Source organism: Equus caballus, chromosome 24 (genome assembly GCF_041296265.1).
Source record: "Equus caballus isolate H_3958 breed thoroughbred chromosome 24, TB-T2T, whole genome shotgun sequence".
Lineage (NCBI taxonomy): Eukaryota > Metazoa > Chordata > Mammalia > Perissodactyla > Equidae > Equus > Equus caballus.
The window spans coordinates 50,010,001-50,073,491 of NC_091707.1; the positions used below are offsets into that span (position 1 = coordinate 50,010,001).

Below are 63,491 nucleotides of genomic sequence, written 5' to 3' on the forward strand. Positions count from 1 at the left end.
CAGGAAAAGATGCTCCACATCATATGTCATCAGAGAAATGCAAATTAAAACAATAATGGGATATCACGACACACCTATCCAAATGGCCAAAATCTGGAACACTGACAACACCAAATGCTGGCAAGGACGTGGAGCAACAGGAATTCTCATACATTTCTGCAGGGAACGCAAACTGGTTCAGCCACTTTGGAAGACAGTGGTGGTTTCTTTCAAAACCAAACACACTTTTGCCATGCAATCCCACAATCATGCTCCTTAGTATAGGAATTTAAAACTTATGTCCACATAAAAACCTGCACATATTATATGATTCTATTTATACGAAAGGTACAGAATACGAAAAACTGTAGAGACAGGAAGTAGATTATTTGTTGCTGGGGAGAAGAGCAGGAATGTGAAGTGACTGCTAATGGATAAGGGGTTTCTTTTTGAGACGATGAAAATGTTCTGGCATTACATAGTGGAGGTGTTTCTACAACCTTTGGATATACTAAAATCCAGTAACCACTGAAGTGTGTACTTTAAAATTATGAACTTTATGATAAGAGATTAAAATTTCAATAAAAAATAAAATAAAGTTAAACAGAACAACATATACAGAGTACAGGAAACTTAGTAGAGACTCGAAGCATAGTATTTCTTTTCCCTTCTCCTCCCTCCTTGCAGAATGGCTGGATAGATGGGTGAAAGATAGGTGAATGAGTGGATAGAGGGACAAATGGATAGATAAATGGGTGGATGGATGAATGGAAGGAAGGAGAAAGGAAGGGGAGGGCAGGGAGGGAGAGAAGGTACAATAGCATCCATGACAACTCTGCCTGGAGAGTCCAGGCACTTCACCCAGAAGCACAACCCTGTGAAGTTGGCTTTATCATCCATCCATCCAGTCAGCATAGAGGCCGGCACACATCAGCCATTCATTACATGGTAATCTTTTAAATCAATACGCCCAGCATCATGGAGCAAGTAAGGGACAGAGGTGGAATTCAAACCCAGGGCTGTTCATTTAAAGCCAGTGCTCATTCTACTGCAACACAGTGTCTTTGTCAATTGTAAAGCTCTTGACAGACGTCCAGGGGACGTGAGTGACAGTTATACTGGCCTGTCTGCACTTCCACACCTATGAAAGTGTTCTCACCTTTGGATTTGCTTCTTAAACTGGGTTATCAGAGAGCTCGGTGTCCTTCCTGAAAAACTGTACAGAACAGTGGGGCAGCTGCTGGTTGCAAGAATTGAGGTCCTTTTCCCTAAGCTAACTTCCAGGAGATTTTTCCCATGGGCTGCCCACTGAGCTCAATGTCAGCCCCTCAGGACACATAATCAGGCTACCCAAATATCGAGTTATCTTAGAGCTCAATGAGTCCCCACTGGAACTGATACTAAAACTAGTTGGAACTCGGGTCTTCCATTACTCCACCCTGCTGTTTAGGGTTTGCTTATTTGACTAGCGGACAAAAAAAGCAACAGAATGTTAAAATCAAAACCAACCTCTTAGAGCTTTACCCTTAAAGAAAATGTGGTTCTCCAGGACCATGGCTGTCAGAAGTTCAAGGCATTGAATTAAGTCCACAACCTTTCCTTTGGTCTCCTTCTCCACGTAGCTGTCGATCCTCTCCCAGGCAGTGGAGGTGGTGGAGAAATCTGTAGAGAGGACTTCTGACTCATACAGCCTCTTAACATTGTCCTAGAAATTTTTCTGCAGCTCCTTTTTGATGAAGAGGACACTCTCCATCTTCAAGTCCAGGTCTTTGCTGGGGACACTGAGTGCGTGGACCAGGAGCTGGCAGCCCTGGTGGATGGCAGGCTCTGACGTGTGTGTGAGATTGGAGCCCAGGCTCTGGAGGATCTGGGTTTTGGTGGCTGAGCGGGCCCCTAGTGAGAGCATAACCAGGGAAGCAGAGACAGTCATTGGGGAGAAGATGTTCTTACTTGGGGTCTTCAATGCCAGCTTCCAGTATAGTCGGAAGGCGAAGTTGGTGTTGCTGGAAGACATTTGAAAGGTGGGGCTGCTCTTTGTGGAGGAAGGAGGGGGGACCCCTCTGCTGGAGGGACCGGATGGGGGCACACAATAGATGGGAGCACCGAGGCCGACTACTAAGACAACTCGATAAAAGGAAGATGCCGTTTTGGAACGAAATAAGTCTGCAAGAGAGGAAAGAACCGTTAAGGGGAAGTAAGCTGAGGGTCCATCCCTGAATCAGAGACCTTGCAACATCCCGCACCGTTAGTGATAGAATGGGGACCAACAGGACAGTTAACAGAGCTGTTCTCTTATGTAACCTCATTTGATTCTCGCGATAACCCCACAATGTACATAGTATTATTGTCTTCACTTTACAAATGAGTGAACAGCCCCCAGAGAGGTTGTGTAAGTTACCCGAGGTCATACAGCTAGTCTGTGTTCTAGCTAGGCTTCAAAGTCAGGTCTCAAATCCCACATCCCACGCTCTTTGCCATTTCTGCTTTAAGGGCTTATTTTTCAGGAAGAGAGATGATGAAAGCAGATTGCAAAGTCCCAGTCTTAGCAGCCAGAATGATCTCTTACCTCCCAGAGAGCCCTCCAAACACTCTTTATCCGTTTGTATAGATCTGATCATTTTCTAGCCATGGCTGGCCCTCCCCAGCCACAGGCATTTACTGCCATGTTGAGGTCCCTCAAAAAGTGGAAACGCAGAGCCGAAGGCTGTCCTGGAAGTTTGGTCTTCCAGGGACCTCGAGTGAGGCTGGCCAGTTGCGGGGAGCCACTGGTTCCAGCCACAACTGCCTCCTCCCCCCGCAGGCCTAGCCCAGCAAGGCTTTGGCACCAGGAGGATTTCAAACTAAAGGACCCGATCGGAAGCTAGTCCTTTTGGAGTAGGACAGGGCTGGGCTTGCGTGCATCAACTCTGATGTTCGTGGCGGGCAGTTTTTTACCTCTCTGAATGTCAGTGTTCCTATTCTGCGCTGTAACAGAGGGACGATTATCTGCACCTTACAGAGTCATCCAGAGGATTCATGCAATAAGGTCTCTTGTCTATGTCAGGCCAGTCCAAACGTGATAGCCACGTTCCCAACCACCTCTTTGTGGAAACTGAATGTGTGTCAATTGAATACCATTTTCTCGTACTAGATGAGACGAAATTAGAAGGAAGTATGTGAAGAATCTCTGGCTGAATGAGCAATTCCTTTGGGAAATGGTAAAGTTCTCTCCGTTTCCGTTGATCTGATTCATCGATTTTTGTTTTGTAGTTTTGTGTCTGTTGTTTGACTCTCTAAGTGACAAATTGAAATGGCAAGCAATAGGATATATTGGAGTATATGAGGAAGCCATTTGGTATAAACCTAATTCGGCCTGAACTTGTCTTTCCAAAAGGGCCTGACCGAGGCCGTTGAGCATGCATTGTATATCTGCTTTAGAGATTCCCTATGGCGAGAGCAAAGGCCCTTGAGATAAAGGTGCAACTTCCCTCCCCCTCCCAACGTTGGCGTCTCCTTAAAGATTAAGCATGTTTCTTTAGGCTGGGAACCGATTGCAGTGCTCATCTGTGACCCCCCCAGCCCGAGGCAACACACCTGCCACCCCGCGGCGTTCACTGAGACAGCAGACCTATCTGCCGTTTTCATCAATTGCTGTGCTGACAGAGCAGCCTCGCGACTATTGTAAAAGGGACATTTCAATCATATGTGAAACATACTCTTTGAGGGTATATAACCACCCTGTATACCCCCACTTCTTTGGAGTGCTCTGTTCCTTTGTGGAAAGACTCTCCCGGGTTATAATCCTCAGATTTAAGCTCAGAATAAACTCACCCAAATTTTCATTTATAGATTGGTTATGGATTATTTTCGTCAACAGCTCTAAGCTACACTCACATATATTCACCCACATACCAGATTCTTCATCCACATGTTTGTTCTAAACCGACCTCCAAGCTACCCCCACCCTGAGCCTGCTCCTTCTTTCTCCTTCTCCAGGTGGTCACGTCACCCACGCCGTCATCCAAGACAGAAAACTGACCATCACTTTGCACTCCTGAGCCATCCGGGGGTGGGGGGGAGGGGTCAACTGTTCTACCTTCTTGAGACATCGCAAGCCCCACCTTCTCTCCATCTCCTTGCCCCGCCCTTGGTCCAGACTCTCCTCATCTCTTCCGTGGACAGCCCTGAAGACATCTAGACTATCTTCCTCCCTCTGGCCATGTTCCCTCAAATCAATTTTTCTCAGGGTTGCCAGAGTGAACTCCACCAGCCTGACTCTGGGCAAAGACCGTCTCTTGGGGGATGCAGGCAAAACCCTCCGTAGGGCACATGCCCTCCGAGAGTTGACCCCTTCCCCTCTCTTCGACCCCACTGCCCACCAGTACACCCATCTTCAGTCCTCCTGCACGCTACAGCAACAGCCAACTGCCCATGAGCTCCTTCGCTACAGCCCGTCTCCCCTCCCCCCACCCCACCCCCTACTACCAAAGCTTCTACGCCTCGGCTGGCTAAGCCTGATTCCTTTCCTGGGACACCCCCTCCTCTTGCCCATGGAAAAGCCCTTCTTTCTTTCTCTTGAAAACTCTACTTGGCCATGACCTTCTTGAGAGGTCCTTTCCAACCTTCCTGCCTGTTATAACTTCATCGCTCTCTCCCTTCTCTCCTCCCCTACTTCTGAAACCTGATTCTACTTCCATCACTGCGTGGATTATCATTGACTACGTGCGGGTCTTTCTAGTAATCTGTAGGTTCTTTGGGGATAGGGATCATTTATTTCTTGCATTCAATACCTTAAGTTGGACATGTTAACTCATTCGGGCTCTATAGGAGGCACTGGGGCTACAGTGGAGGACAGGGAAACAGAGTCCTTTCCCTTAAAGATCTTATTGGGGGCTGGACAATTGGCAAATACCACCAGGTGTGAGAAGAGAATGTGATGGGTAAGTACAAGCTTTGGGAATACCTATCTCACAGTAAGGACAGCTTTACCGGAAATGACAGCTCATTAAGACTTGAAAAATGTTAGCATGGGAAAGGGGACGAGAGGAGAAGAGAGGTTTAGGCCAAGAGAACTGCCTGTGCAAGGTCGATGTGACGAGCAGAAGAGAGTCCGTGAAATGCAATCTCAATACTAGAGGGGCTGGTGGGAAAGAGGACGACGGGCGTTGAGGGACAGGCTGCCGACATGAAAGGCCACGTGCAGGGATGTACAGACTGGACTCAGGGCCTTGGGGTCCACAATGGGGACTGATGCAGAGGACTGCCTCAATCAGAAGGAAGTTTCAAGGACTATTCTGGCAGCTAGATGTGTCCTTCATTGCTCTACCCACCCCCGGCACACAGCAGTGTGCAATGTAGGGCCTCAACAGACACTTGGTGCACCCACCTGAGTCGGAAGAGCGTTTACACCAGTGTCAGAACCAGGGTGGAACGGAACGAAGGAGAGACGAAAGTAGGCCTAAAACCCTGAGTTTCTCCTATTCAATGAGCTCTGTGTCAGGCTGGGGGTCTTCAGGAAGCCATGTGAGAATGTGGGGTCTGCAGAACCACTGGCCTCAGTGATTGAGTAGCAGCATTTGATCCTGACAGCCAACCAGGAGTCAGAGCCTAAGCAAGACCAGTGATTTCCTCCCAACCTCAGAGCAATAGATTACGTTTAAAGAAGGGCAGCCTTGTGCAAGCACCTGTGCATTGCGTCATGTCCCTGAGTCTTGCGCTCCCCTGTCTGTGAAAGATGGTGGCTCTTAGGAGAAGGTGAGACAGTCTGTATAGCGCCCAGCATGGCGTCCGACCCACAGCAGGCATGAGATCAAAGCTGCTTCTCCGTCGTGCCTCTTCTGATTTTACGTTCTTCCCTTGGAAGTGAGGTGAAGGGACAGGTTTGTCCCTGGATATTTGTGACTGTGAGAGAGGGTGGGGTTGAAGGAAGAGAGGGTCAGCTGTGCCCAGGGGGAAAGGAGCCACTGCCAGGCACAAGAATGAGGCGCCGCAGATTCCCAGGCCGTCCCACCAAGGCATGCACCCTTCTCTGGGGAGGCTTTCTGGGCGTGGGGGCTGTCAGGGGCACCTGCTAACACCCAGAGGGTCCACATGCCCATCAGCAGACATGGTCTTGATAAAGACATATGACTCCATGTCCCAAATCCTGCTGAATGGGGATCTGGGCTGGGCAGGGAGACCCACCTGAACTGGTAGTCACTCAGGGAGTCGGCTAGTAAGTGTTCCGGCCCCGCCATGGCCCTGGCCTGCATGTGACCCTGGGCCAGTCACTGCTTCTCTCCAGGCCTCAGGGGAAGGTGGCCTCAACAGGTTCCCTGCCTTGACAGTCTGGGCTTTCTGGCCACGGGCCTCAAGGGGCAGGTCTTCAGGCTCTCTGTGGAAAGCTCCGTGAAAAGCTCCTTCAGTCAGCTCTTCACATCCAACCTCTTTCCGCGCCTGGCCTCGCCCCATCCCAGACTCCCGTCCACCCTCGGTGCCCTTCTCTCTCCCAGCCCCCCGAAGGCCTCCGCCCCTTTCTCTGCTACGGCATGACTACGGCCTGGGGCTGTGTGAGCATGGGGCGACAGGCTCTGGGTGACAGGGACTGTGTCTTCTCAGTGCCTGGCCCTGCCTGGGCCCCTCCCTCCCAGCTGCCCCTGCCTTCATTCCACCTTCCATTGTCTCTCATTTGCTCAATTCCTCACTCGTCTCCCAGCTCCAGCCACTCACCCGCACTGCAGAAAGTGTGAGCTTGCTAGATGCAAATCTCATGTGTCACTCATCTGTTCAGATTCCTCAATTGACCTTGGGAGGAACACCCAAGTGCCTGGCATTCAAGGTCCTTCTCCACTGAGCCCCAGCTTACCTCCTCAGCTTCATCCTCGAGCTCACAGCTCTTCCAGTTTCCTGGAAAGGTTGCATCTCCCTCAGGCCACCCTCCCAAGCCTGATTTCATTTGCCTTCTTATCCAGCTTGAGTGTCGAAGGGCTCATTTCATCCCCAAACCTTACATTCCCTAGCGCCTTTGTCTTTGTGACACACACTGTTGGCCAGGCTCCAAACTTGGAATAACTCACCTCTCGGGTCCTTCTTTGCCAAGCGCTGGGGGGAAGGTGGCTCAGGAGGCAGTTTGGTCCACACCAAATTCCCAATCACCGATCTTTATTTGCCTGGCAAATAAAGCACCCATCAACTCACTCTCCCACTGACGGTAGAGGATATCTCAATCTTTCCCATTTCCTCAGGATGGACTCCTCACTCTGCCACATGTGCACACACACTCATACACATCACGCCACATTGCCTCCTATCTCACATAAAAGGGAGACCCTCAGAAAAGCAACTACCTCAACCTCCACCAGACACAGCCCCACCTTCCTCAGCTCTCCTCCCCTCCCCCTCTCCTTCTGAGGTCACTCTCCCTCCCTGATATTTAGATATCCTTTGTCTCCATCTCAGGACCCCTACACCTCTCTCTTCTGTGTGTACACACTCCCTCTCAACTGGATGCTTGCCTTTGATTTGTTGTTGTTGTTGTTTTAAGATTGGCACCTGAGCTAACAACTGTTGCCAATTTTTTTTTCTGCTTTATCTCCCCAAATCCCCCCTGGTACATAGTTGTATATCTTAGTTGCAGGTCCTTCCAGTTGTGGCATGTGGGACGCCACCTCAACGTGACCTGACGAGCAGTGCCATGTCCGCGCCCAGGATCTGAACCTGCCAAACCCTGGCCCGCCGCAGCGGAGCGGGCGAACTTAACCACTCGGCCACAGGGCCAGCCCCTTGCCTTTGACTTTTAAAGATGTTTGAGTCTTGCTCATTAAGACAAACAAACCACCACCAGCAACACAATAAAAATCCTCCTTTCACCCCCTCATTCCCTTCAAGCTACAGCCCTATCCCCATCCTCCCCATCACGGCCCAAATCCTCAACAGCTGTGTATTCATGGCTCCGTGGCCTCACCTCCTGCTCTTTCTCTGGCCCACTCCAGTTTGGCTTCTGGGTCCACAGAATCAGAATCAGCCTGGGAACCTGTCTAGGTTCTCGTCTTAACTGACTTCCCAGTAGCATCTGGCACTGGAGACCACATCTGGCTTCTTATCCAGTCTCTCCCTTTGGCTCTGTGACACCATGTTCTCCAGGATATCTCCCATCTCTCTGCTCCTCCTCCTTAGGCATCTTTGCGGGTTGCTCCTCTCCTCCCAGCCCTTATGCATTGGCAGCCTCAACACTGGTTACTTGCTTGTAGCGCTCTCCTCACTCTAACCTCTCCTCTCTCTCCAGCTGATCTCATTGCACCCTCAGCTTCATTACTAAGAGATGCACATCACTTATTATTTTTAATCTCCAGGCCAGACCTTTCCTCTGAGCTTATATATCTAACTGCCTACTTGGTATCTCCTCCTGATGAACCTTCAGCTCAGTATGACCCAAATTGAACTCAGACTCTTCCTGAACACAGTTTCCCAACAAAAGTTACAACCCAAATCTTCTTTCAACATCTTCGTTCATGGCACCCCCATTCACATAATTATTCAAGCCTAGGACCCATCCTTGCCTCTCCTGCTTCCTCATTCCCCAGGCTATTACATCACCTACCATTTTCAAAGTGTTCCGATAGCCTCCCATTTCCCAGAGTGGGCAGTGAAATCCTTAGTCCAAGCTGCATAGCCTGGGCTCCACTTCCTCCAACTGCACCACACATCTCAAAGCCTCTCGCTCCAGATTGTATGTCTAGCCTTCTGCCAATTTTTATGATTCCCACACGTGATATTTGTTGTTCCCTACTTCTGGAGTGTTCTCCTCACTCCTCTCACCAAACTTTTTCTCCTAATTAATTCCTATTCATTGTTTAGGTCCTGGCTCATGCCACTTTCTCAAGGAAGCTCTCTTGGACCACCCAGCTAAGGAAAATTCCTCCTATAAAATGTGTTTATAGTGCCATCAACTTCTTGGTGAAACATTCATCACAGAATTTCACATTTATTTGTGTGATTGAAATTTAATGAATCAGGGAACTTTCCTATCTTATTCACTGCTGTTTGGCCAATACTAAGGTCTTAGTAAGTGTTTGCTGACTGAATGAATGAATAAATGAATGAATGAACGGAAATAAAATAAAATGAGCAATTTACTTCTAAGGGGTGATACTGACTGGAAATAAGCAAAAGAAACTCTTTCAGGGTCTCATTTAGGGTGATAATTATACAGGCATGTACGTATATAAAATTTGAGTTGACTTACACTTCTAACCAAGACAAAGTCACTGATACTGGACTTGTAAACGGTTGTAAACAGTTAGAAAACATGACAAAAATGTATGAAACAATCAAGACACTAAAAAAATATATGAAGCAATTGAGACAGCGGACAACAGGCAGAGAAGGGAAACAGGTGAGGTAAGCCCGATGACTGTCTCGATTTTCTGCCTAAAGGCACTTTTCGACACAGAAAGAGAAACCCAAGGAAAGCACGACAAGCTCGCTGAGCTTAGAGACAGACATCAGAGTCTGGCAAAGCCGAGGAAGCTACAATTTGTGCAGCAAAAATGTGCATTAGCTTAAGTCCCCAGCTAAATGCTAAGATCTGCATGCGTACAGAGAAATTGCACAAGGCTGGTCCAACAAAAACAAAATCAAAACACTGCTGTGAAGATGCAAGCAGAGGAATTTCCAGAGTTCACACAGCATGGGAAGATACCTAGGCAATGACCAGCCAGAGTGAGGAGACCTCACGGAACACCTGGCACATTCAGTAGGGACCCTGGAAGTACCACATCTTGACATTAGGGCTAAACTAACTTTGGTTTGGAGCTACTGTAGACACCCTAACAAAGCTTGAAAACATGCCTCGACAGGATAAAGCAGTTCTGCAAATAATTTAGTTGGTTGTCAAAACAAGTGTCAACATATGATAAACGAAGACAACAAAAAACAGAAATTGTAAAGTCACCATGGCCAGCATCCAATCAAAAATTGCTAGACATTCTAAGAAATAGGAAAATGTGACCCATGACCAGAAGAAAAAAAATAAGTCAATAGGAAGAGATCTAGACATAACTGAGATTATGGAATTAATAGACAAGGACTATAAAACAGCTACTTAAAATATGCTTAAATAAGGGAAACATTAACATAATGTGAAAAAAACAATGTGTAAAAAAGTACCAAATTGAATTTTTGGAGATGAAAAATTCAATATCCCAAATGAAAAATTCACTGGCTAGGCTTAAGAGAAAATTTAATTGTAGAAGAAAAGATCAGAAGGCTTGAAAACATAGCAACAGGAATTATCCAAACTGAAGAAAACGAACCAGGGAAAAATAACAACAGAACCCCAGTGGCCCGTGGGACAAAATGAAGTGGTCTAACACATGTGTAGTTGGAGTCCTAGGCAAAAAGGGAGTCAGGGGGGAGCAGAAAAATTTTGAAGTAATAATGGCCAGAAATATTTGTGCAATTTCCTTGATGTAAATGATACCTAAATAAAAAAGATTAAATCCAATAAAATGAAACGAACGCAGCCCTGTCATTTCTTTCCCTATTCTGTATGATTGCACCTGATTCTCCGTCTGCCTGGACTGCCCTCCCCACCCTCCCCTCCTTTCTATCCTGCCAGCTCCAGTTCCAGATCACCCACCCCACAGAGTCTTCCTATATCCCACAGAAAGTCTGCCCCTCCCTTTGTAAGTGCCTGGAGCAAACCACAGCAGTTGACCGTCTCATGTGTCTGCCTCCCTGATTAGACAGGCTGGACCTCATGTGGCTTCCTCCAGGCAGCGACCCTGATCAGCAAGTGGTGGGCAGAGAGGGAGAAGAATGAGGGGAAGATAAAGATGGAGGAGGGAGTGGAAGGCAGCGGGAAGAACGTTGGGAAGCCCAAGGGCCAGGCTCTGTTAACTCGCCCACGACCAGGAACTTTTGTAAAGGCTACCATTGGTGAAACAGGTTGGCAGCCTGAAGAAGAATGGGGTTTCCCAAGCTGGCTTAATTGTCAAGAGAACCTGTCTTCTCATTAAAAGGCAGATCCTCCCTCTACGACTTTTGCCCTTGACCCAGAAAGAAGCTCTCCAAGACCACCTCCAGCTCCGAGCCCCTCAGTTCCTGGGGCCTTAGGGCCTCCTGGGAAAGCAAAGGCATGTTTTTCCCCAAATTCATAAGACCAATCCTGCTGGAGAAGCGACAAAGCAGGAGCAGATCCCCTTGGGCCCATCCAAGGTCCCATCAAGATGGAGCTTGATCCCAAGTCCAGCCTCCTGCACGGAGCCTCTCCTGCCACGTCCAGGCATCTCTAGACTCTTCCTCTCCTGGCCACAGGATCTCTTCCCTACCTCACACATCTTTATCCTTCTGTCCCATTTCTGGTTTATGGAGATCTTCATATCATTGTTTAAATCTGGCTACATCTTTATACTTCTCTTTTTTAATATATACTTTATAAATTTCACCTATTCTTGCTGTTAACTGTGGAGCAGATTGGGTGCCTCCATATTGGACTTACAACGTCATCTTAACTAGAAGTTACCCTTCAGAAGCTTTCCAAGAGGGACCCAACGCTACCCACCGTGGACGTGCACACCTGTCTCATGGGACGTGCTCCCCAGAGCTCCCTGCAATCTCCTTTCCTAGCCTGCCCAGTGTGGTCACCTGAGTTTTAGGAGTCTAAGCCAAAGTGAGAGTGGAGATGGGGAAGGGGCTAGATCCAGACAGGCCCCCAGGTCCTGAGGAGTTTTTTCCGACTGTTCATTTGTTTCTGGTTGGTTCTTGGCAAGGGGTCACTATTTCACCCTTGTAGGACATGTGGGCTTCCTGCTCTAGAAGGGATCTTTATCCTGGAGTGTCCCTTTCCCCCAGCCCAGTCCAGGGATCCATGATTCCTCTGTTCACATCACACCGAGAGGTAGCCCAATGTTGCCTGTGCTGGAAGGACAAGCAGCTGTCAAGGAGGCCCACCCACAGACTCCCCTCCTCACTCTGGATGCCTTTAACAGGCATCGCTAATGTGGATGGGTGCCTACCGGGTGTGAAGTAGGGTCACACGCGTTACATCATTTAATTACCCCAAATGCCCTGTGAGATGGAGCTGATGACCCCACTTCACAGAGCAGAGAAACTAAGGACTAGGTGCAGTTAGGGGCCTCGCCTATGTCACAAACCATATACACAGCAGAGCTGGGTTTGAACATTAGCCTGTCAGACTTCAGGGCCTCCTGCCAAGGGTCTTAGAATGAAAGGCCACTAAAGGCAACATGGTATCTTGGGTTTGAGCCTGGAACAGACAAAAGGATATTAGTGAGAAAAACTGTTGAAATCAAAGAAAGTTCAGTTAATCATAATGGATCATCACATTTGTTCCCTAGCTGTGACAGATGTCTCACGGTTGTGTAAGATGTTAACTTTGGAGAAACTGGGCGAAGGGGATGCAGAAACTCTGTGCAATCTTCACAACTTTTCTGTAAATCTAAAATTATTCCAAAATTTTAAAATTTATTTAAAATGAGAAGAAGAAAGAAAGGCCAGTCGTCAGGCATTATGAATCACGCACACAGTCCAAGCTTGGGCTAAGACTCCGGGGATCAGGGAGGTGGCTTCTGTGAGCTCACAGACTAGACAACCTCAGGAGCTTTCGGCTACATCCTGCCTCCTCGGGTTCTCTTTCCTGACCCTCAAGGAGAAAGTCTCGGCTTGGTGCCTGAACATCTTTACAGCCATCTTACACCTGCCAACTCGCCTTTGTAACAAAGCAGGGCAGCCTCAGGCTCGGGGGCTGCAGCCGCCAACTGTCTTGGTCGAATGTAACCATCAGATTGGCTTCACTGTGTGTGTATTTCTACAGCTAATTTCTATTTGTGGCAAGTTTTCTGGTTTTCTATATATGGTTTTGATATTAACTTTTCTACTTAAACAAATTTCTTTTTTTAAAAAAAAAAAAATCCATGAATTGATTTAAAGATTTTGAGTAAATAATCATACAAAAGAGATTGAGGATTCAGCCACAATCGGGAAACTGGTTCAGGAATGAATGAAACTTGGGAAACTGAGCAGAAATGGAGAGCTGTTTCCCAAAGAGAAAGGGTGCCTTTGCCTTGTGTGACTCCTATTGTCACACTTGAGCACCAAAATGGCGATCCAGAAGAGTGGGAAACGCTCTCCCGGCTAGACAGACAGGAAACCAGCCTCCTGGCACCCTGTGCCAGCGTGAAAAGCCATCTGCTCGGAAGCTGCACAAAGGCATCCAGTATCACGTGAAAAGTCAAGCTGGACCACGTCAGAGGGGCCTTGGAAGCCTGGGTTTCCGACGTTGGGCGCTTCCATTCCTAGTTGGGGCTCACCCTTCTCCTATCATCAGTTAACCCAGATGCGGGCATCTCCTGGGCCAGAAGCCTCCAGAGGCCGGTTGTTCAACAGAGACCATGGAGAGGAGAATCCCCATATCTACTGTCTCAGTGCTGAGTGTCGCTGGCTCAGTGAGGCCGACCTGACCACCACCAGCGCCGTCGGCACCTCCCTCTCCCTTACCTGCTCTGCTCAAAGTTCTACCCCTACTGCTTACTGTTGCTTCTGTCTTCCAGCCTGGAACCTCCACAAGGGCAAGGAGCTTTGTGTACTTTGTTCGCTGATGTGTTTCCAACCCCTAGAACAGTTCCTGGCACAGAGTAGATGCTCAGCAAATATTTGTTGGATGGATGGATGGGTGGACAGATGTCCCAAGGAGTCTGAGCTCTGTGGCTCTCTAGCTGTGGGACCTTGGGCAAATTACATGATCTTGTTGAGCCTCCAATTTTCTCATCAGCAAAACGGACTGGTCACACGCACTCGAGGGGTGGCGGGTCAGTGGTTGGGGGATGTACCCATGCAGCCCCAGCTTTCGAGAGCCATTTGGTAAGTGTGGGTCACCTCAAAGTCAGAACCCATTCATTCGCTGACTAGGTCAGCCAGTCCACAAACATGTGGCTTGGGAAGGCTTCTTAGAAAAAGGAGGAGTGGATCTTTCCTGGAAGGATGAGTAACACTCTGAAACGAACTGGTGGGAGTAGGAGAGAATGGGGAACGAGGAAGATATGGGGCCGGCTGGGATGGCGTGAGCAGATGGACAGAGGTGGTGAGGCAGTGGGTGTGTTCTGCAGACCCACGTGACAAGCAGGCACGGCCACATCCCAGCGGGCAGGGCTGCCAGGCTAAGGCATGTGGCCCTCCCTCCCAGAGGAGAAGAGAGCTTAGAGCCGGCTGGCTGTGTCTGGAACATGGGTGATTGCTGTGGCAGTCTCTATTTTCAGCAAACATACACTGATCACATTCTCTGTGACACGCACTGGCCTGGGCACTGGGGACATGGGGACACCCAGTCTGCAGCCAGAGGGACACTTAACATGAGTTTGCCTAGGTCACCCTCTAATTAAACACCTGCAATGACTCACCATCGTCCTTCAAAGACCAGCGTTCTCCCTGTGGCCCATGAGGCCCCAATCTACCTCTGCAGTCTCACCGCCCACCTCCTCTTGCCTTGTTTTGTTGCTCTGGCAACAATAATCTCATTTCACTTCCTCGTTCATGCCACCTCCCTATCCCAGAGCCTTTGCATATGCTGCTCCCTCTGCTGGGTCGAGTCTTCCTCTGCTCCCACCCCAACTTCTATCCTTCTTTTTGTTCCCCAGATAAAATTTCTTTCTGTAGTATGGAGTGAAAATATGGCTAGGAAATCATAGAGAAAAAATGCTTAAGATGTGGAACAGTCATTTTTAGAATAAAATTAGTTAAAAGGAAGATGAAAAAGCACAAGAGCTTACGTGCAATTTTAATTTGAAAGACCAACCGTACTTAATATATTATTAACTACACTGGGGGAAAACACGCCTGTAGGCAGTTTTAGTTAATAGCTGCAGTTCAAAAACAGATGAGCTCACAGCATCCGGAGCTCTCCCCAGCTGTCACAGCTTGAAGCCTTGCTGAGCCCCCAGAGCAAGTCAGACCCTCCTGTTACGTTCTCTCGGAGCCCACCACAGCCGTCTTTCCTCGTGGTTCCTGGAGCTTTATAAACTCACATGTGTGGTTACTTGATTCGTGGCTGTTTCTCCCACTGGATATTAACTCCGTGAAGGCGGGGCCAGGCCTTTTGTATCAGCAACTAGTCCGGAGACCACTGCCCCATGAATCACTGTTTAACACAGGATTGATTGCAGCCCACAGGGGGCTGGAGAGAAAATTCAGACCCAGGAGCCACCACAATGCATGGAACTGAGTGCTTTATTGAAGGGCTGCTTGGAAAATGCTGGAAAGGCAGAGAAAATTTCATGAAGAGGTCATAATGGACTGGGTGTTGAAGGATGAGTAGGAGCTCATTAGGCAGGAGCGCATTCCCGGTAGAGGGGACGGCAAAGGCAAGTGCTTGGAGCACAGCTTTTAGGCAACAGCTCATTGGGTCATCTCAGAGGCCCCAGCAAGGGTGGAGGAAGACCACAGCAGTGGCTCTCTGGCGAATGCCTACTACGTGCCAGGCATAGCTAGTGTGCAACCTTGGGGAATCCTCACAGCTCCCCAGCCCTGTGAGGTAGATATTAGCCCCTTTCAGCAAGTCAGGGAGGGGCTGAGGCTCAGAGGGGTTAAGCAACATGCCAAGTCACCCAACTAAGTGGCTTAGCTGGCTGTCCCGTGTCCCCAGTGGCCTATGTTGCAGACCTGAGTCGACCTCTGAGGAATTCTGTGTTCGCCTGGCGTCTCCCCACCCCCAACCCCTCAGGCTGGTGCGGTAAACTGGGGATGGTCGGCAGACGCTCTGTGGGACTCCCAGCCTTCTGCCCCAGATCTGTGTCCCTGGTGCAGGCTCTCAACCTTCCTCCTGTCCCACCCTCTCAAAGGGGCTCCCCCTTCTTAGCACTTCCCAGTAACCAGCCCCATCCATACCGGGTCTCCAGGCCCTGCGGGGGCGCAGCACGGAGGACGGAGGAGGCGCTCCCTGGATGCCCAAACATCGAAGAGACCCGGGCAGCTCTCTTGCTTGGAGAGGAGCTGAGGGATGACGAGCTGGGCCCCTGGGTCCGCGTGGAACTCCTGCCTTCCCGCCCCAAACCAGAAGACGTGGACGTTCGCGGCCTGTGGCTAACCACAAGGCCTCAGGGAAGTCGCTTCCCCTCTCTGAACCTGTTTTTACATCTGTCCTATGGACGTCCATTCTGCTGCCTGCAGGGTAGTGACCAGAACACAAAAAGCACAGTGAACTGTGAAGTGCCAGGCACACCCAGGGGACAACAGTTGTGCCGGCTCAGGCCTCTGAGCGCCACGACAAGCAGGATCCCCTCGTCCCCAAACACCAGCGCATTGGGCGTTGGCTGTAGGGCACGAATCAGCTGGGGAGAATGAGAGCCCGTGAGCACTTGGTGCCCCCTGGTGGTCATGGGCAGACCCTGCAAGGCCGTGATTTATGGGGTCAGAGCGTGGACCCCACTCACTCTTAAGCTGAGCTTGCTAACAGGTTCAAATCCCAGGCTCTAATTTTTGTGCTGTGGAATCAGGCGAACAAAACAAATTCAGCTGGCATCCAATCCCAGCTGCCGCTGCTCCAGGTCGCATCCTTCTCCTGCTGGACCAGCCCCACCCCTGTTTTGCCATCTGCCTGGGTGCCCGCTGAGCCCAGAGCTCCCCTGTGGCCCCTCTGGGGGAGAAAACTTCATAGCTCACGTGCCAAAGAGCCAAGGCCAAGGGCTTACCAAGGGGAACTAACTTTTCTCAAACAGGGTGCTAGTTTCCTCTGAGCCCCAGAGCCGAGTATCATTGTCCTCATTTCAGAAATACAGAAATAGAGGCTCCGAGAAGGTATGTGGCTTTCCCAAAGACACTTCGTCACTAAGATTTGAACCCAGGTGTGCCTCACTCTGAAGCCCAGGTGCTCGCCCTGGGTCGCAGCATCCCCAAATTATCCACCAACAGCCAGCAGACCTTGGGGGGCAGGTTGTTGTTTATTAAATCACCAAACCCCTCTGCCCACCAGGGGGCGAGATCTCGCCCAGTGGGTGAGGGTGGCACATCTGATCTGACATTTGAATGGGTGGGGAGGGGGCTAAGGGAGGAAACAGCCCACAGAAGCCCCCAGAGCCAGTGCTGCCTGTTTGGACGGTGGTCTTGGGAGCTCATGAGGATGCGGGACTAGATTAGAACATCCCTGTGGCCTCAGTCCCAGTGAGATGAAACGTTTTCAGCTCCAGGCCACGGTTGGGGTCTGCAGCAAGTCCGAATTCCCCCTTATTTCCCAGTAGGATTGTCGATCTTCCCCAAGAAGAGCACTGAATTTGTGACCTTCTCTACAATGATCAGCAGAAAGGGTCTGTTGAGCTTGACGATGAACGGCGTCTCCATGGGCAGCGTCTGTGCTCCGGAGCCCGCAGCCCCCTCTGCACCCTTCTCATCCATCTTCAGCTTAGCCTTGTGCACCGCCTGCAGGAACGGGGAGCGAGGTCAGTGCTTGCCAAGACACTCGGAGGCCATGGGTGGGCCAAGGCAGTGAGAGGCTCAGAGAGGGAGAGGCCTCAGCTAAAGTCGCCCAGCACAGCAGTAACTTGGCTGGTGCCAGCTGCCCCGGGGCTCCTGGCTCCTCTGCTGTCATGGCTGAAGGACCCTGGACAAGCAGATGCAGCGTGAAGGAATATATGGTGCATGGGGAGCATCAGCTACCAGGTGTGGGGGCAGGTGGAGTGGAGTTTCCTGTTCTTCCTGTGACTTACAGGAAGTGCCAACAGTCATAATGGCAGAAAGGGTCTGTTGAACCTTAGGTAGATGGAAGGGAGATGGGGCATCCTTGACCCAGAGCCTTCCACGCCCCCCACCCCCAGCCCACACACACTCTTTTCATCCACCTGCTGGATGGTTAAGAGGGAGCCAGATTCTCGGTTGGCTATTGAAGGTGACTCGGACCCCAATCCACCCCAGTGCCGTCAGCAGGCCGCCAGCTGATGTTTACATACAGAATCGCAGCCATGAGCACACCCAAGTGTGGAAAAGAAACGAGCCATTGAGCTTGATACATAGAGGCCTACGGGAAAGGGGCAGCTGGCACTGAGTGTTTATGGGAAGTCCATGGCATGAAAACTTAAAAGTGAGAAAATTCTATTAACTGCCTTTCTTCCGCTTGCCAACTGGGAAAATGAATCTGAGTCAGTGCCCACTGATTCAGAACGGTCAGCTCAGCTGGCGACCAGATCCCTCCCAGACTGGCTAGAATTGCCCCCTCTGCGCCAGCTTGTCCCCACTGCCCGCTGCTCCTGCTTTCCCCCTCCAGTCTTCCTTCCATGATGCTGCCCCCACACCTGGCTCTGCTTGTTGAAATCTTTCCCCCCTCAATGCCCTTTTCACCTAAAGCAGGGTAGCCAGATAAAACACGGGACATCTAGTTAAATTTAAACTTCCGATAAATGATGAATTTTTTAGTGTAAGTATATCCCATGAAATGTTTAGGATGTACATATACTAAAAAAAAAGTGTTCATCACTTACCTGAAATTTGAGTTTAACTGGGTGTCCCACATTCCATCTGCTAAATCTGGGGACCCTACCCCATGCGTCATCTCTCCTTGCCCCCCCAACAGGCAGGTGCTCAGCCTTGCTGGAGACTCTGGGGTCCCCAGCTTGCTGGTGAAGAGCATGTTTACAGCTTACTCCTAACAAGCCTGGAAGCCTTTGAGAGACAGTCTAGGCAAACCAAGACGGGTTCTAGGCCTGATAAATGTTCCAGGCCTTGATCACTTGTTTGTTACATTGAATCGACTTCCAAAATAGCCCCAGGAGATGGATATTTCCAATTTTAAAGACGGGGAAGGTGAGGCTTGGGGAAGTTATGTGATTGGCCCAGGGTCACATGACTGGTTAGGGACAGAGCTGGATTTGAGCCCAGCCTGACTGGTGGGTGAAATCCTGGCTTGTACAGCCGCTGTGACAGCAGCTCTGGCCCGGGGCCATGTGAAGGCTCCCTGGGCTGGGGAGGGGGGCAGCGTCCAGGCCAGGCAGGCTTACCTCGCCCACTTTCAGGCTGCGATGAGGGGAGATCCTGGTGAGATCACCGTGCTCCTCAAAGATTTTGGTGATCCCCAGGTGGGAGAGAGTCTTCTTCAGGTCGTAGGTACCGGTGATGGAAAACCTGGGCAAGGACACATCTGTAACCCTGGGGAGATGAAATTGACAAAGGTGAGCGACAGGGTCCTACCATTTTCCGGGCAGGGCCCAGGATGGATGGTGAATGAGGCATTTGTCCTGCCAGCCCCAGAGGTCTCAGGCCTTCTCCCTGTCCACAGAACGAGGAGGGGCTTCTTAACCCTGGGAGCCTGGTCTCAGGACACCCATGCTCTCTGACCTATGTCCCTACTTCCTATCGAACCTGCCCCAGACCCTCGTCTACAGAAGGGTCCTCAAGTCCCCAGTCTCTCAGGGCCCCTTCAGCTACATGGAGGATCTCTCTGCTGATGGCTCAGCCACGCCCAAGCCTTGAGGCAGTCCTGACCCCAGCAGGGCTCTGAGATCTGAAGCCAGCAGAGCTGAGTTCAAATCCACTCTGCTTCTCATGAGCTCTAACTTGGAGCCAATGATCTTACTTCTCTAAGCCACTCATAGGAAAATGATGATGATAATCATGGCACACATTGGGAGGCTGGCTTGACTCGTGCCAGAGTGGGAAGGCAGAAAAGCTGGGGCCCATGCTGGAAGGTGGATACACATCCCAATAAACATGTAAAAGTACCATGGCTCCAGGCTGAGAATGGACCAGTTATTAGTATAACTTACTTGGGACACACTTCACTGGGTTAGTTATGACAGCGCAATTGAAAACATCATTCTACGTACAAAAAACAACAGCTTCCTTTGCCACCCTAAGTTTTTGTCCCTGCACTTTCCCTCTGCCTGGAATCCCATCGTGCCTCTCCCTTCCCTACAGGCCACTATTCAGCCTTGAAGACTAAGCTCAAATGCCATCTGCTCTGTGAAGCCCTCTCTGACCATGACCGTCCACCAAATTTTTGCTCCATCCACTGCACTCTCACAATTTTTATGCATCTTCCTCTAAGAGCAAGTGTTTCACTATATTCCTATGATATTTTTTCCTGTCTACTTCCTACCAAAATATAAGTTAATTATGGAGGCCAGAATAGGGTTTGGCCATGGGGTAAGAGGTCAATAAATTGGGGATGGAAATAATGAGAATGGAGGGACAAGAGGAAGAAGGAAGAAGCTGCATGCGCCGGGCACCCTCTTTACCTTTGTGTGATTAATCTTTTCCATCTGGCAAAAGTGTCTGTCCTCAAGGCTTCCTCCACCTGCTTCATTTTGCCCTCATCAGGAAGAATGAAGGTGGCAGTGATGTTGCCCTGGTAGGGCGTTTCCAGGACGGTGCAGGAGAGCTGGTCGTCATGGCCCACCGCATACATGCCCCCACGGAACATCATAGGGACCCTCACTGGCTTGTTTCCATCCAGAATGAAATCTTCCTCTTTAGTTGCTTTTGGATCAAATTCATGTTCCCACCTGGCTTAAGTTGGAAGAAGGACAAAGTGACATGAGCATCCTGTGGGAGAAGAGGTGAGCAGATCCAGCTAACCATTGTTCTCTGTTCACACAGACTCAAGGAAGGCGTGTGGGTATTCTAGGATATCAGGGCAGGGCCCCAGGAATTCTTGCCTTCATGCCATGCCCTGAAGACTTCTGGTGAGATAGGATGGGGCCCGATTATCAGTTCCCAAAGAAGCCAAGACCAGGGCTGCTGAGCTGAGAGGGGACCTGTAGACTATCCCAAACCCAGGTGCTCCTGAGGCCGAGAAGCCTGTGGACTGTGTCCCAGCAGAGGGGACTGGATTATACTTAGTGGGGGCTCTTTGGGTCTGATGTGAGTGAGAATGCTCAACTCTAGTCTGTCAGCCCTGGAGGGGCTGCTCTCAGGTGGCACTAAGAAAACATGTGGAACAGGCTGCCCTCGGGAGCCTGCTGAAGAGCAGTGAACACTCAGAGCTGGGCCTTTAGACCCTTCCTTTCTGACCCTGACGACTCTTTCACACTATTGGGCACAAACTCAGACCTCAGTCTTTTCACACTCGCTACCCTCAGAGTCCCCAGTATAGGGCCTTGAGGGCCAAGCTCCTGAATTCAAATTCTGGCTTCACTGTTCCAAAAGGATGACCTTGGACAAGTGTCTCTACCTCTCTGGGCTTCAGCATCCTTATCTGCAGAATAAGCATGTTGATGGGTACCTCATAGGTACTGCTGTGAGACTGAGTAAGAAAAGGCAACACACCTCAGTGACTGTGTATAGTGAGTGTTGAGTGGATACTAGTCATCATCAGCATCATTGTTGCTGTGCTCTGTTGTAATCTAGAGGGTGTGGGGATTTGGAGAAATTCTAGATCCTCCTTTTTCCCTCTGCCTAAGGCAGACTGAGATTTCGGTCTATAATTATTATTCCTTTTTTCCTCTATAGCCATCAATCTCCCATGGATTTGGCAAGAGCTGAACTTCCATATTTAGGACTGTGTAGCTGACAGCCCAGCAGTGGTCTTGCCTAGCTGGAGGGCTTTTGGCCTCTGATTCTCACCTATGTTGGCCAACCTTTGTGTGTGCACGTGGTGTGTGAGTGGATGTGTGGGCATGGGGGTACGGATGAAGCTTGGATTTGGGGAAATTCTTCCATCTTCTTTTCAGTCTCTCACGCTCAGATTTGGGGAGTCTGCAAAATGTGGTGAGAGACCAAGGCACCTACCAAAGTAATCATCATCACTATCATCAACACCATCGCCATCCTGGGTGTCTACTTGGCATGATGGAAAGCACACAAGCCCTTGGGTCAAGAGAAGTGGGTTCTAGTCCTGACTTTCACTGATTGGGCTTGTAAATCTGAGTAAGTCAGTTAATCTCTCTCTGAATTTCACTTTCCTCATGTAAGAAATGGGGAATAGAATGTCACTCCATCTCTACAACCAATGTTGTGTTAGGATAATCAGCAATAATGCAAATGCACAAATGGAGAATAATTTAGACTTCACAAAATTCATTCTTCGTACATTTTCACTCTGAATCTCAATAACCACCTTATGAGTTAAGTATCCAGGTACCCATTTTGCAGATAGGAAAAGTGGGGTTCGAGAGACTAATTACATATAAATTCAAGGTCACAGAGCAAGCAAGTGGCCAACCCAGGTTTTTAATCCAAGTCTGCTGGTCATCCTATCCTTTCCACACCAACATGCTCCAAGCCTTACCTCGAAAGAAAATACAATTTATAAGAAGCATCACTGTGCCAGGGTCTATATTCTTGATCAGGTTGTTGATTTTCCCCTGGGTTTTCTGACTGACATAGTCATTGATCTGCTTCTGAGTATTTTCCATGTTCTGGAAGTTGGTGGGGACAGTATCTGTATCGTACAGGTTCTTGACATTTGTCAGAAACTTCTCTGCTGGCCGCAACCTCTGGTCGATAAACAAGGCATTCTGGAGGCTCAGCTCACGATCCTGGTCCCTCTGGCTCAGGCTTTGGATGAGGAAATGAAAGGCCTCATGAAGGTCTTTCTCCAGCATATTCTTGAAGTTGAAGCCGTCCTTGATCTCGTCCAGGGTGGAGTCCTGGGCCCCCAGAGACAGCATGGAGAAAGCTATGGAGATGCTCAAGGGGGATATGAAGATGTTTGTGCTGGGGCTGCTGGAGGCCAGCTTCTTGTAAAGCTTGAAGCCGAATTCTGTGTTCCGCCTTGCGAGCTCCTGGACTGCCCTACTTCCCTTCCACGCTCGGGCCTGCCACCCAGCTCCGTGATTCTTTGGAGAGAAGTTAGGCTTCAGGAGACCTTCCACAGTAAGGAGGCCAGCCAGAAGCAGGCCCAGGCCCAGAGCAGGGTTCATTTTCCTTGGAGATTGTCCTGTTGAGTAGTAGACATGAGGTTAGCAGAAGAACGAACAAAAGAACCCATTGACCACCCTATCTTAGCCACAAGGAAGACCTGATGAAAGAAATGATGCAGTGACCAGCGTGTGCTGTGCATAGCGGTTTATAAGTGCTTTGACATCCATCACGGCTTTTAATCTTTACAATCACCCCGGAGACTAGAAATGATTGTCCCCATTGCATAAACGACAGCCCGGAGCATAGAAGACAGCTCTTGTTTGTGTACCCCTCTCCTCTGTCTTAGAGTAACAGTATCTCAATTTGTTTGAGGGACTGCTTCCTCCACTCTGTTGGATCACAATAAGAATACCCTACAGTGTGGGCAGGTGACCTGGGCTAGGCAATCATTATAGTCCATTCCCCTGTCACACTGGTTAAGGAATGAGAGTGTGGCCAAAATCAGATTAATCAATGTCTTTCCCTAAGAATGCAAAGCCCTTTTAACTCTGGGGTGACTGGCTTAGTGATACAGTTCTGGAGCTGAATGTGGCCATGACTTCCACATATAGAAGGACAGAACGAAAATAGAGATGGAAAGAGAGAAATAGGGAGACATGCTTGGCGACGTCTTTGGAATCCCTGGATCAAACTTTACCTGAAGCCCAGATACCTCTATTTTATCAAGTTATAAGAACCAATAAGTTTTCCTTTTAGGGTTGGCTGGTTTGAGTTGGACTTTTTTCCTTACAACTAGAAGAATTCTGACTTATTTGCAGAAATAAAGTCTAAGATCCCATGGTCTGTAAGTGGTGGACACCCACCCCAGGAGAACCCAGATCTCTGGGAAACTTGCTTCCCTACACATTCCCAGGGAAGAGAAGAGGGTGGTGTCATGAAGAAGAAAAGCCAAGTCTGCCTGGCTCCAGGGCTGCTGCTCATTTACCCACCTCTCAGCTTTGACATCTCCCAACAAGACTTGAGCTTTGGGAGGACAAAAGCTTCATTTTCTGATTTCCCTTAACGTCCAGTCCTAATGTTGCAGAGCTGCCAAAAGTATGGTAATCCAAAGAGCTCGTTGATTTCTCTAGTTGGACATGCTTCTGTCGATGATTTTTATGCTAATTTGTATGTCAAATGAGGGCAGGTTTCTTTGCTTGGTCCTCTGTTATCACTTACTATGTACTTTCCTATAACTGACATCTTTATTTGTCTGCAATCCCTGGGAAATAGTGTGACCTTCAACGATAAAGGCTGTTCGTGGTTCTCTTAGATTGAGTTCCTGAGCAGCAGAGCCTGAGACAAGGATTCAGGTGTATATTGTGTGCTTTTAGGAGGAGCCCCTTGGGAAGTAATGGAAGCAGGGCAGGAGGGGGAAGGAACTGAGCAAGGATGTGGCTCCACGTAATATCTAGCCTTGGCCCCATCCAGAGGGGAGGGCCCTGAAGCATGAGCCACATGACAGCATTAACCCTGCAAGACGAAGGGGCTGGACTTACGCACCGAATCAGTCAGTCAATGGCTGTGATCTGCCTCCAGGATGCAGGGCGTGGGGTACAACTTCCTGGGTCAATTAGCTCCTGCCAGCCAAAGACAGTTTTCTGGAGAGGGGCGGGCAGCTGTGAGCTGCTGGTAACCAACCCTCACAGCACCCCTAGCCTAGCAGAACTGGGTTCAGCACCAACGGGGTCCACTGCAGCTCGATGCCTATGCCTGGCACAGAGTAGGCTCTTTCTAGTTGACTGAACGAGAAGATGAATGAACGTCAGCACGGGGCTTCCACCGAGGAGTGCCCCAAATGCCCAAGTTCTTCATGGCCCCAAACCCTCTATGCCGGGCACTGTGGATACAGCCTTCATCATAGTAGACACGCTCTTCAAAGAGCTTGTGGTCCAGTGATTGGAAATTCTAGTGGATTCTACTCATTGATTCCCATGCTCCCCTTCCATCTTTAACAGAACTTCGTTTTCTTTCCAAGTGTCTCCCCTTCCCCCAGGCAGCCCATGTGCCTCAGGGACAAGGGCCCATCCCCAGCTCCAAGGAGGGTCCTGGTTGGGGAAGGGTGACCTCAAGTCCCCTGCTAGTGATTGGTTCAGGATCCCGGCCTGATCCCATCAGTGCACAGCGAGGTTCTGCCCTGGTAGTCGTTCAGGGAGGGGCACACAGCTTAAGGGATCCAATGAGGGTGAATTTTGGGGCTCTTTGTTGGAATGTTGGGGTGCCGCCCTCTGTCTTCCTCTGGATGTCCTGGGCAGGAAGGTATAGATGCCAGTGACTACCACAGCCACTTGCCCCATGAGGGAAGTGACTGTAGGACAAAGCCAGAACTCAAAGAGGGTGCATGGAAGGGCTTTGCAGAGAAAGTGGAGCTGGGGCCACGGATCAGGCTAAGCGGAGCGCGCTCTGCCTCTAGACTCCCAGAGATGCTGGTGTGAGTTATGTGGTCAGCTACTCAAAGCCGGAAGCATCCTAACAAATACAAGTGTATATTGGAGCAAACAAAAAAGCCAGGACAACCAAACAGTGAGGGGTCCTGGCTCTGATCTCACTCCTTATAGCTGTGTGACGCTGTGGAAAGGACTTCCCCTCTCTGAGCCTAGGTGATATCTAAGCATCTTCCACTCCTAATGATCTAATTTTTAGTAAAAATTAAAAATAGCTAGTAATGAACAAGGGCTCTAGGGGCTGTCTGAAAATAGATTATAGAAGAGAAGATTAGTAAAATCCCAGAGAATGTGTCAGATAAAAGAAGGAGAATAGCAGATGGAAAAGATGCCGTGTCTCTGGTTAAAGGGCTGGACTGTGTGCCAAGCACGCCTGGATTAAAGACAGAAGCTTCCTGTATTCTGACTGGATTGCCGCCCATGTGCGTGCTCTTGCCCAAGGCCCAGGAGTGGAGACGCTGAGACCCGTCCGTCAAGGAGCCCAGAGAACATTCTCAGCAGCAGGTTTAGCAGCCGGGTGAGATGCAGGGCTGTTGAGAAACCTGCCAGCAGCATGCCTGAGTCAGGGCGGGGCAGGGCCAGAACCCGGAGCAGGGAAGGGGAACTCCTGGAAGCACCATCCCAGACACGTTTTCTGGCACAGACGGCTCCACACATAGTTTCACAGCAACTGGTCCATCAGGGACCCCTGAAAGCTTCTTCTTCTTCACCAAGTTTCAGGAACAAAAACTGATTATGGAATTAGAAGTCATGGTCTTGATCTTCTCCTGCTTATGGTTCTTATGGGAAACCTCCTGACCCTTCAGAGCCTCAGTATCTTTGTCTGTTAAATGGGGGGGGGGCCGGGGGAATACTGTGAGCTCCTTCCCACTAGATGCTGCCACTCAGCTCACTGCCCCACCCCTTGGGACCCAGCCCACACCTGCCAGGTCTCAGGTCCCCACCTCCATAAGCTTGTGTCACTGTGGTCCCCACGGGCCTCCTGTCCAGGCCCACAGAGTACCGACAGCTGGCCTTTCTCCCGCAGACAGCCCACACCAGCCCCATTTCTGGGCCTTTCCATGTGTCATCACAGTCCCTACACTGAGCCAACCTTGTCAGATGGGAACCAGTCCCAGATGGCTGAGTAAGGTGATTTTTTTATTCCATCAATTAAAATAGCTGACTGACTGGTTATTTCCCAATAAATTGATAGATTGCCCAAGCTGAGCAATGCTTTGTCGGTTTCTATTTTGGAGTGTGTGCGTATGCGTGTGTGTGTGTGTGTGTGTGTGTGTCTGGTTATCACTTTAAATAAAATAAGTAAACAAAACAAAGAAAAAAACCAAGATAGAAACCAAACCGTGGAGGGGACACCCAGGCAGATGAAGCTATAACCAGGACTTCCCTTCTTCTCTGACTATCCAGGTCCCACATTCTCCATTAACTTGGGAAAATAATTTCCTTCTCTTACGAATAGATAAAATAGCATGGCACTGACCCAGGAGTCATTCAGCCTGAAGACAGAGCCAGACCAGGTCCACAGCAGGAATAAACCGGGAGCCCTCTGGACAAGCAGCTCAGAACCTTAGGTCTACACAGGGCTGGGCTACCCATGGAGGGCTCCCAGGAGGGGCAGCCCACACCCGCTTTCTCCGCCCACACCATCCTGATAAGCTTAGTAATTGGAATTAGTCAATCAAAGCCAGTCAGGGGTGGGGACGGTGAGATGTGACAGCACTTTCAATAATAGTAATATTGGTAATTTTACAAAGTACTTTCACACAAGTTATCGCCAGTGGTTTGGGAAAACAGTACAATAGAAGCACACACAGGATACGAAGGAACTCACCGCAGGGAGGTTTAGAACGACTGACTTCAGAGGGAAGAGACCTTCCCCAACCCTCTCATGATGGTTTCTATCCTCTCTCTCTTTTCCCTGTGAGGAAACCGGCAAGGAGGAGTTTGTGTGGTGTCCACCCTCAGGGCAATGAGACTAAAAGTCTAGGAGGCTTTGGATGAGTTCCCCTCGTCCCCAACGACCCGAGCCCTAATGAGTGAGTGTCATCCAGCCAGAGTGCCCCCCTCGATGAGGGGCCTCTTCCCGCACAGGCTGGACACTGGCGTCCTGCCCTGCCCCAAGGAGCCCCAGGCCCTCTGAGACCGCAGCTTTCCTCCAGTCCTTTCTGGAGTTCCCCATGGAGTGCACAGTACTTGGATAAACTCAGTACCCTCCTTTGGGCCGAGGGTCTGAGGGATCCTCCCTAATGATGTGCTCGAGCGTCCCAAAAGGCCGGCGCCAAAGCCCTGGACTTGAGGAGACGTCCAGGCACGCCCTGTGGTCCACCCACCTTAAGGGGTTGGTACTGTGTTAAGAGGAGATCAATCCAGACATATTTGAAGTTCAGTTCTCATTTTGTAAAGCAAGTTTAGAACATAAGTGGTGGGAAGACGTAACCCCTTTTCCCTGTTGGAAGTGAGAGAAGATCCACAAAAGAAATCTAATGATCATTGCAAAAGACTTCGTCCTCCTTCTGGGAAACAAAGAGGAGCAACACTCCAAATTGTCCCTGGAGATTTCTGCCTTCATTCTCTTAAGAACTCCTTCGAGCCCTCACTGGTGCCAGGTGCTGGGGCATCAGAGCAACACCCAGGGAAGGGTCTGAGCCGATGCCACTGACTGACCCCCAGCCTCCTTGGAACCACACGTGGAGCTCTCACCCCTGAGAGGCAAAGCTCCCCCCCTTGCAGCCCTGTGGACTTCTCCAAACCCTCAAGAACTCTCCAGCTCTCTGCCTGACCTGTTCCTCCTGCCTTCATTCTAGGATGAGGGAATACACGAGTTGGAAAGACCAAAGGACCATCAACTTTGACGCCACTTGTGCTATAAAGGGGAAACCAAGGCCCAGAGTGGAGCAAGGAGCCAGCCAAGGTTACAATGTGCGTTTTTTGGGGATCAGAGAGGAAATCCAATCCATTAAGGCAATTCTTCAAAAATGCATTAAATAGGCTGCTTGGCCTTTCTCCATGGAATAGTGAACTAAAGGATACAGCCTCTGTCCTGGGGGAGAGATGAAGATACACAAATAGCTCACAGACAAGGCTGACCTCGGCCAGAGCCACAGGGCAGGGTAACCTGAGTTGGAATGGCCCCCTCGTCTCCCCAGACAACCCCCATTCCCACACCCACCAAAGTTTTTCTTCTAGGAAAGTGCTGGAGGTGGACATCCAAGAAAATGAATCAGGGTCTGTCCAAAGATGCCCAGTGCACTCTTCTAGAGAGAGGTTTCCCAGATTTGGGGCTCCTCCAGAACTTTCTTCAACACATCCAGCCTGGGACTGACTGTACTGTGTCCTCTGGCAATCTGAAGACACCCTCCCGTGCAATGAATAAGCCCTCGACCTTTTCAAAGGGAAGATGCCGTACTCACAGCGCATTCAGAAGAATTCCCCGGAGCCAGCCAAACGGATGTGCTTTTCTTGCTTTATTATTTATACTTCCATGGCCTCTTGGAAAAGTAGACTGAAGGCCAATAAAATTAACTGACCCAAGTGGGGCAGATGAAAGATGCTGTGGGAGCAATGGCCACGCCACTTCCTCAGGGGCTTCTCTTCATCCCCGGAGGCAGCAGCGTGATATTTAGACCACACCTGCTGGGCTGTGGCTTCGCTAATAAAGTCCATTCATATCTTTTGCAACTACTGTGTTTCCCAATCTTTGTGGGTCTGGAAGCTGGAGCATTCACCAGGTAGATCAGCCTATCGTCCTGATGTTAAACGTCCAACCCAAATATCGCCATGGTCGTGAGTGGGAAGCAGTTGATCGCTGGGTTTCTTGGGGTCATTCTCGTTACCCCTCATTTGTTTTCTTTCGCTATTTTCCAAGTTCTTTACAGTTTCTATTCCCTTAGCTCACGTGGCGTCGTTTCTAGAACGAGGACCAAGGAGAGATGAATAGAGAATTAAATACATGGTTTCCGTCGGGGGTAACAGCAATTGAAAATTCACACCAAAGTTTCGGATCCTTCAAGAAAGTTACAAATCCTTTTCCAATGGCATGTTTGTCGTGCTGGAAGAAAGAGACTATTGTTGTTTTTTTTTCCCCTCACTTACTTTTCTGTATTTTCCAAGTTATCTTTAAGGAACGGGTATGACTTTAGAATAAATTTTTAAAAGATTGAAAATAAAATGAAGTTGTCATCTTCAAGTTTATCAGCTAGAGAAGTGCTAATGATGTCTGAGAACCTTTTAAACCACCTGATCCTGGGATAAAGAGCGATGAGTCCAGTGAAGCTATTTTCAATTCTGCTGTCTCTAATGAACTCTAACAAGCAGAAAAGTCGTCCCTCTGTTCCTTCCCCATCTGGTGATGTTATTATAGTATTATATGACCGTAGCACCAAGAGCTGTGAGCAGTGTTTTCCCTTCCTTTGGGATGTTACTTTTAACAGAGCCATGACTCTCATCCACAAAGCTGTATGGAGTAGATGACCCAGCGAAGCTTCTAGAAAAGAGGTGACACCGGCTCTTTCCCAGGCCTGGTTCAGCATGTCCTGATGGACTCACAGACCAGACCAACCAGGCCGTGGGGATGTGGGGCTCCAGAGCTGAGAGAATCAGGAGCAGCTGCTGGAGGAGGCTCTGAGCCGCCACGCTTCCGCGCGCAGGGAGGCAGGCCTGCGGGCCAGGATGCGTCTGGATCGGATACACCGCGTGAGCAGATGGGGCAACAGCCCTGCTGTCGGGCTCTGCTCACCGAGGGGTGCAGACGGGAGTGCGCCCCTGACAGAAGGACGAGCAGGGGTGAGGGCAGTCGCCCTATCATGGCTGAGGCTGAAAGCTGGCCAGGTAGGATGACCCAGAATCCAGGTCTGTGCCCTGGTTTGCGAGGGAAGAGCCCTGCCTGCTAATGACAGGGTGAGGCCTGTGTGAGTCCATGGCCACACCCGCTGCCCGCCCTAGACACGCTCTGCTCCAGGGCCAACTCCCACAGGAGACGCTGGGGAAAGGACCAGGAGTGACAGCACCATGGCCGGGTGGGGAGCCGGCTGAGCGACACGGGACTGAACTGGGGATGGTTGAGCTCAGACAGTGCCCAGAGGCCAGGAGGCCACAGTGGACGAGAGCCACAGGGGGCTGGAGGCCAGGCCAGGGGCTAAATCTCAGTGAGGAGCTGCCCGCCCCTGCTGAGAACAGGGAGCCCGGCATCAGCTGTGGTGGCCTTGTAGGGGTGGGTGTCGGTGGGAAGCAACAGGAGGATGGCTGTGGAAGGACAGCCCCCTCCCAGCACCATCGGAGGCTGCAGCCTAGACTTGAGGCTGTCCCAACCGCCTGTAAATGGACAGACTCGAGGCCCGTGGATTTGGGCCCAGTGTCCACCATGGGCTGGGGGGGTGAGGATGATTGTCCAGTCTGGGGACATTGCAGTGAGCTGATGGGGCACAGGCTGTGGCGCCAGGCTGGTGGGCAGCCCCAGTATGTTTGTACAGCACGGCCATGTGTAGGGGTGAGAGGGGAGCAAGGAGTTTCCAGTTTCACCCTCGCTCTTGGGTTCTCCCAGATGCTGGGCCTGTGAGAGATCTAGAAACATGTTAGGACCATCCCATACCCTGACTCCAAGAGCCCGGGTGTGGTGTGGACACAAGAGCACAGAGATACGGCCAAGCTTACTGAAGGCTGAGGTGGAGGGAGCTCTGGGACGTGAGAGCATGCAAGAGGCACCTGATCCCACCTGAAGTGCTTAGGACGGCTTCACAGATGGGGCACTCCTGAGCTGGGTTCTGAAGGATGAGTAGGAGTTCTCTATAGAAACTGAGGGCAAGAGTAGCACAGCAAAGATCCTGCAGCCTAGAGAATGTGAGTGAATGCCTCTAGAAAATGTGACTTTGGGCTTCTGTTTCCTTTTCTGAAAAATGGGAATAACCCCCCTCTGAAGCAGTCATCTCAGCCCTGGGAGCACGTTAGAATCATGTGGGAGCTTTAAACATATCCATTCCCTGAATGTCCCTCCAGAGAGTCTGATTTGTGGGTCTGGGATAAAGCCTGGGGCAGGGCGCTTTTGGGACCTCTCCTGGGGATTAAACGAGCATCCAGAGTTGAGAACCTCTGCTCCAAAGCAAGTCACTCCCACCTGATGGTTGTGGGAAGGGTCTGGGCCGTCTGTGAAAACACTGTGCCTCCTTCCACCTGCAGGTATCCAGAGCCGCTGTAAAGCTATAGCAGTTCCGACAGTGAGGCGTCAGCACAGAGACAGACAAACTGACCAGTGGAGCAGACCAGAGAATCCAGGACAGACCCGCCCGAGAAGAGTGACAAAGGCACCACAGCAGTTCAGGGGGAAAGGATGGTCCTCCCGACAGATGGTGCTGGGAACACTGACATCCATACAGGGAAAAGTGAACCTTGACCCCATCTCACTCCATATACAAAAATTGACTTAGGAAATCTTTGACTCAAATGTGAAAGGTGTTAGCATGGGCTGTAAGAAACTGCTGATACTCAAAGACCACAATTATCAAAACAGTAAAGCTTCTAGAAGAAAATAGAGTAGAATATCTTCAAGACCTTGAGATAGGCAAAGATTTCTAAAATGGCACACAGAGGGCACTAACCATAGAAAAACGATCAGGAGAACCTCATTAACATTAAGAGCCTCTGTTCGTCAAAAGCCCCCTGAGAGAGTGCACAGGCAGGTCACAGACCGGGAGAAGGTACTTAGAAGACGGGTGTCTGATAAAGGATTAATACCTGGTTTTGAACATTTCTACAAATCAGTCAGGAAAAGACACAACTTAAAAAATAGGCGAAGACTTGAACAGATACTTCACAGAGGACGACAGCTAAATGGCCTATAAGCATCTGAAAATGCGGCCGATGTCATCAGTCATCAGGACTATAATAAAACCCCAGCGAGATACCACCCCACACCCACCAGTGTGACTAAAATTAAGAGGACTGACAACTCCAGGGTGTGGAACAAGTGGAACTCTCTTCCACGGCCTGTGGGTGTGTAAAGTGGCATGTGCATTGTGGAAAATTACTTGTAAGGATCCATTAAAGCTACACCGTACTGACTCTTTGACCCACTAATTGGACCCCAGGGTATAGACCCAACAGAAACGAGTGCTTGTGGGTTCACAAAAGGCAGATACTACAATGTCCATGGCAGCTTTCTGTGATAGCCCCAGAGTGGAAACAACCCAGATGTCTGTTAATAACAGAATGAGAAAAGAAGGATTCCAGCCACCATCCCGGATCATCATTTCCGTTCCCATGGTGACCCCACGATGCTGTTTTTCGCAGGATCCCCAGTCGGTGCTCATGACAGGTAGCCATGGGAGCCGACGACCAAGAGTATGAAACGCTGTGCAGCCCAAATCACATTCGAACAAATTAAACTGAAACTTTGAGCAATAAGGTAAAGATTGAGTTAACGAAAACCTAACTTTATTCATTAAATTAAGCTCCAATTGGTGTGCCATAAGTGATTTTAAAAGAAAACTAGCATTTTTAAACCAATTTCCAACAAGATCCTAGGTTACCCCAAGAGGTTTCAGTCCACAATGTTCAAAGTCTTTTCATACAAAATTCTAAGCAAAGAAAAAATAGAGAAATATAAATATGTCTCAAAAAATTTAGGCAGCGAATAACAAAAATCATTGCATCCAAGATGGCATTTCAAAACCGTGGAAAAAAAGACCAGGATGCATAACTTAGGGGCATAGCATTTGACTGCAAAACGGTGGGAAAAAGGAGAATGATTCTGTAAATGCTCTTAGGAAACAAAAAAATCATTTAAAAAATAAAATTAGGGCCAGCCTGGTGGCGCAGCTGTTCTGTTTGCACATTCCACTTCAGCAGCCCAGGCTTCGCTGGTTCGGATCCTGTGTGCGGACATGGCACGGCTTGGCACACCATGCTGTGGTAGGCGTCCCACATATAAAGTGGAGGAAGGTGGGCATGGATGTTAGCTCAGGGCCAGTTTTCCTCAGCAAAAAGAGGAGGAATGGCAGCAGATGTTACCTCAGGGTTAGTCTTCCTCAAAATAAATAAATAAATAAATATCAAATTAAATTAAATCTAGGGGCCAGCCCAGTGGCGTAGTAGTTGGGTTCACATGCTCCACTTCAGCGGCCTGGGGTTCACAGGTTCAGATCATTGGAGCGCACCTGCACGTCGCTCATCAAGCCATGCTGTGGAGGCATCCCACAAACAAAACAGAGGAAAATTGGTACAGATGTCAGCTTAGGGACAATCTTCCTCACCAAAAAAAAAAAAATTGTTTTTAAAGTATTGGAGTAAAATCTTTTCATAATGTTAGAGTGGGAAAGAACTTCGGAAGCATGACACATACAAAAGCCAGAAACCGTGAGAGAAAAGATGGTATATTGTGATACATTAAAACTCTACAGCATACACCAAATAAGGACCGATTACAGATTGGAAGATGCGTGCACGCGATAGAGAGCTAATATTCTTAACAATGGGGAGTTCCTACACGTCAGTGATAACCATAAAGATTCCTTAATAGACAGATGGAGAACGTGGGAAAATACGCATTGAAACATGGGTGGGGACTGGCTTTCAGCTGCTTCTTTATCTCATTCTCTTTGTCTTGTTTGTCTTCTTCATCCTTCTCTCTGCAGAACAAAGCACTGTCATACGCATTATTAGTAGATACGTTTATTGAGAGATTACTTAGTTTTCACATGAACTTTGCAAGTGAGGTGTTGTGACACCCATTTTACTACGAGGAAACTGAGGTTCCTGGAGCCAGATAGTTAGCAGACCCAGGACCCAAAAATCAGGCCTTCTGGTGCCTAATACCTCATTCTGCTGACAATTCTGGAAGACCGTAAGTGACGTCAGTGGCCACAATATTTGGACAGCCAGCGCTGACCTCTGTTGTCCCCACCCAGATGGGGGCCCCAGCCCCTACAGCCAGGCCTGGGGAAGGAGGCAGGATGTCTCTCTGACTGGTCACCTCCACCCTTGGTCCTCTCCTCTAAGACACACACACCACACACACATGCACACTCACACGCACACACACGCACACGCACACGCACATGCACACACGTGTACATACACACGCACATTCCTTGGATGGGCCTGTCCATCCCCTCTTTCCTCTTGGTCAGTGTTCTTTGGCCTTCCTCACGTCTTGCTGCTCCCAGACTTCTCGCTCTCTTTCTGTCCTTGTCCTTTTCCTGCAGCCTCCAGTTTTCAGCTATGGTTTCCAGCCCCACAAGCCTCCTCTGTACACCAGGTAGGCTTCTGCTCAGGACCTGCTGGGCCTGCCTCCACCACCACCGCCCCTTATCCTGGGTCAGCCTGACCAGTCTGTCCTGCTGGGGTCCACACCCAGAGAGCAGCATGTCTGGCAGTTCCCTCCCTCCCTGGAAAACGTGCTTTTTCTCCCCATCCCAAACAGCACCTAGCACTGAGCTAGGCACGCCATGGGAGCCATACATCCATTGACAGGGGCCTGGATTGATAGGCCCGCCTGAGTGTCTGGCACTCAGTAAAGCTCAGAGAGAAAGATGAGGGCACACTGCCCAGGAATCAGGGGGCACGCTTCATTCCGGTGCCTGGTGCCACAGCCCTCATCTCTGTAACGCCTTTGAGTAGAATGAGCCAGCCCAGACTTCTTCCCTGGGGCAGGAGAGGAGAGGGTGTGGGCTGGCAATGCTGTGGAATACCAGCCACATGGCACAGATGTCTGCGTGGCCCCTGCACCACTTCCCAGGGCAGGCTGGGAGCCCGCACCATACCCTGCAAAACTCCCCCACCCCTGAGCTCTGGAAGGTCTGGAACACATGGGCCTGGGCCTGAGTTCTGGGATCAGACACAGCGGACCCACAATGCAGCAGATGTCTGGTAAAGCCGTCCACTGCCCTGGTTCTCAGTCTACCCCTCTGTTCAATGGGGGCTGGGGGCTGCATTGGATCCGTGGCTGCCTGAGGAGGCCAATCTCTTGGAAGTCACGCTGTGAACCTGTTCCACTTAAAATAACACAGACCCAAGTCTGTGCTTAAGGACATTCTAGCCAGGACTGGAGTCTAGTGTAACAGCAGAACGACAGAAGGTATAGAAGCAGAACGTTCCAGAAAAGTCTTTACAGGAGGACAATTGTGAATTGCAAAGAAGAAAAAATTCCTAATTCAACGTTTGACTACACTTTCAAATAAGCGCACAGATTTGATTCCAGCAGCGTGTACACACGCACGCACACACACACACAAACGCACATAAAAATTTAATTCTTACAAGTCTATGAGGGAAAGACTATTGTAATTCCCACCTCATGGATTAGGAAATTGAGGTCTGAGACAGTGAATAATACGTTGAAAATCATATGGTTATTAAGTGGCGGTACATCCTCTTAAGAATATCTTGATATAAAAGAAGAAAAAGAATTCAATGTAGATACCATTCGTGGAGAAAGTTTGGGGGAAATTGAGGAAAGACTGGGATTGTCTCCATAGACCCCCACAAAGCCCTTGCCGCTAAATGGTTTGCAGCTAGCCCTGATGCTTCCTCTGTTCCATGTGGCCCAGCGGGGGGCGGGAGGCCGGCACACCTTCAACTCTCCATTCCTGGGCCGTTCATTCAGCTCCACCCCTCTCGCCTTCCCTGTCCTAGTCCTCTTTCCTGCTTTCTTCCAAGGTGGCCTCCTCTCTGTCACTGAGGGCCAGAGCCTGGTTGAAACACAGAATGGATGTCTATAACGTGCCAGGCAGCAAGCCAGGTGGTGAGCAGGGAGAAATAACCAAAGTCCTCCTTCGTGAGCTCACAGAGCAGGAGAGACGTGGACACTGGAGCGAGGTCTGTGACAGACGCCCGGTCTGTGACAAAGGCTGGGAATTCCCAGTGGAGATGCTTCTCAGCCACCTAGGAGAGCAAGGAAGTCTTCCTGGAGTAGGCGGTATCTGTCTTTCTAAAGGGAAGTCTGAGGCCCTTCTGCTTCATTTCAGCAGCCCCAGCTCAGCTGCAGCTGGAGAAAGCGCAGCTCTAACAAAGCCACAGGACTCCACGGGATGTGCACGGGTGAGGGTTGGCCTTGCGAAGTCCTACCTCGCCCGGGCCTCCCCGAGCAAGCCCAGGTAGAATTTCAGCACGTGCACGTGGCTGATCTCTGTTGACTTCTCCTCCCTGAGCCTCAGTGGGTTCCCCTGCAGAATGCAATCTTCCTCTCCCGCCTGCCTGGAAACTGGGACCAGGAGCAAGGGGCAACCTTTCAAGTGGCAGACGCTCAGCCGGACAGGAGGTGAGAAAGATGGAGAAGCAGAGTGATTCCACCTGACCTGACTACACCCCTCTCCCACATTCTTGTCAAACTCTCCCATCACACTGGGCTTGGGGACAGAGAAAGCAGAAAGGGAGGGGGCGAGCAGGCTAGGAGAAGGGAGGGAGGGCAGACAGGACAGGCTGAGACTGGGATGGGGTGGGTCCCCGTTAGCTGCACCATCAGAAGTGCACACTGAATCAAGTCAAGGTCATGAATGTTGAGGTGGGGCACGTGTCCCAAAGTCAGTGAGAGCTGGGTTCTAGTCCCACATCAACGTTGCCTTCACTGGGCCACCTCGCCCAAGCCACTTCGCTTCTCTACGTGTCACTGTTTCCATCTGTCCGACGAGATTGCAGAAGCTCCTGCTTTGCCCACTTCGCCAAGTTGTTAGCAATGCCATCACGCGCAATACTCGATGTGTAGGTGGTAAATTAATAATAATTAGTAATAATAGCAGTATTCATAATAACAATAATAATGGTAACAATGAGCATGAGGAGCCACTGATTCTGCTCATCCGTGTCATGCACTGCTCATCGTTTTTATCCTCCGGCATCTAGAGAGAGTGAGGTGGGTGCCTAACACCACCGGAGGCCCAGTGGGGGGCAACTCTTTTTCATCAAATGAAATACGTGCTATAAATAATGGATAGACAGCAAGAATAGAGTTTTTTTTTTTTTGAGGAAGATTAGCCCTGAGCTAACTGCTCCCAATCCTCCTCTTTTTTCTGAGGAAGACTGGCCCTGAGCTAATATCCATACCCATCTTCCTCCGCTTTATGCGTGGGACGCCTACCACAGTGTGGATTTGCAAGCGGTGCCATATCCACACCTGGGATCTGAACGGGTGAACCCCGGGCCGCCAAAGCGGAATGTGTGCACTTGACCGCTGCTCCACCAGGCTGGCCCCAAGAATAGAATTTTACGGAAGGCCGAGGTCTGTAAATAATTTAGTTAGCACAGGAAAAGATGCCCCTATTTGGGGAACTACTGGATGTTTTGTGTGCTACGGTGCAGTTCAAGATGGATAAATGCACATTTCTGAGTTTTTAGAAATTCAGGAAAACAGAATGCTGTCTACGGGCCAATCCCCGGGCTGGGGAAGCTGAGCCACGTGGGTGAAGGAGTGATGGGGAAATCTCAAGGCCATCCATCCCTTCTCCAGGAATGGTCCCTGTAACCCCAAAGGGAGTCTCGGACCAGCTGCAAGCTCCGGGGGCAGGCCTGAGGAGTGACACATCTTCGGAAGCGTCATCATGGGGCTCGCTCTGCATAGGGAATGAGGCACAAGGCACATCAGGTATGTGGAAGAGAAGGTCCCCTTCATTCATCCACATTTCCAGCACTCCTTCCAGGGTGAGAGAAAGCAGGCTGGTGAAAACTATGTGTGGGCTGGTAAGCAGATCCCCTTTATTTGCAAGGGTATATTCTGAGCTGGCGCTGCCTGTTTCCTGACACCAGACAGATGTTTTGCAGGGGACTGTCTCTACAACCCAAGACAAAATGAAGGGCAATTACTTTCGGAGAGAGAATATATTGATTGAAACTTCCTCATACTAAGATGTAAGTGACTGATATCAGATACCTTTAACGGGGGCAAGGAAAGAAGTATAGAGCTCCGGGAATCTGAAGCAGGGAGCAAAGACCTTGGAGGCGGGAAAGACTATAGAAGAGGGAAACAGAGGCTTGGGGACCAGAGGATTCGATCTGGAGTCAGAAAGTCTGGGTCCAGGCTCCATATCTGCCACGTCCCAACCACACAGCCCCCCTCCTTCCTTCATCCCTCAGGATCTTAATTTCCTCATCCATAAAATTGGGGAAATACTCGAGAAGTCCACTGGGAGGAGCAGTTAAACTGGTGACTGTCAGAGGTGAGGCGTACACCATATCCGCCTCGGCACGGGCGTGACTGGAAGTTTGCAGGGGTCCCTAAGGGCCCCACCGGTAGTTTTCATATGCTTCCCTTTGGGATGAGTTAAAAAAAAAACAAAACAACTTACTGCATGCTCAGCTCAAAATCTGCGTGGTATAAGGATTAGAACCTAAACACTACACAATTGCCAATGTCCTCCAGTCAGATTTCCAAATGCCGGAGTGACCTGACCAGCAGGGACGTCGTCAGCCCCTCTCTGTCACATCACACAGCCAGAAGTGATTTCCCTTCTCAGATGACCAACCAGGTGGTTCTGGTGGCTCCTCGGGAACTCACAGCCTGAGAAGGGGCATAGGTCTGAGAAGAGCCGGACTCCCAGCGCCACCTCCAATCTCATCCCAACTACACCTCCACTTGTTTACCTGCGAAATGGGCAGAGTCAGACCTACCTCCCACTGTTGAAAGGCAAAGCCCTTGGACTGAGTCTGGTCCATGGACGCCCTCCATGGGAGCTGATCTTCTTGTTTTATGATGATGATTATCATTATTATATATAATTTCAATTATTACTTTATGATGACACTGGTAAGGGAGATGGAGCCGTGGAAGGCAGAGTATTTCCACAGGTATGTCCACATGGCCTCGCCACAGCTACCCCACCTCCCAGCCATGGCTGTGTCTAACCTGGCACGGTCTGGCAGCCTGGGGCATGCCGAGGTGGGCAGGAGGCAGGTGCCGGGGGCATGTGGGCAGAGCTGGATGCCAGAGCCACCTCTCTTGGCTGGCCCCTGGCCGCTGTGACTCAGCTGTCAGTTACAGCTGGCAGAGGCGGGAGAACGATGTTCAGAACTCGATGCAGGGTGAGGGGGGATCTGGGGGGTCCTTGGAGGTGGCTCTAAAGCCTTGATTTGGGCACGGACTCTAACCTTGGAGCTGGGGCTTGGGTGAGATACGATTTGGGTCCATGTGGATGGCCAGGGAGGGGCCTGCAGGTGGACCCAGAGGTTGTCTGAGCCGGTGAGTCTGATCCCAGGGCATTGATCTGGGCCAACGTAGGTATCTAGGGGGGCCGTGGGAAGTGCGGGGCTGAGGGGCTTCTGAGGTGGTGGCAGTTGGTGGCTGGAGACCTTAAGGCAGGTGGTGGAGCTTTAAGTCCATCACCATTTAAGTCAGGGCTTCAGTGGCCACTGGACACAGGGGATGGCGTCCAGTCCATTGGGGTTGGGGTGAGCAGGTGGATAAGAGGTAGGCAGGGGGAAGAAACAACGAATCAGGACCTCGAGGACTGCTCTGGTCCCCTAGCACGTGCCTGCAGCTCTTCTCTCGCCACAAAGACTGCCCCCTTCCATGTTCTCACTCTGGCCCGGGCTGCTGTCCTTGCTCTTCTCTGTCCTGTGGGTCTCTGCTCCATCGTCGCTCATGCCGCCTTCCCAGCTAAGTTGACACACCTTGCTGGAACTATCACTTTGATGTCTTCCAAGGTTTATATCTTCTTTTCTATCACCCAGACATACTGCCTTAGCTCCCCCTCATCCGAGTCCCTAATCCCAGGGCCCGGATGTCCCTGCCTGCTTCAGGGGTCCTGCCCTGGGCCAAACCCCTCTGACAACTGGTCGGGGCGGGACAGGTGATAAAACAGCAGCTCCTGCAGGCCCCTGGGGAGGGGTGGGTTCCATAAGGACAGGAAGGATGAAATTATGTGTGTCACCTCAGTTGTTACACACACACGTTCAATTAATACAAGAGGACACTGTGGGGGAGGACACGGCATTGAGAGGAGGGCAGCCAGTCTGCTGACCATAAATGTCAATCAAGTTGCCCTTTGGGGAGTAGCTCAGCCTTCTCTGGGTCCTGGAGCCAAGGGCTTGATGAGGAACGACGCTTGACTGTACATCCTTCCACAGGTCTCCGTGCAAATGTGAGTGTGCGCGTGTGTGATGTTCATTCCCTCATTTTGCCGTGACATCAAAGCATAGGGACAACGTCTAATACAACTTGGGACCCCAGGCAGCAGCTGTCATCACGGGAAGCCCATCAGAGAACTTCAGAGTAAGGAGGCCCACATCTCCTCACTCACCCTCCATCTCCTCAGAGAACAGGCAGCTTTCATGGGGCTTCCATGCAGGAACGCACCACCCGGCTTTCTGGTTAAATCCTTCTCTAGGCTTCACTCACTTCCTTCATTCACAAACATGTATTTGGCGCCTACTGTGTACTGGGCCCTGGGACACAGCAGCGGACAAGGCTGACAAAGGCCCCATCCTTGGGCAGCTGACACTGGAGTCAGAGAGACGCCAATCACCATTGTCCCATGTTGGGTGGCCACCTCCCTGGGTGTTAAGTTGTTTCCTTTTTCTACATATTTTGGATTGATATTCCCCGCCCCCGCAGTACTGGAAGCTTTGCTTTTTCCCCCTGGAGATAAGTGATTTCCCAGGTTTAAGAAGAATGCCCAGCAGACTGGGCTCGTGGGCTCGATTCCGGAGCAGAGCCTGCTCAGCTTTGGATGACGGAGAAGAGGTCTTTGATGCTGCCAGCCGGACCCTTGGTCCTCTCCGATGCTGGCAAGACGTCAGGCAGGAGGCAGGTGAGCATTGTCTATCCAGATGCCTGGGGGATCCGTAATTATCCAGGAGGCCTTTCAGCGGGTGGCACCCCAAGTCTCCTAGAGAGAGCTCAGGCTGAAAGGCAGCACTGGGTTGTGTGGGAATGAAACCCCACAAGTGGGTTGTAAGGCTCAGTGGCCCCAGGCTAGGAAAAGCCGGAGGGCGTCTGTGCTCAGCAAACGCCCTGGGAACCCGTGGTGTTCTTGGGGGAAACAGAGAAATAGCGGCAAGAGGTAACACTGTCATTGCATTTAAGCAAGAGAGAAAAGAAGGAGACAGAAAGCATTGTCCGCAGCAAGTCCACCAAATTAAGAGTGAAATATCCTGATGTTCATGACCCACCCACCTGATGGCTGACGCCAGAAGTTCCAGCACCACAGCGCCATCTATCCATTGCAGACAGCACTTTGAAAGGGAAAGGTCAGCCCAGCCTGTTCTGATGTCAGCCCAGCCTGGCTTCAAATTCTGGCCACAGCGCTTACTAGCTGATGTGTCTGGACAGGAGAGCTCACCTCTCCAAGCCTCAGTTTCCTCTGAAAATGGACTTCATGCTCCCCACACAGAGCTGTCATGAAGAATAACGACGGAAATAGTGAGTTTAGGGCTTAGAAGCTATTTTTATCAATAATAACAAAATGGATATACAGTCACAACCTCCTAGGTTTATTATAAGGATCAATGAGATCACGTAAACAGATTTCTGTGGTTTTATTTGTTGCTGTCTCCCTTGCACCTTGCACGTAACAGGCACTCAGTAAATAACTGTTGAATAAATTAATGGATAAACAATCGAATGAATAAATCTTATTTGCCTCATCAAAATCCCCTTGAAAGAAAATCCAAGTTTTCAAAATAGCAACAGTTAAGAAATGTTGTTGTTATAATGTCAACACCTAGCACTCCCCCTGCCCTCAATCCACCAACAAATTCTGCCTTTTCTCCCATTTTTACACTCCGGAAGGGCCCAAATCCTTAGCTTTCTCCCCCCCTAGAAACCCTTTTGTCTTTAACACTCTGGGCCTTGGGCTTGCAAACCCTGCTTCTTGTCCACCTGGGAAATTCTTCTTCATCTTCAAAATTCAGGTGAGATATCACTTCCTCTGGGAGGCCTTTTCTGAACTCCCCAAACAGAACTGATATCTCCCAAGGCTGTGCTCCCTGCACTGGGCCCATGGCCCTGGGGCTTGTTTTCGTCATTGTCCTCTCAGGGTAGAAAAGTTCTTGATTTCCCACTCTGTCTCCCCACTGAGCCCAAGAGACCTCACCTATCCCCTGTTTGTGCCTCCCTCCCCACTTCCTTCTTTTCTTCCTCCCTCCTTCTCTCTGTCTCTTCCTTCATTCTTCTCTTCCTTATTTGCTCATTTTCACTCAACAAGTATGATCAAGCATTTACTCCAGACCCGACATTAGGAATACAAGAGGTCACAGGAACAGCAGAGTCCTGGCCCTCAAGTAGCTTGTACTGAGGTGGTAGTGATAGTAGTGATGGTGGTGTTGGAGGTAGGGGTGATGGTGATGGTGGGGTGGTGGTTAATATGATGGTGATGGCAGTGGTGGTGGTGATGGTGGTGGTGGTGGTGATGGCGGTGGTGGTGATGGTGGTGGTGGTGGTGGTGGTGATGGCGGTGGTGGTGGTGATGGCAATGGTGGTGATGGCGGTGGTGGTGGTGATGGCAATGGTGGTGATGGCAGTGGTGGTGATGGCAGTGGTGGTGGTGATGGCAATGGTGGTGATGGCAGTGGTGGTGGTGATGGCGGTAGTGGTGGGGAGGTGATGTGATGGTGATGGCAGTAGAGGTATTGCAGACACTAAACAAATTCTTTTCTAATAATTGTATGATTACAATTTCCATGTGGCTGACAGAAAAATTGCCGTTATATTCCCTTTCCTCCTCTTAAAACTTAAATACTAAAAATTGAGGGCCCTCAATTTTCAGGGCCCTCAGTTTTGACCCGTTCTCGGTCATGCATCCTCGGGTGGGGCTAAATGTTCTGAAGGGAGCCAAGTAGGCTTTGACAGACAGTGGGAGAAATAGTAGAAGGTTCCTAGAGTGGGACAGGGGATACAAAGTGGGGCTCTGGTTGTCCAATTTGGAATTCCCTCCCTTGGCCTGCCCTCCGCAACCATTCATTCATTCATTTATTCACCCACTTACAGGTGGTTCCTGACCATTTCTCTGTGCCTGGCATTGTGGTAGGCATGGGGAATCCAGGGCTAAAGAGCACCTCCCCTGGGCTGCCGCCAATGCAGGTCTCCCCAGGGAAAGTGCAATGGCTCCACCTGCTCAATCTGGATTCCAGTGAGAGAAATGTCTACAACTCATCACTCCGTCCGCTATACCTCCAGTCTGTTGATCCAGATAATTAAGTCCTCAAACCTGGAAATTTAATAAGAGGAAAACAATACAGGCACATAATTCCTAAACTGAACTCTTTGCTTGAGTCTCGCAAAGGGATTGAGGTGACAATTCAGGGTCCCCAAAGTCTTGAGAATCTTTCTCGCTTCAGGCTTGGGCCTTGGAGGAGATGAGAGGGAGGAGAGAAGCAGGCCAGGGTCACCAGGGGGCCTGGGCCAGTGGAAGCCCCTCTGGGACCTGAGATGCCACTTGGCATGAGCCCCACTGTCAGCAGAACACGCAGGCCCAGGGGGACAGGAGGCGTCGAGCACTTGATCTCCAGGTTGGCATGTGCCACCCTGATGGCCTTTCTTGCCACTGCGTCTCTAATGGAAAGGATAAAATGTGTCAGCAGCTCCCATGCCCGCCCTAGAGGGTGACAGTGACAACAGTAGAGATTCTTTGGAAGATGAAAGCTCCACTCTGCCTCTGGGGGAGTTGTGGCAGAAAACAGATTTTCTGGCCACCTTTTGGGCCGCTTGTGATCCTGTTTCTTTTCTTCCTGTCCCAGCAGTTCCTAAAGAGATGTCCTATGCCGACGTTCCCTTCAACTTCTCTTTCATCAGAACTTTGATTCTGGAGTGTCTGCATGATGTCCCTTCCTGCGGGGGGCCAGCCTCCCACCTGCACACCTGCCTGCCTGGCCTGTTCCAGTTTCCGAAGCATCCCCGGCCTGAGTCTGCTTCCCTGCTGAGGGGCCGCATCTAAAAAGAGAGCACAGCCGTCTTCTGTTGCTGGATAAGTACTCGTCCTCTCAGCAGAGCTTTCCTCAGTTCATACCCCTGACGTATGGGCCTCCACCCACCCTTCTGGTAGCATTCCTGCTGACCCTTCACATGTCCACACTGCAGCTAAACTCTGTACACCCCTTCCACAAGCATGCAGAGGCTCCCCACTCCAGGCCTGCTCTTCTTCCCGGAGATGCCCTCTGCTCCAGCTCCTGATAGCCGTGCACAAATAAACCCTTCAAGTCAAATTGCGCCACCTCTGGAGAGCCCCCCAGATTTCTCCCAGTTAGAAGAGGCCGCCCCTTTCTCCTCCCCACTGTGCCTGACCTGCACATTTCCCATGGCTCGGATCACAGGCTGTTGGGTGCTCATCATTTTCTCCCTGCCCTCATTTCAACACCACCACCAGTGCCCATGACCCTGAGAGCCTCTGTGTCCAGTCTGGGTCTGGTGGACATGGGCACGTGCTGCCTTCAGCCACCCGCAGTGTGAGCAGCAGACAATGCCCAGCTGTCAGCTCTTTCAGGGTCTGCCCTTCCCCAGGCAGGCTGCATCCAATGACCGAGCAAGATGTGGATGATAAGGCCCAGCATTTCAGCCCAAGATGGGGCAGCTCTATTGAACACTTTTCCCTCCTGAGCTCAGGAGTCGGCCAAAGCCTTGTCGGCCTGGCTTTGCAGTTCCACTCTCCCGTCTGCCCTGTCCTGCTTCCTTCCACTTCCGTTCACAGATGTCGATCCCTCCCAAGCATCTTGTACCCTCAAACTCCATCTCAGCATCTGCTTCCAAGAACTCAGCCGACCTTCTGGGCTTCTTCATTCATTCGCTCATTCTTCATTCAGCAAATCTTGATCAAGCCCTAAGCACGTGCAGACACTATTCTGGGCAGTTGAAATTGGGCAGAAAACAACATGGGACCTACGGACTAGTGGGGAGACAGACTATAAGCAAGCAAATGAATGAGCAAGATGATGTAAATGCTATGAGAATGGACAGGAGAAGGGATCAGAGAGTAACTTGGAGGTTCTACCCTGGAGGGGGCGGGGGGCCGCGTGGAAAAGCTTCTTTGATGAGATGTCTGATCTGAGTGCTGAAGGGTGAGAAGAAGCCAGCGTGGGAAGTGCTGTTCTATCCAGTTCTTTTTGTCCTTCTTCCTCCTGGACATCTCACCAAAAGCTCCCAGGCCCCAAGTGGCCTCCCCTGTCCCCAGTCCTTGCTACACTCCTCTGCCTGTGTTCATGATCCCCGGCGATGCCACCCCTGCCCACCAGCCCTCAGCCCAGATCCTGGCACCCCTGCACCCTCCCTCTCCCTCATCACCAGGTCCTGACACCGACACTGTGGAGCGACCACACCCCCCAAGCCGACTGGACGGCTGTCCTTCTGTGCTGGAGGGCCCCCGGCACCTGCCACCAGCTCTTGCAATACTCACCCGACAGGGCTGCCTTCTCCATCTGTCAGCATCCTCCTTGCTCTCAAGATCCAGATCCAGTGTCACTCCCCTATAAACCCTCCACCCGACCCCACCCTCATCTGCCCCACAGACTCAGCGCCCCCAGCCCTGGGAGCGCACAGCACCAGGTGTGTTAATTTGCTAGGGCCATCGTCACAGAGAACCACCAACTGGGAGCTTAGCCAACAGAAATGGATTCTCTCACAGTTCTGGAGGCTGGAAGTCTGAGATCAAGGTGTCAGCAGGGCCCTGCTCCCTCTGAAGCTCTGGGTAGCATCCCTTCCTGCCTCGTCCTAGCTCCTGGTGGTGGCCAGGAACCCTTGGTGCCCTTCAGTTCGAAGCTACATCAGTCCAGTGTCTGCCTCTGCTGTCACATGGCACTCTCCCTGTATCTCTTCTCATCGTCTTCCCTCTGTGCCTGTCTGTTGTTGTGTTCAAATTTATCCTTCTCAGAGGGACACTAGTGACATCAGATTGGGGCCCACTGTAGCACCATCAATAACAGAGGTGATCATGATGGGCGCACGGTCAGGAGTCTTCTTTGAAAGTCTGTTCGTGATTGGTCGCTGTGCATCCGTGATTCAGTTCACGCACAGATGGTGAAGCATGTAGTCGCATAGCCTTTGACAGGTGAGGTGGAGGGCAAAGTGAGAAGGGGATATGAGAGAAAAGAGGGTTCTGACATCAAAGGAATTCGTCAGTGCCTGTTTCCTGGGGATTTGCCTCCCAAGGGAGAACCCACATCAATGGGCAACATTGTGGAGCCAAAGCGTCGCAAAATCAAAGAGACCTGATTGCCACTCTCAGCTCAAGTCTCGACTTTATTAGGGAATTGCTGTGATGCTTGTATTGGTTACCAATTGCCACATAATGCTGTGTAACAAGCAACCATAAAACTGCAGTTTACATAAGCATTTACGGTACACACGTATGGGGTCAGCTAGGTGACTGGATGATGCTGTCAATCTTTTCTGGGCTCGCTCACATGTCTAGAAGTTGGCTGACTGCCACCTCATCAAAGCTGGCTCCCCTCAGGATGCCCAAGTGACTCAGCTCTGCTCCACGTGACTCTCATTCTCCCATAGGCTAGCCTGGGTATCTTCTCCTGGTGACAACAGAGGCGAAAGAACTCAAGTGGAAACCCGAGAGGCGTGGCTGAGAACAAGCACACCATAACTGCCACCTCAACTTTTTGGCCAACGTCAGTCTGGTGGCCAACTGGAATCAGAGTGGAAGGCACCACCATTTTATGGACAAATGGCATGCATGCAGGGAGAGGAGAGAATCTGGGGCTGTGTCTGCAATCTACACCACAGGTGCTTAACTGAGACCATGAACGTGGACAAAAATGAGGATTTTAATGGTACCTCTCCTCAGTGACAGTGCTCAAGAATGTTAGCTAATATTATGGTCCTTGTCATATGCGTGATGGTCCAATACCCTGGAAGGAGGGTCAAAACCATATTTCTCCTGCTACAGAGAAACTGTGGCCGGAGCTCACAGAGTTCCGCTTCTGCCAGTCTCACGGTCCCAAGCCATCCCCCCGCCCACTGCCACAAACTCACTAGAGACGCGCTTCATTTCTGCACCGCGTTGCTGGGGCAGTGCGCTAACCATCTCTGAGTGAGAGCTCTGAGCTGGTCTCCTCGGACCCACAGCTCTCCCCTGATTCCTCAGGGCCTCCAATCACATTCCACTTCCCAGTCCGATTCACAGCCCTTTGCAATGTGGTCCCAGGCTGTGCTTCTAGCCTCATCTCTCACTTTTCTGCCATTTCTGCCCTGGATCCCAACCCATCCCCTGCCACGTATGCCAGCCTCCTCGCTACGTGTCAGACACGGGCTGGCTGCTGATCTGCTCCACATCACTTTCACTCTGGCACCCAAACTCCTTCCCACATGTGGCCGGTGGTAGTGGCGGTGGGAAGAGAGAGCATGTGCACGTGGCTCATTAAAATCTACCCTCAGAAGTACACACATCACTTCTGCATGTATTCAATTGCCCAGGGTCAACAGAGCATCTCTTCCGAGGGAGGGGGAAGCAGACGTAACAGTGTGTCCCAGGTTCAGGATCCCTGAGACTCTTTGTTTGGAAGAAATTTTAAATAGATTTAAAAGTTCTGTTGCCAAGCGTTTTCAAGTTTACAGATACGAGAATCTTTGTAGCTGACACATTTATGTGGCTTTCAACAACAACATTACACAACAATAGGAATGTTTCCATGCTTCTGTTGTCAAAAGATTTTTCAAAGCGTGAGGCTGGCTTTTGCTTGTTTGTCTTTTGAAAACTGTTACTGTCTCACTCATAATTAAAACCTCTATCGTGTCAAAGAGACAGATTATTTTTTGGAAATAAATCCACTTGGAAGTGAGATCCACTTCTTATTGAAAAAAACCAAAATAACCAACTGGAAACATGTCTTATGCAAAAGGAAAAAAGTTTGCAACTCATCTTTAAGAATCACACTTTCAAGTACTTTGGACAAGATAAGCAAACAATTTCTGTGTGGTATCAAAGCTTTCAACATAATTCCCATCTTGTAAAGTTTCGATATGAGATATTCTTTTTATAAAACTCATTATATTAGGGCTGGCCCCATGGCCAAGTGGTTAAGTTTGCATGCTCCGCATCGGTGGCCCAGGGTTTCACCGGTTCGGATCCTGGGTGTGGACATGGCACCCCTCATCAGGCCATGCTGAGGTGACGCCCCACATAGCGGAGCCAGAAGGACCTACAACTAGAATATACAACCATGTACTGCGGGGCTTTGGGGAGAAGAAGAAAGAAAAAATTAATTCATAAAAATAAAACTCATGTTGACATATCTTTCAAATCGAGACTTTCAAAACGCCTCTCCCTCTTGTTATAAAGAATGGTAAAGTCTTTTTATAACGTTAAACATATTGATCATATCTTATAGCTTGCTCACAGATGTTATAAGGAGAGAGTTTCATAGGTGGTGCAACTTCCGTAAACATACCCAGAAGCCTTTGCATATTCTAGTGTAAACAAATATCACATCTGTGCCTACACTCTTTTCCTCTAAAGTATTGTTTTGACTTAAGAAACAATGTAGTGTTGAAAAATATATAATCTCTAGTATATCTTTCCTTTAGCGTTTCACCAAAAAAGAATAGTTTTTAGGTCTACTTCATTGCTGAAACGGAATCTAGGAATCTAGCAAACATCCTGATTTGAGACACATTAGACTCAGCGCCGTCGTCATGCTCCACAGCCAACCGCCCACGTGAGGAATTTGTTCTGTTGAAAACCCCACTGTGGGTCTTCACGAAGTTTCCTCTGGTTTGTTCAGCAGGATTTGCTGACAAATGAGTTCAACTGAGTTTATTGCCGTATTATTTGCTACGCACCACTTCAGTCATTTTTGCTGTGGTCAACAGTGTGTGGCTTCTGGTCTTCACTATCAAGAGAGAAATCTCAAAGGAGGGTTCTGCCGGGAAGCTGGGCGCATTCTCTTTCTTGATCTGGGTCCTGGCCATTTGGACAGGTTCAGTTTGTGAGTAATTAATGAGCTGTGCACTATGATAGGCGCTTGTTTCTCTACGTGTAATTACACTTCAATCAAAAATATCTTAAGATTTCTAAAATGTGCTATTTAGATGACCATTTTGTAATGTACCAGACTGAATAATACATGATTTATTTTTTGTTTTTAAAAATTTTATTGAGGTCACGCTGGCTTATAATATTATGCGAATTTCAGGTACATCGCTATACTTCGGCTTCTGTATAGACCGCACCGCGTTCACCAACGAAAGTCTAGTTTCCATCTATCACCATATAAACGTGCCCCTGTACCCCTTTTGCCCTCCCCCCACTCCCCTTCTACTCCAATAACCACCCATCTGTTCTCCGTATCTATGTGTTTGTTTATCTTCCACCTGAGTGACAGCATACAGTATTTGTCTTTCTCGGTCTGACATTTCGATTAGCATAATACCCTCAAGGTCCATCCATGTTGTCACACATGGTACGATTTTGTCTTTTTTATGGCTGAGTAGGAATAATACATGATTTTAGACATCGCTGAAGAAATGTACAGAGGTTACTCTTAGTTCTTAAACAGCTGGCTCATTGTGATGATTCCACACCGTCAGCGCTAATATTTCTACAAACAACATTCACCAAGGAGGAGTGAACCTCCTAGAATTGTGTTCAGCTGCAAGTAACACAAAATCTGACTGAGCAATAGCGTAAACGCATTAGACGGTTGCTTTTCTCATAAGACAGGAAGATGACAGTTCCCGGCGTTGTTTCGCAGCTCAAAGATGTCAGGATGAGTATTTACCACTGTCTTACCTCTTCTCTCAAGACCACAAGGCAGCTGCCACACCACTAGTCATCACATCTGCATTCCAGAAAGGAAGAAGGAGAAAGCCAAAAGGAAGAGGGGTATTGCCTATGTCAGAAAAGAAACTTTTCCAAAAATCCTGGGAAGGTGTCCCATTTTTTCTCTTTAGCCAGATTTCTGTTCAATGATCATACTTAGCAGCAAGGGAGGCTGGGAAAGGTGGCTTTTTTTCCGGGCGCATGGCTATTCCTATAAACTCAGGGTTCTGCTGGCAAGAAAGGAGAGGCTGGCTGCTGAAGAGAAACGAGCAGGATCTCCGAGGCAAGGCCTGGAGTAGTCAGCATCAGGAGTGTCAAGGTCTCTCGAGCATTTTGGCTGATTCCTGGGGAGATGTGGCTTGACCATCAGAGCCCCTTTGATGGGGCTGACGGGAGGCCAGCACTAGGAGTAGGGGACGGCCACAGGCAGCCCACAGCAGCCTTGTGCAGATGGGGAAAAGGCGTTCTGTTCAGGTGGACGCAGCTCCACATGTGGGAGGAAGGGCTGGCCAGTGGGGTGTTGGCAGGATTTCAGGCCCCACTTGCCCTCCGCCTGAGTGCCCTTGTGCAGCTCACAACCTGCACAACTGTACGCAGTAGCCTTCAGTGCGAGACATGTCAGTTCTGCCATTTTCTGTTGCACAGTTCTCTTTGCATAGTTAGTTTTATTACCCACAATCACAGCTTCTTTGTAGGACTCTCTTGAAATGGGTTATCCATTCTGGAAGGGTTTGTTTAGTTAACCCCTGGGTAATATATTCTGTATATTCTGTAAATTCACTTAACTGGGCACCCAGAAACAGCAATGCGAGCGAATAGTCAGAAGATGAACAATGGCTGTGGACGACACTGTCCCCATGCCATTGGGATGCCCCCATCAACACGGCTCAGATTCTGCACATGACGTCTGCCTGAGTGACATGTGACTGAGTGAGCCAGCGTTAACCCATTTATTACACACTAGTAGAGCTTAATTTCTTTCCTTTTTATTAAAACAATAAAAGCTAAACAAAGTTCTCATATTATCTTCCTGCCCCCAATGGCTCATCCCCCGTGCTCGGCTTCCGAGACTCTGAGACCCCTGTGCAGGCGGGTGTCTGCTGTCGTGAAGGTTGCATTCTAGTGGGGCAAGACAGACAGCAAGCAGAGACATGGGCACAATGATTTAGGTGGAGATCTTTGCTGTGAAGGGACTAAATGGGATGATGCGATTTGGAGTGACTATGGGCAGGGGGCAAGGGGGAACACTCTTTCCATAGGGCATCAGCACAGACCTCCCTGAGGAGTTGCATTTGAGCAGATACCTACCTGACAAGAAGGATCCACCTTGGAAGAGTTCCCCTGGCAGGAGGAATGGGATGTGCAAAGGCCCTGAGGTATGACCACACTTAGCATGCTGGAGGAACAGAAAGCAGAGTAGGGAGGCTGGAGCGGTATAAGTGAGGGGAGGGAGGTAGGGGGTGAAGCAGGAAAGTAAGTAGAGGCACAGTCATTTGATGCCTTCTGGGTCATTGTAAGGGTCTCTGGATATCATCTTATGTGAAACAAGAGGGCATTGGACACTGGAGCAGCAGAGCCCACTCCTCCCCAAACACTGGCTACAAAGCCTACAAGCTCCTTGGGAGCAAGGCTGTGCCTGGCATTGCATCCCCAGAGCCCTGCGTTATTGCTGGCACAGATGCATCGAGCACTGGGTGAATGCATGGCTGACGGGCCTTCAAACGTCCCACGATGCACCTCAGCTCATGCCTTTATCGTCTCTTGTCTGAAGTAAAGGCCACTTTCTCTGTAGGCAGGCTTCAGGACACAGTCTCATCACCCCTGTCTGTACTCTCCAGCCAAGCTCCCATCGTCTGTGCCCACAGGAGGGGGCACCCCTGATGGGACCCTCTGCTCCAGGAGAGGTCGGAAACAGGCAGAGGACGGAGACTTCCATCTCCCTTGTTCTAGGTTCTCTTCTGCTTTGATGCAACTTATGGATGTGACACAAGCAGAGTAACTTCACTGTGCACCTACACTGTGTACTGTGTGACCACTGTGCCAGCAGGTCATTACGTGATGTAATCTACCCCGAACACCAGCACTACAGGGTAGGCGTCCCCACTCACCACTGAGGACTCTGGGGTTCAGACGGGTGAGTGACTGAAACTGTCCCCAGCCATTTGGAAGCAGAGCTGAAGCTCAGGCCCTGTTCTGTAGCCGCTGATGACCATACCACCAGAAGCCCAGGCCGGAGCCAGAGACGCTAGCTGGCTTCCGAGGCCTCTGTCCGGATGCCTCCTTCCAGGGGGCACCTGGGCGCTGTCTCTGACGGTTTCCTGAGCTCTGCGCCCACTCCCTGGGCGGTGGTTCATTCTCTGGGTCTCTTGGATGACCTTCAATCCTCCTTTTCACCTCCTGCCTCCGCTTTCCCCCAATTCTGTTGTCTCAGCGCCTTCCCAGTAAATGACAGTGACATGGGCCCATCACTCCTGGACAGAGAGAGCAGAGGAAATGAACACTGTCAAACACCCAAGTGTGTTCTAACCTTACCTTGCCGGGCCTCAGTTTCCCCAAAGAGTTGGAATAGGTCAGTAGCTCCTCATTTTGGGTGGGCCCATGGGGAGCCGAGAAGGGAGCCTCTGCCAGTTCAGTGAGTCAGACCCACAGATGCTCCCACAGGGAGAGGCAAGGGCGTGGACCGGACTAAGGAGTAAAGACGGGAAAACCCTGCAAACCCCTGGCGGCATTCTTGCAATGTTGTTGCCTGGCAAAGTTAGTCCACCCAAGGCCGTCTTTATCGTGTAAAAATGTAACAGACACAATCAAATGAGGGCAGCATGGGGCTGAGGCTAAAAGTTCCAGAGGTCCATCAGCCTCAGGGCCTTGAGGGACGAGGGAAAGGAAAAGAGAAACAGCAAAACCCTCGAAAGTATGCTCTTCACAGGCACAAATGATGACATCACCTAATTTCCAGTCCATAAATGAGTCCTGGCAGGCGCTCAGCTCTTCAGAATTTACAAAACCTCATCCTTCATCTCAGGAAATATGCCCAACAGCGCTGCAAGGGGAGTGCCATTACTCCCGTTTCGTGGACGGGCAACCTGAAGCTAGGCTGGTGCCGGCCTTGGCCAAGCCCAGGAGAGGTGGAGATTGAAGTCAGAATATCTTGGAGTGCCTGGCTTGAAATATGCCACAGATGGAGGGGTGAGCCAGGAGGGGGCGCCCACGGAGGTACTGCATCTGCACAAACCAGCCCGGGCAGAAGTGGGGAGGTGCTCAGAGTGCTGGGCAGAGTAATTCTGGGAGCAAAGTGTTCCCCACCCTGTAACTACGTAATAAACTGCACCAGGAGGTGAAACCACACCACTCCTCCATACCCGCTGTTCTTCTGTTCTTCTGATACATTTTCCTTTGTTGTCTACGGTCCTCTACATGCATCTTGGTGTTCATCTACTTATAGAGCATCAGTTCAGAGGATTTATGATTTCTAAGAAAAATCCATTCTAATCACATCTTTTCCTCCCAGTATTCCGATTGTCTATTCCAGGATCAGCAAAAAGGCCAAGTTCCCGACATCTAATTCTGCACCCACCCCAGACATTACTAGTTGATCCTAGGACTCTTGCCTACTGAGCCCCGGGCTTCTCAACCCAGCGCTCCAGGCAGCCATTACAGCTGGTCAGAAGGTGAGGTCGAAGTGCACCTATAGCTGTTACCCACCTTCAGACATGGAAGGGCTGATGCGATCCAGTTCAGGCGATTTTTCCTGAGCACTCCTGCTGGATGCAGGGGACAGAGACAAAGAAATCAGACCCTGTGCCCTCAAGCATGTGTCCCGGCAAAGCCTCATCACAGAGTTTTCATCCCATCTTATCGTATCATGTGAGCATGGTGGGAAGCCACCATGGAGTTAAGCTACCTCTCTGTGGCCTCAGTTTACCCATCTATAAACTAGGGTTTCTCGACCCTGGCACCATTGACGTTGTGGGCCGGATCGTTCTTTGTGGCGGGGCTGTCCTGTGCATTGCACCTGTGCAGTACCATCCCTGGGCTCTACCCACTAGATGCTAGTAGCACCCATTCCCCCCATTGTCACAACCAACAGTGTCTCCAGACATTGCCAAATGTCCCCTGGGTGGGGGGGAGCAAAGTCACGCCTGATTGAGAACCAGGGCGCTAAAGCCCCCTCAGCCCCAATGTCAACTGGCTCTCAGAGTCCACCAGGACACGCGGAGCACCCAGCGTCCGCAGAGGCCTGAGAAGCATTTCTGCGCCATCTGCTGGCGACCTGAAGCCTTGTCCTCCCCAGCCCGGCCGCTGGCCGCAGTCAGCTCCATGCACACATGCCTGGGAGAGGGATGCTGGGAGCTCAGCCTGCGGAAGCAGCTGGAAAAGAAAACTGAGCCGGTAAGACTCGTGTGTGTGCTTTGTAGAAGATGCACAGATTAGGGCAGCAACCAAGGCTGAGGGGCTCCCGGGTGAAGAGCTTCAGGCTCTCGACACCGGTCTTTCTCAGATGGGGACGATTTTGCTCCCAGATTTGGCAATGTCTGGAGAGATTTTTGGTCATCACAGCTGGTGGGGGAAGAGAGGTCCTACTGTCATCTAGTGGGTAGAAATCAGAGATGCTGCTAGACAACCTGTAATACACAGGATCCCCCCTTCCCAACAAAGAATGACCCAGCCCAATACGCCAATCATGTCCAGTTGCGACACTGCTCTCAACTAAGCACTGAGCTCCCCAGAGTGCTCCTTGCCGCGTGGGGACAGACCCTGGGCCTTGGTGCACAGACATACACTCCAACACACACCCGAGGGACCTGGGAAATGCACCAGACCCTACAGAAAATGTGTTTGGAATCATTTGTAGTAGCAGAGTCGGATAGGGGTGAGTGAGCAGCAGGCTTGCTTCTGAGCCGGCCAGAGGGCTGGGTCTCCCGCCTGGTGGAGCGCTCACCCCGCAGCAGTGGACATTTACGTGATTTCTGAAGACCCAGCCTGTGCAGAGGGGACAAGCTGCTCAGTGGGGGGAGTTGTTGAGGGAGGCAGAGCCCTGAATTTGGAGTTAGAAAGGCCGCGCGTGAACTGCCTCCGTCACTTTCGCACCCCACCTGGGGAAAGGCACTTGGCCTCTGGAAGCCTCAGTCTCCTCGTCTGTCAAATGGGTGTAATGGTAGCCCTCAGCTTATGGAGAGGTGGGGCTGATTCAGCAGAACGATTGTCCGCTTGCCACAGAAGTGCTCGGCAAGAATCAGCCGCCGATGCCTGGACGCGGTGTTTGCTCTTAATGAAGCCTTTTCTCATTTGCCATCTCCTTGCATCCTCGCTACATTGTCATCAGGCAGGGGCTCTGGGGCTGGCGTTCTACGACTCTGATAGTCCGTGGTTGGCAAAGAATAAAGACGCACTCAGATGCCCCAGAAAGAAGGTGTATCACAAGCGGACAGAGGAAGCGAGGGCCAGAGGGAGGGGCCCGGCAGCCGCACCATCGCCCGCACTCGGAACCCAGACCACCTCCGGAAAGAATCAGCTGGGCTGCGGGCGAATGTCGCTGCCCTGAGGTGACTCAGCTCCTCCCTACCTTGGCCACCTCTGCTCCTGCCTCTACCTCCCCAATTCCTCTTTACCTCATGGCTCCAGGGCCTCACTGCCCTCTGCTAATGCTCCCTGTGCCTCCTTGAGGGAGTGGTCCGACTGGCCAACAGGTCGCTGGCCAGGATAGAGGGTTTCCTGTGACCCCCCACAGACCTCTAGCCCCTGTGGGAGGCGGGACTCCAACCCTGGTCCAGTCAGTGGAAGCCACGGGAGGGAACTCCATGGCATACAAGAGTGTCACCCTCAGCGGGGTTGAGGGCACAGCGGGCGTGGCTAGGAAGGGGGCGGCAGCATATATGCAAGCGTGTGGCCAAGCATGTGCCCTCAAGGACATGACGATGTGGTCAGTGAAAGGAGATCCCAGTGACAGGCAGAGCAGTGGCTTCTGGAAAAGAAGGAAGGTCCCCTGGGAGCACGGCCTTCAACTAAAGTGGGTGGGCTGACAAAGAGTGTGAGATGGCATCCACATGCCGTGTATTCGGCCAGAACTGGAAGATTCGCAAGGCTCTTTCAGGCTTCCTCTTCCAGCTAATCCTCAGAACAACACTCCGGGGTAGGAAGGACGCTCTCATCTTCTGATATGGAAACTGGGGAAATTGCTTGCTCCTGAGTGTGCAAACAGCGGTGCTGAGGCCAGGCCCCATGGCAGGTCCCTCTAACCACAGGTGATGCACAGCATGGCTGCCTGGGGCCCGGGGACACTCGGGAGTGGAGATGGAGAAATCCCCTCCGTGGCCTGGAACTTCTCCTTCAGTACCCAGAACCCTGACTCATTAGCACGCGGACAGGGGGGTGGCGACTGGGCTGAGACAGGCGTGCTGGAGCATCACCCCTTCTGGGGGCCTCTACTTCGAGAGTGCCTGCGTGTTTGTGTGACTGGGGAGGACAGCACCTCTTGCTGGATGCTTCCTTGCACACAGAGAGGATTACATCCACCAAATTAAGTACCAGAGGCTACTGAAGTCCTGCTCCCCTGTGCTCCCCCCCCCGCCACCAGCAAAGGATGTGAGGACCCCAGCCTCAGCAGGTCAGGGGTGTCTGCTGTGAGCCCCCAAGCTGGAGGCCAGCCAAGAGGGAAATAGCATTAGTTTCTGGAAAGTTCTTCCTGGAGATAAGCGGCCTTCACATGGCCCACTCTCCCTGTTGAGCACCTGCACGCTGTGTCTGCAAGGACTTACGTCACGTGATGCTGTGACGCCCCCTGCAGAACGAGTGTGTGCCCCTCGAAAGCCAGGGGTGCTGCAGCGTCTGCCAGCTGTCTCTGTCTCGCCTGCGTAGACGGTGGCGCCTCTGTGCATGTGGACGCCTGTGACCGACCGTGCCTGTCTGCAGGACTCTGAGTGAGCACACGCCCCAGGCCTGCGACACCTCATCAGGCTTTAATTCGATGCCTCGTACAGAGGTCTGGCCGCCACCCTCTGAGGCCCATTCTCTGGCTGGTTTCCTGTGGGAGGAAAACCCAACCATGTTAGCACTTAGGGGTTCTGTTTTCACAAAATCGTAAGTTTCTGCCTCCTCAATCCTTCTCTACCTCTGTGCGTGTATGTGCGTGTGCGCATGTGTGTGCTCACAAATGTCATGCAGAACTCTCTCCATATAACAACATTGGAACATAATATAAGTCATCTGTGTCTGTAGACAGACAGACATTCTAGAGACAGAAGTGTGTGTAGACCTACGTGGAACCCGCTACGGACAACATGTGTGAATGCAGACAGAGGAAGGGGGCAGACGGAAAGCCTGAGCTGTCGAGGTCTAATCGTGGATCTAAATAAAAGGCCCCTCCTAGAACCACAGTGGTGGCTTCTCTCTGACCAGTCTGCCACTTTGGGAGCTGGCTGGGAGGTCTGCTAGATCCCTGGGGGTCCTCACATCCTCCGGACACCAGCTCAGCTCCCTGATGGCACAGCCGGGCTGACCCCCTGCTCGCTGCTCCAGAAAATACCAAGCCATGTTAGCTTCAAGTTGTCCTGGAGACCAGGTTGACCATACATATCCTCAGGCCCACCCCCGGCCTGCAGAGTCAGCACCTTCGGGGTGGGGCCTGGAATCCACGGGAGATCCTGATAGGATCAGAACGAGCCTGTAGGGGTGACTGACACAGCATGGCTGGCCTGGCATGGACTGGAGGGAGCCCTTCAGCTGATTCGAGGGCAGAGCTGCCAGGAGCCAAAGAATTGAGTCCCCCGGGAAGGCAGATGAGTTAAGGCCTCCGGCCCAGAGGGTTGTATTGGCTTCCTCCACACTCTCAGTGTCCTGCGTGGGGGAATCTAGACCCAGCAGAGGCTGCCCTTGCCCCACCCTCACCCCCTCCCTCAATGCTGAGCCCAGGGCCTTGGCACCTGTTCCCATCTGTTTCCCAGGGGCCTGGCTACCTGCTGGGACCTCCCTCAAACGCCCACTTCCTGCTGGGCTGCCTTCTCTGACTGCAATCGCAGCCTGGACCCCTGGGTCTCCACACACCAAGCCCTGGGGTCCCACGCACTCCCTGGGGCACCCCACAGTTGCACTGGCTGTCTTGGCTGAGGAATAGCAGGCAGACGTCTGCACTGGGCCCCTGTACCCCATGCGCCCCCGGATCTCTTCTGACCCGCTGAGAACCAGAGATTATTAACCTGAGTTGATAGAGGGGAAACTGAGGCTCAGAGAAGCACAAGTTTTCCCCAAGGCCACTGGCAAGGAGCCACGGAAATGGGCATTCTGGTTCTTGTCGTTGGTGGGTGAAGCCGGAGAGATTCTCCAGGGAGGGCGATTGGCCGAGGGTATCTGCAGTGGGTGGAATGGTAGCTCCCCAAAAGATATGTCCATGCCCTAACCCTGGAGCCTGTGAATGTGACCTTATTTGGAAAAAGAGTCTTTGCAGATGCAATTAAGTTAAGGATCTCGAGATGAGATCCTCCTGGATTATCTGGGTGGGCTCTACATCCTACGACAGGTGTCCTTATAAGGGAAGGGCAGAGGGAGATTTGGGACAGAGAGGGCAAAGTCACGTGAAGACAGAGGCAGAGGTTGGGGTGATGCAGCCACAAGCCGAGACTACCTGGAGCCGCCAGAAGCTGGAAGAGGCAAGAAAGCATCCCGCCCCGGAGCCTCTGGAGGGAGTATGCCCTGCCGACACCTTGATTTTGGACTTCCTTGCCTTCAAAACTGTGAGAGAAGAAATTCCTGTTTTGAGCCACGCAGTGTTTGGCAATTTGTTATGGTGGCCCTAGGAGACTGATAGAGTATCAAAGCTCACAATCCCACTTCTAGGACTCGGTCCCAAGGAAGAAATCAGGAGTGGGCACACATTTCGGTCTAAGGACGTTCACCCAGCTTAATCTCCCAAAGCTGAAAAAGAATTCATAAGTAACTGAAATGTCCAGCGGCAGGGGATTTTTTAATAAATGATGGTAGATGCCCCCCAACCCTGAAGAGGGGATGCTGTGGATGTTTGGAAGAATTTTTTAACGTGGAGGATTCCTCACAGTCTGATGCTGAGCGGGGAGAGCAGGACACAGTGCTCCGTGTGTTAAACTGAACCTACAAATTGCTGGCACTCGACTGTTTTTGACCTACAACGTCCAGAGTGATTCGAAGCCCTAGAAAGAGCATGTCTCATTCAGAGTTGGAGGCTGAGAACAGTGGGGCTGATCAGGGAAGGCAGTGGCTCCTGATCAGCAGCCGCTGGAGACGGCGTCCCAGGCTGAGGGAACAGCGCATGCATCTCAGGCTGATCACCTAGACACACTGGGCTGGACACGAAGCAATCTGGAGCCCCCTTCTTTGTAATTCTCCCCCAGCCCAGATCTGGGACTGGCCTTCTCCTCCCAGTTAACCCTGACAGAGAGATGCCGCCCTCTGAGCATCTCACACCAGCCAAGGGCTCTGCCCTGAGGGAGGCTGCTCTTGAGCTCCCTGCTGTGTCCACACGAACAGTTCTCCTCCGCATCCTGGAAGCAGGAGCGGGCAGGGATGCAGCCAGCCGGAGCCATAGACATTCTAGGAAGAAGTTCCTTCAGTGTTAGGGGCTGAGATGTGAAGAACCAGCGTCGTCCTTGCCCCGTGTGAGCAGCGAGAACAATGTAAGAGAACACGACCCTGTGACTTTGGTTTCCAGGAAGCTTAGTGGCAAATAGCAGCTGTGTGAAACCTCTTAGCTTGTAAATACACACTTTATCTGACCTTCTGGCTGTCGCATTCACTTCTGTTAATTTACTGTGCTTTCATAATATCTCGAAATCAGGTGGGGTACGTCCTCCAGCTTTGTTCTTTTTTAATCGTTGCTTTGATCAGCATTCTGACTTAATTTATATTTTTCCTGATTGTAAGACTGATTTTTAAATTTTTAACTTTTAAATTTAAATCTGGGGATCCCCTAAGCTGGTCTCAAATCCTTTATGAGACCAAGCGTGACACAAACATTTTTTTTCCCTCTCAAGAATGCAGAACTGGAAAAGACCTTGAAGATTTTCTAGCACCAAGGCCATTGCAAACTGGCCGCAGACAGGCTGAACTTGCACCACCTGAACTGTTTGGTATGCACAGATTTTAAAGACTCCTTTAAATTAGAGACCCACATTTACAAATTGGGGCATGCCCCACTGTCATGTTAACCACCTGGTCTCTGAGAAGGTCCAGCGTGAAACCCCTTACTGGTCGAACCACCTCAATTTACAGATGGGGAAACTGAGGCCCAGAGAGAGAAAGTGACTTGTGGCAAATCACTCAGTGACCATCGGCGGATGTGGAACTAGAACCCAGGCGTCCTGCCTCCCATTCCCAGCTGCCTGTCCCCTCTCGCTGCCTCCAGCTGCCGGGAGCTAGATACTGCCACACCCCGCTGCTTGAGTTCACGTCAGCAGCAGCCCCAGCGGCCTCCTGCTGTCCCGGGCTCACAGGCTCTGAGTAATTGGAGCCCAGGAAGCCAGCCATTTGAGTTACACTGCAGCCTCTTTTCGTTTTTTTTTTAACTTATTGTGATCAAACTGTCACCAGGCACATCCAATCCATCCATCCCTGGACCAAAACCAGTCATTTCAGCGGACTCTAGTCAACCGTCGCTAACTGTCTTTGACACCGTTGGTTTTCCGCCCACACACATGCTGGTTCTCCTCTCCCCGCCCTGTCTCCCTCTCTGAGGTTTCTATGGTGAGTGTGGATCGAAGAAGAGGGACATCACTTTGTTTTTGAGAAGGTTCCATGGCAACAGGAGCTGTGGACTCAGTCTCCCTGACATCACTCAGTTTTCCACCTCCTGTCTCAGCGGCTGATGTCCAGTCCTGTGTGACTTGGGCAACTCACGCTCTTCCCTCAGCCTGGCAAGCTCGGCCACACTTGTCTGCGCGGCTTGTCCTTTACCTTTACAGGTCTTGGCTCAGATGCCACCTCCTCAGAGTGGATGTCCCCACTGTCCCACCCCCAGTCCATCTTCACGTCCTCTTCCGCCTGCTGTGTTTCTTCTGGTGCTGGTCTCGATCTGAAATTCTATCATGGGTCTGTTTACTGTCCATGACCCTGATTACAATCTAAGTTCCACGAGGATGGGGACTTTGTCCCGCTCAACACTCTATTTCCAGAGCCTCGCCCAGTGCCTGCCACACAGCAGATGCTCCGTAAATGACTGACGATTCAGTGAATGGACTCGTGCCTCCTCTCTGGATCTCAGCATCCTCGCCCGTGAGAACAGCACCCATCCAGGTGTGGTGTTGGGTTACTCAACGTCTGTAAGCTCCCTGTGCTTTGGAGTTCTTCAAAAAGAGAAAGGAAAAAGAACAGATGTTAGAAAAGCCTTAAGTCTGAGATTATTTGCCCCATATTATTAAGACAAGTCTCAAGGGACGCCCCAACTCTGAGAGAAGGAGGGGAAATAGACTCCACGTCTTGGTGGGAGGGGTGGCAAAGACTTTGCAGCCATATTTAATCCATCACAGGGCCGGATCCCTTCCCAGGCCCTGCTTAAAGGACCTGGACAAAGATACACCACCCAGAGCCATTAACCTGAGGACTACAATTACTCACACCAAGCATAGGCTGAATGATGCACTAAGCTATAAAGGATGGGTTTAGTGGGGCCACTATTACTAAGGACAAAACTGAGGGAGAACATCAGCCCAGCTTAAGAAAACATCCTCTCGTTATTTGTAAAACATGTTAATAACTGCGCTAGTAAATACTCTTTTGGTTGCAGAGTCTTAGGCCACTTTGGATTGCTTAAACAGACGAAAAAAGAGAATTTATTGGAAAGCCTATAAGGCTGTAGAGAAGCTCATGGAATCCAAAGGAATGTGGGACAACCGGACCTTAGGAGGGACAGCCCCAGACTCAGCCAGAGGGATTTATGCCTTTGTAGGCTCTGCCACAACCACAGCTCAGCACTGAGGACTCGGTCCTGTTTCTCCACTTCCAGGAGAGGACTCACTCGCCCACCATTCAGTTATGCCACCAGTTCCAGCCTGAGGGACAGAGGCACGGGCCTGGCCATCACGCTGGGGACTGGCCAGGGTATTGGGGGCAGATCCCAGAGAAAGGAGGTTCCAGAGACAGGATGCTCTGTCGTAGCTCGAGCTGCCATAACAGATACACAGACCAGGTGGCTTACACAGCAGACATTTATGGTCTCATTGTTCTGGAGGCTAAAGGTCAGAGACCAAGATGTGGACAGGGTCGGGTCCTCTGAGGCCATGAGGATGGATTTGTCAAGACCTCTCTCCTGGGCGTGCAGGTGGCTGTCTTCTCCCTGTGTCTTCACGTGGCCTTCTCCCTCTGTGTGTGTCTGTGTCTTAATCTCCTCTTATAAGGACACCAGTCACTGGATTAGGGCCCACCCTAACGATCTCATGTCACCTTAATGACGTCTTCCAAAAGCCTTTCTCCAAATATGGTCACATTCTGGGGCACTGGGGGAAAGGACATCAACACGTGATTTTTAGGGGGCACAGAACTCAGCCCATAACAGACCCTTGCCAAAATCTGGTTTGGATGTTAAGACTGAAGACACCACATGTGCACCCAGAGGGCACGAAAAGCTCTACTGCTCACATAATGGGGCCTTCTGGGGAGGGCAGGGCAGGCTGCCAAGCTGGTCCAAAAACGGCCTGAGAAAGCGAGGACGGAAGGCTGGCTGGGGTTCTACGGTGCTTGGTGGGCGGGGCTGGAGGAAGGATTCGAGTGCACAGTTTGAACTGTCAGTGGGCTTTGTCACCAGCTTGCCCAGATGTGGGCAGAAGCGGGGGAGGCCAGGATGAGGCTTGCATGCTGTCAGCAGTCAGACATCAGAAAATGGAGTCAGGCGCTATTACAAGAGCCTGCTGTAATCCTTCATATCTGCACAACCATTTATAAAACCCATCCATCCCCAGTATCCTACAGTCCTCAGCAGCTCCAAGGTGCTGAGATCCAGGTGGTTCTGAGCTGAGGCGTGCAGACGGCCAAGGGCGGGGGCCTCCAAGCCTAGACTGTGTTTGGCTTGGCTTTGGTTAGAGCTGCACAGAACCAGCAGCACACGCAGAAGAGCCTGGGCCGGGCTATAGCCACGGCTGGGAGAGAGGCAGAGTTTGAAGGACTGAGCTGGCTCTTGAAGAGCAGAACTCCTCATCTCCTCCCTTCCCCCTTAGTTCAGAATGATTTTTACCTTTGGGGATAATCTGCTCGGAATCAGATGGAAAATCCTCATGGCTGAGATGACACCTGCTCTGCGCAGTCCAAGAGAGGAGCCTAATGCCCTTGAGTCAAACCAAACTGGGATCAACCTAAACACCACCTCCTCCAGGAAGCCTGCCCTGTCTTCCCCTTCCCATCCCTTGCTCTATGGCTTATGGCCTTGCCTGGGGCTGCCTCATGCTGTCACTGCTGGTGGCCAAACCTTGTCTCTGGTCCCCTAAGGTCAAGGCTGTGTCTTGTGCACCTGTGTGTCCTTAGTGCCTATCCTCTCCCACCACCCTTCCCTTCACATCCTAACCCTGAGGCACACTGGCGTTTTGCACCCACCGTCATCCCGTGATTCGTTCTTCTGCTGAACGTTTGTTCATGCTGTTCCCCT

The 63,491-nt window shown here is 50.7% G+C and overlaps 2 protein-coding genes across 2 annotated transcripts in view; both read right to left on the reverse strand.

The window, feature by feature from the left end:
• The window catches only part of SERPINA9 (serpin family A member 9), an 8,520-nt gene extending 6,394 nt beyond the window's left edge, over positions 1-2,126 (reverse strand). The window contains 1 exon segment of the mRNA XM_023628408.2: positions 1,504-2,126. Coding sequence (XP_023484176.2) covers positions 1,504-1,993 — 490 coding nt within the window. The 5' untranslated portion in view covers positions 1,994-2,126.
• A 14,744-nt stretch (positions 2,127-16,870) lies between these two features.
• Positions 16,871-30,059, reverse strand: SERPINA12 (serpin family A member 12). Its single transcript, XM_014735765.3, has 5 exons — positions 28,631-30,059; positions 22,163-22,813; positions 20,172-20,442; positions 18,936-19,083; positions 16,871-17,364 (listed from the first exon to the last, which is right to left on the reverse strand). The coding sequence occupies exons 2-5, from the start codon at positions 22,794-22,796 to the stop codon at positions 17,173-17,175; spliced, it is 1,245 nt and encodes a 414-aa protein (XP_014591251.2). The 5' UTR covers positions 22,797-22,813; positions 28,631-30,059; the 3' UTR covers positions 16,871-17,172.
• Positions 30,060-63,491: the final 33,432 nt, after the last annotated feature.

Bases quoted from the DNA above. Each gene is read 5' to 3' on its own strand.
- SERPINA12 (XM_014735765.3), bottom strand. From the start codon at position 22,796: ATGAACCCTGCTCTGGGCCTGGGCCTGCTTCTGGCTGGCCTCCTTACT. The intron at 20,443-22,162 runs GTAAGGCTTGGA...TTCCAACTTAAG, and splicing joins AAATTGTATTTTCTTTCGAG to CCAGGTGGGAACATGAATTT. The intron at 17,365-18,935 runs GTAAGCCTGCCT...CCGTTCCTGCAG, and splicing joins GCAGCCTGAAAGTGGGCGAG to GCGGTGCACAAGGCTAAGCT.